The 72,089-nt window shown below is 38.3% G+C and overlaps 1 long non-coding RNA gene across 1 annotated transcript; it reads left to right on the top strand.

Annotated features, from left to right (window-relative positions):
* The first annotated feature begins 39,294 nt into the window (after nt 1-39,294).
* On the top strand, nt 39,295-43,788 carry LOC134471300 (uncharacterized). Its single transcript, XR_010040671.1, has 3 exons — nt 39,295-39,606; nt 40,030-40,148; nt 43,100-43,788. It is a non-coding gene; the product is annotated as an uncharacterized LOC134471300 (long non-coding RNA).
* The last annotated feature ends 28,301 nt before the right edge of the window (nt 43,789-72,089 follow it).

Raw genomic sequence — 72,089 nt, 5'->3', positions numbered from 1 at the left:
TATTTCATTTAATCATCAAATAATTACTAAGATAAAGACATTAACACAAATTTATCAGTGAAAAAGTGAGTTCAGAGAGTTTTAATGATCCAACACACAGCTAATACACAATGGAGCTTCTGTCCCTTGTACATACTCTGTTTTTACACTGTACTGACATGTTTAGGAATGTCACATGCTTTTGGCCAGATACTTAGCCTATGTATCATTGCTACTGGGTTTGTGGGTATTGGTTTTTCCTTATGGAAGTGTCTTCAAGGTAAAGTAATGAGCAAAAAATTGGTCAAGACAAGTGAAAGTATAGCAAAGTTTTATTAAAGGTAGGCAAAAGCAGGCTCTACAGAATGAGATTAGGCAAAGTAAATGTAAGACAAGACACACATTCTATTGCATAAGGGCAGACCACCATGTGAGAAAAAAACAGCAGCAAAATTTCAGTATGAACTTTTTTTTTTTGTATCACCTGCTCCTCAGCCTAACATCATATCTAGACCATCATATCAAAATATACTCAGGTTCTAAAGAGAAATCCTTGTACAGGGCTTTGAAAAGTATTCTGTATGTGTGTTCCAGGATTTTGCCGTGATGCCTCCTTTTCAGCTAATTTTAGCCACACCTTACCTCCTATCTCATTTCCTGCCAAGAGACACATATCCATATAATTCTTTACAGGGTGCTTATAGACTATAGGTCTCTATCTTCTATAGTTTCTTTGGGCTATAGACCCTACCTGCTAGGGGTTATGAGTGCTCCAACTATCTTGGGGTGTTGTGGTTCACTAGTTGAGTTGAAGTGAAAAACTGTTAGAAGACAGAGAGAAAAGAATCAGAGACTGTTGAGATGTCTGCTGGGAGAAAGAAACTTTACTATTGGCCCAAATGTGAAGAGCTAGTTAGATTTCCATGCCTCTTGGGGAGGATAATTTATGGCAAGCAGGGAGGTTAGATAACTTATGGAAAGTCTGAGAACCAATCCTTGCAAGATTATCCACGTAATAGATTCAATTAAAAACAAGAACCTCAATACAGGTGTCCATTTAAGCTGTGATGAGTTAGGATCAATAATGATGCCGATATTTGCAACAGAAACAATACTGGAGTCTTGCATTCTGAAGAGGAGTCTCAGGTCTTCCAGAGGTTCTCAGGAATAGCTTTCTTCTTAGTCTTGTGAAAGTCCTAGTGACTATTTCTCATGTAGGATTTTTATAGTTTGTCACTGCATCCCTTAAGAAAATAGACAATGTTTCTCAGGAACTTGGAATAAGGGTAAAATTTTGAGGTGCTGTAGGGCTGCCCTTCTTGCCTCCATCTCACATCCAAATCAGCCTTTTGATTTCCCAAGAAAATGTTAGATATATCTCTTTGAAGTTGCTTGCAGTGAATGAGAGTAATTGTTAAGAGTTGTAGAATCTTCTGCTTGTGTTTTATAGATGATCACTCATTCACTAGTCAGCAAGCTCTTTTCCAGATACCTGCATGGACATGTACCACCAAAAGGGTATATTTGGAATCTGTATATTTATACAGTTTCTTGCCTTTTCCTAGAATCAGTACCTGAGTAAGAGCTGTGAACCCTGATTTTTGAGCAGAGGTTCCTGGGGAAAGTTGCTGTCAATGACCTGTCACAAAGTGACACCTGCATAACCTGCTTTTTGATGCTCTTTTTGGACAAAGTTACTTTCATCAATGAGCCACACCTATTAAGGGTTTTGGAGGGGCATGTCACTGGTGTACTGCTTGCTTTCATAGGTCTAGAAGGAAATCACTTTTTCACAAAAGTGTTTAACTTCTGGGCCTATCGTCAGAGACACAGGATTAAGAGTAATGTAAATCTTACAATAAACTCAGGGTGCTAAAAGCATGGCCTGATACTTGGCAAGCTGTTCTTCTGTTAATGACAAGTAACCTTTTGTCTCAGGAATCACTCTTATCTGAATGGGAGTCAAGACTTCCAATGTCTGTCCTAAAGTCTTCCTCTGCTAGCATAGCTACAACTGCTACTGCCATCAGGCAGGGTGGCTAACCAGAAACCTCTCCATCTAATTTTTTGAAAAACCTGCCACTAGGTAGAGTTCTTGTCCTAGAATTTGTTTTTTTTTTTAAATTATTTAAAAGGAAAAAGAGAAAAAACAAAACAAAACAAAGCAGTGTAAGGGTACAGGTAATACAGAACTAAAAAAAAAAAAAAAAAAAAAAAAAAGAAAAAAGAAAACAGTAAGAAATCACCAGTTAATAGATTACACATTATCATCATAGAGATAGTTGCTCAAGTCACAGTATCAAAGCATACAAAGTGGACATTCAAACAGAAAGACTGCAAACAGTTGTGTTCAATGATCCAACCAAAAACATTAATATGGTCAGCTATTTAACACTCCTAAACACACTTGCAGTTGTATCCTTTAGAGCACTTTTTCCCCTCTCTTTTTTACTACAAAATTTACACATTTTGGGTTTTATTACTCCTTAGTTCTTATTACTTTTTTTTTTGAAGAGAATAAAGTCAAATATGGCAAAACAAAGCTGTCAGTCAAAACTAAGGATAGACATAGTATATGATGTAAAAAACAGAGTACAAGGTTATCAACAATGGTTACCATAATGCCTCTTGCTTCCTTAAAAAGAATTGTCTATCTCATTGGGTATTATAAAGTTGAACAAAACAGTAGAGAACAAGTCCAATAAAACTTAAACATTATAAACATTACAGGATTTCCAAAGGAGATAATAGTCAAACCAGAATGGGCATCTTAGTGAATCTTACTACCTTCAAAGTAGTTGCCTATACCCTCAAACTTGATACTATCATACAGAACGGAACAGAGTCTGATCAGTCAAAACAAGATAGTGGGAGTATTACAGGACCTCAAATCAAGTTAATATGAAATCAAAAACAGTTACTATAATATATGCTGCTAATTTTTAAAAATTTTCCCCTTAATTAAAAAAACCATAAAAAATAACTAAATAATTTTTTTAATGAATAAGGGAGAGATTGAGATAAAAGAGGACATAACAACATAACAATACAGGTCAAAGCATGGCTGTTTCAGCAACCTAGTGCTTCACCACCAAATACCCAACTTAATAGTAGTTACCATAGTGTCTGTCTTTTTCCTTGAAATATTTGAATATAACTTCAAATACTATAGCTTCAAATATTTCCATATCAAGAAGCCCAGAATAAAGCCATTCCAATTAATAAGTGAAAACTTTATAAGGCTTCAAGGCCACATAATGGGGAATCATGATTACCACATACTTTTATATATTTGAATCATTTCTTACATTAGGGAAACTATTCGGTATTCACACATGTGAGATTGATTTATTTCACTTATAACTATGGTCTCAAGCTGCGCCCATTTATTGATAAATATCTCAGTGTGATCCTTCTTTATAGCTGAGTAATACCCCATTGTATAGAAATACCACAACTTTTTTATCCATTCCTCAGTTGATGGACACTTGGGTTGTTTCCAAGATCGGGCGATTACAAATTGTGCTGCTATAAACATAGGTGCACATATATCACTGTGGTATAATGCTTTCAGTTCTTCTGGGAATATGCTTAGAACTGGAATTGCTGGCACAAGGGACTTCCAATCCCAGCTTTTTGAGAAATCTCCAGACTGACCTCCACAAAGGTTGTACCATTCTACCCTCCCACCAACAGTGTAGGAGAGTTCCTTTTCCCCCACAGTCTTTCCAGCATTTGTTGTCCTTGGTTTTCTTGATCCTGGCCATTCTTTCAGGAGTGAGATGGAATCTCAGTGTGGTTTTAATTTGAATTTCTCTAATGACCAATGATGATGAACATTTTTCCATGTTTTATTTGTCATTTGTATTTCTTCATCTGAGAAGTACGTATTGATCTCAGATGCCCATTTTTGGACTGGATCTTTGAATTTTGGGGGTCTGAGTTTTTTTTTAATTCTTTATATGTTTTAGACAAGAGTCCCTTGTCTGAGAGGGAGTTCACTAAAATTTTTTCCCAGTTTGTGGGTTTTCTTTTCACTATGCTGGAGATTTTTTTGACATGCAGAAACTTTTTAATAAGAAGTGGTCCCAGTTATTGATTCTGGGAAGTATTTCCTGTGCAGTTTGAGTCCTGTTCAGGAATTCTGTACCTACCCCTATGTCTTTAGGGTTTCTACCCAATTTGTCTTCCAATAGATTTAGTGTTTCTTTTTTAATATTCAGATCTTTGACCCATTTAGATTTTAATTTAGTACATGGTGATAGACATGGGTCTAGCTTTAGTTTTCAGCAAATGGAGAGCCAGTTTTTCCAGCACCATTTATTAAAGAGACTGTCATTGTTCCAGTGAACCTGCTTGGCTGCTTTATTAAAGATAAGGTGGTTGAGTGTGTTTGTAGTTGTGGTTGTATCTTCTAATCTATTCCATTGATCTTCGTCTCTGTTTTGATTCCAATACCATGTTGATTTTACTACTGTTGCTTTGTAGTATAACTTCAAGTCAGGGATTGTGATGTCTCCTGCCTTGACTTTGCTGCATAGAGTTGCCTTTGCTAGGTCTCTTCTGGTTCCAGATGAATTTTAGGAGTGATTTCTCTAGATTTATAAGGTATGTTGATGGTATTTTTTAAGGATTACATTGAATCTGTATAACAATTTTGGGACAATGGCCATTTTCACAATGTTTGTTCTTCCTATCCATGAGCAAGGGATGTCTTTCCATTTTCTGAGATCATCTTCAATTTCTTTTTTCAGTGTATTATAATTTTCCCTGTATAAGTCTTGCACTTCTTTCGTAAGAGTAATTCCTAAATATTTCATTTTTTTGCTTGCTAGTGTGAAGAGTGTGGTTTCTCTTATTTCCCTCTCTGTGATTTTGTTGTTATTATATAGGAATGCTATTGATTTCTGAGTATTGATTTTGTATGCAGCTACATTACTGAACTTATTTATTATATCTAAGAGTCTTTCAATGGAGTTTAGGGAGTCTTCTATGTAGAGTATCATGTCATCTGCAAACAATGATAATTTAACTTCTTCTTTTCCTATCTTTACCCCTTTTATTTCTCTCTCTTGTCTAATTGCTCTGGCTAGTACTTCCAGTACTATATTGAATAGGAGTGGCGATAAAGGACATCCTTGTCTTGTGCCTGATTTTAAAGTAAAGGCTTTCAATTTTTTTCATTTAGTATGATACTGGCTGTTGGTTTGTCATAAATGGCCTTCATTATATTGAGGTAAAGACCATCTATTCCAATTTTCTGTAAAGTTCTTATCATGAATGAATGTTGGATCTTATTAAAGGCTTTTTCTGCATCTATAGAAATGATCATGTGATTCTTATTTTGGCTTTATTGATATGGTGGAATACATTTATTGATTTAGAATTTGTTTAAGACATCCAAAGCAATTCCTCTCTTTTTTGATTTGTAGATGAAGAAGGATTTTCTTAAATTATCTATTTTATTATATGATTCAGCAGGATCCAAGAAGATTCAATGTCGTCCCAATAGGTAAAATACATTTTGTCTTTTGTCTGAATTTGAGACCTGCCTCCAATTTTGCTAGAGCTATACATCTCTTCTTAGCAAGGGAGCAGGATACTATGGGACAATTAGAAACTCATGGATCAACATTTGACCTTCAAATAACACATAAGAGCAGGAAAAAAGAATCTCTGATAAGGAGTTCCCTTGAACCCAGCTATAGCTGTAGAGCTAGAGGAGGATTTTCTAGAAAAGTAAGTCAAAACAGAATGAAGCAATTGAATTGAGTCACCCGTGACATCCAGTGTTACCCAGATCTCCTCATAGGAGATGGCAGCATCTGTGGACAGGGGCATTGTAGGTTTTCTTGGGCATCTTTAGAGCAGGAAATGAGGGATTAGGCTGATCTAGCCCTCCAGGGGAGCCGGGACAGTCAACCATCCAATGCCATGAGTCAGGCATATTACTACCTCACACTCAGAGCAGGGCCCAACCACTGGGTTGGTGTAGCTGTTGTTCTGTGTTTAGACTTCTTGCACTTAAAATGGGAACCTCAGTTCTTGCATTTGCCCTGAGATGACCTGGGTAAGTTTTAAGCATTGCCAATTGTGAAAGCCGTAATTTTAGCTTTTCGTCTTTGGGCCCTCCTCCAGCTCACAGTTGTTGAGCACAGTAAAGGCCATGTGGATAAACTGGGTGATAGGTGGCTTGGATCCTGTCTGAAGTTTCTTGAGTAAGCAGATGGGAGAGACCCATATCGCCTTGAGAAACGGTGGAGATCTGAGGACAGGATCATCAAAGATATATCTCTGTCCCTTAAGTGCTGCCCTAAAGATCATTGTTTCTCGGCTTTTTCCTGAGATAAAAGGTCATGAAAAATATGAAAATAAGGGATTTCTCTCTGCCTTCTATGCTTTAAGCAGAAATTATTTAACTAAAAATCTTAATTTAACCTTTCATTCCAAACTTATCTCTAAGCATTTCCTAGTTCATATTGAACCCAAACCATACAGCAATAGCAGATGGGCTGTTAATTTTTCAAATTAGCAGAGTCAATCTTTCCCCTAGTGAAGCAGTAAAATGAGTGACATCTGACTTTGGGTGAAGCCAGAAGTCCCACGGTGCCAGATCTGATGAGTAAGGTGGACGAGATCCTACCACAACACTTTTACATGCTCGTTGTCCATGGAGGGCACTTAGTAGCTCCTTTCACTGCATTTTTGATCATACCTTGCAAAGACACTCACAGAAAACGATTTCTACAACTGCTACTGAAAGTTGAAAGAATGCTGAGAGAGGTGTATTTCAAGTGGGACTGGTATTTTGAGGAAGGTGAGTGGCAACCTCTTTTACTTTAAGAAATTTTTAAAAACTTAAATATTCACTGAAAATTTTGATCACCCCTTGCAATTTTCCAGGGATTTAGAATGTTTGTTGGAAAAGCAGTTTTAGACTAATGGTGATCTGCCTCTAAGCTCTTCTTTGGTTTGCATAATTCTGTATGTTATCAAAAAGTTACAAACAAGCAAAATTCACTCTGTTGTTCTGAAAAACAGCTAGTGTGTTGTTTCAAAGAGGAAATATTGAAACAGAGAACCTCACTTTTCAGAACTCTGGTCAGGAGTTAAGAGCCTTTTCCTGACTGAGAATTAGCAATAGAAACAGCGTGGCAGAAAGGGTAAGTACAAGGAGGACGTTCCTGAGACAGGGACCAGCATGTGGAAAGGAATGGAGGAAAGACCATGGTCTAGAAAGTTCAGACAAGCCTCCAGTAGGCTGGCATTGAAAGAGGACAGAGAGATGGCGAACACAGGCAGAGCTGAGAAAGATGGGAGAAAGGTGTGTGGGTACTGGGTATAATAAGCATCATTTATGAGAAAAAATGATCATCTATTCCAGGACAATAATGATGAAGGAATTTGAAGATAGAGAAAGAAATTTGTTTTAATACAGAGGATGATATCAAATTATTGTGAGTCTTGCACATCAAAGGAAATGAAGGTTTTTAGTGAATGGATATGGATGTGTTTCCTTTTGTTTGTGAAATTAGAGCTTTTCATAACTTTTATTACAGGAGACTTCCTATAGAGGCTTTTATAACCACTATGTGGCCTTTGGGGAAGTACAGGAGTGAAGCTTTATGACCAAGGTAAATTCCATTTACTGTACATTTGTGGGTTTTTTAAAAGGTGTATTTAGTAGGCATGAAACCAGTGGAAACAATCACACAGTCTTACCAAGATCTTACCTGATCACTTCCATCTAGGTCACCATCTGGGCCCCTAATGACATGAAAAGTCTCTCTCAGCATAAGTTTATTCTTTCAGCAAGGTTCGTTAGAAGCAGCCAGGCCATTGCAAAATGATCTCGGCTGTATCTCTGTGGCTGCACGTGCATAGTAAAGAGGCCAGCCCCCTGTTAGGTTAGCAAGGAGCCTATCTTCTTCTCTGGAGCTTCCAGCATTAGCACTTTGAACATGTGTGTCCTAGAAGAAGAGGAAACATTCCCTGAGGAGTTAAAGTGTGAACCAGTGAGCATCCAAGTATGAACTGATAGCTTTCTTTTCTAAATATTAACAGGTTTTGAAATGCTACAAAAAATCTGATAATTAAATTAATTACAAATTTTTAACTTGCAAACTTTCTAACTGCAACAGTTATTTGCCTCAACAGAAAGAAACAATGTAAGAGGTAACTGAAAGGGTGTTTTCCTTGTAACGTTAAATTAAATTTAGATGACTTTTTAAAAAAATTATATTGCTTTCAGGATGGATCAAATACTGCCCAGATGTATGAGATATACTGTATTTTACTCAACACACTCCTACACATCATTTTTTTGGTTCTTTACAACTTGATAAGAATTAGTTCAATCTTTATTTAATCTTCCTCTCATCTCAATTTGATAGATGGAAAACAAGTGAAATAAGAAATAGTTTCATCTTCAAAGGAAATCAACCAGTTTTGGTTGTCTACTGTCTACTAAGTAATTAATGAGTGGGTAGGGTATACAACAGGGGTATACTGAACCAAAGGAACTATTTGTGACCTATGCAAAATTAGGAAGGATGACGTAAGATTTCATCACGCTTTTAGAACAATGCAGAATCTGAAACTTATGATGTTTTTATTTATGGAATTTTCCCTTTAATATTTTGCATTGTGGTTGATGGCTGATAACATACCATAGAAAGCAAAATCACATATAAGGAGTTTCTACTGCCCTGAGATTTACTAAGCATAGGTGCATGGCTTTGTGCGTAATGGATTTCCCTGAGGTTTCCATTTTCCATCTGGTTTTCAATGGTTGCACACATTCAGGTTGGATCAACTCTAACCTTATTTATCCAGCCCCTTCTTGCCCATATTCAATCACTGTCTTGGCCAAGTCTAATGAGATTAAGATTCACTATGCCTTTTTCATGCCGGATTGTCTACATTCTTATCTTCCCAATTAACTATTTAGATCTTTCTTCTCTAGGATATGTTATCTACAAACTAGAAATTCATTAATTCATTCAACAAGTATTTTTAGATACCTTCAATGTATGTGCATTTTTCTAGACAGCAGGAAAATAGCCATGCAATAAGAGTACAAAAGTTTTTATTCTAATAGTAGAAAACAGATAATGAACAATTGGAAAGACAGCATAGAAGCCCTGTTGGGAAGTGATATATGTATATATCTGATCACATTAAGATATAGCCAGTGAAACAGTGAAACAACTTCAGGTATCTCTGGGCGGGTGATGGAATGTGGCCTTTGATACTATCTGTGATCACCAACCCCTTGGTCTTCAGATGCTGTTCTATTTCCCAGTTATCATGAGCTTAGAAACTTTACACATCGTGTCCCTGCATCATGTTGCTTCTGACTTGGAGCCAGCCAATGATAGAGTGATTGATCAGGAACCATGAGCCAAATTAAGCCTCACTTCCTTTAAGATGTGAGTATTGGGTATTGTGTCCCAGAGAGTGGAAAACTAACAAATACAGAAAATTGGTACCAGAAGAGTGGTGTTATTATTGTGACCATGGCTTTCCATGAGGTTTAGGAGCCTTTGGAACTGGTTTTGGGAAGAAAGACTTGAGATAAAGAATAGGGAATTACTAGTACAGCCAGAGGAATGATTCTAATTAGAGCCCAGAAGCTCAGAATACTGATAGGAATGTGAACAGTGAAGGCCAGGTGCAGGGCGCTTCAGATGGGATCATGAGATTTTTTTTTTTTTTTGGCAATTTAATGAGAGGAATATACTCTAGCAGTCATCTACATTTTGCCCATGCCCTGAGACTTACTAGAAGACCAAGATTAACAGAAGTGGACTAAATTATCTGGTAGATGAAATTTCAAGGCAGCTCAAAGTTTAGGACATGACATAAGTAATAATGACTGCTTTCAACCAGATTAATCATGAGAATTGAGGACAAAAAGCAGAACAGAAAAACTTTTAAAAAACTTAAGTTTTGGGCCAGAAAGAACCATGTATAATGTTGGGACCAAAATTGGTGCAGTTGCTGAACAGATTAATGACATTAAAAAGAAACCAAATACTTTGTAAAAGCATAAGGAGAAAGATGCTTGAGGATGTTTTAGGAATTGGAGAGATTCTGTGTAAAAGAAGTGTAAGTATACACCTTTGATTTGAGAAGAGAGTCCTAGGGAATTCTGTGCCTGAGAAGAATCCAATATTAGAGTCTCAAATGCATCCCTTTTCCCACAAATGACTCGTTTACTCTTCTTTATGGCAAAGTAGCACATTCATACATTTTGTATAAATATCATGTTTTCTTTATCCATTCATCTGTTTATGGACACACAGGCTGCCTCCAACATTTAGATATTATGAATTGTGCTGATATGAACATGGATATGTATGTGTCACTATAATATGATGTTTTAACTCTCTTGGGAAGATACCTAGAATGAGAATAGTTGGGTCAAATGGAATTTACAGTTTTACATTTTTGAGAAATGTCTCAAGTGATTTCCATAATGTTTGTACTTGTTTAGACTCCCACCAACAGTGTAGAAGATTTCCCTTTCACACAGCCTCACCAGAATTTATTGTTTGATATTTTAATAATGACCATTTTTTATTGTAAGATGGAATCTTAGAGTTATTTTTAATTTGTACTTCTTTAGTGGCCAGACTATTTTTTCATGTATTTATTGGGCATTTGCACTTCTTTTTCTGAGAATTGTCTATTCATTTTGGTTTCTCATTTTTGATTGGACCTTTTGTTTGAGGGAGATCAAGCTTCTAGTAACACTGAAACAGAGACAGGAGAGGTTGCAAATGTGAGTAAGGATCCTGGAACGTGTTGATTAGCTTGGCAGACTGAGATGAGCTCCCATGCGCTCACTCTGGTCCTTGCAAAATAGGCAGGAAAGTTCAGGGTCAGACAGAAGGTGAAATGTCAGCAGATGCCGAGGTTCCTCACGGAGATACATCCAATTGTATCAGGGGCTAAGTTTTCGGGTTAGTCTCCCTTTGCACTTCACTATTTTCCACAAATTTTATAATGGACATTCACTACTTTTGTAATTGGAAACTGGAAAATTAGATTTATTTTTTAAATGTTAATTTTAAAAATTACCAAGTAAGGAAAGACACAATGGGAAATTTGTTTTATGATATCCATGACCAGACTGTGATCCGGTCACTTCAAAAATGTACTTAGTCAAAACTGTGTACAAAGTAGTCTTTATATTTTCTATAGAATTTGTTAGTAGAAGGGACGCTCTTAGTTTGCTAAACACAGAATAGAAGAGGAGTAATGAAAATAAGAATAATGAAGAATATGTACACATCACAAGTACTTAAACATAGGAAACTATAGAGTAGAAAACACATCACGAGAGTGTTGCAAACAAAATTTCCTCCTGTTGTTACTCTGGAGCCATTAGGAAGTAAGGTTGTATGTGGTCTCTGGGGCAAGACTTCCGGTTCCAGGTCCACCACTTGCTACCTGCGCTCTCTGGAGAAAGATGAGAACTCCCAAACTCAGCATCCGTGCTGCATTTCACATTGAAATGAAGACGAGGGGAGTTACCATCACGTTTGGTGCTTGCAAGATCTGCATCAGTTGCCCCCAGGTGAAATCCTTGGAACAATGCTTGACATGTAGGAAGCTTGCAAAAAATTGTCACTTGATTGCTGGGATTCAGCTGCACCTTTCCCTGTTCAGGCCCAGAACTTTGTCACTTTCTTTCTCCAAGTGATCTGTGCAGGGAGAAAGTAAGACTGATTTAACTAAAAATAGCTATTAAAAATCCTTAAATATGTTGGATTTTTTTTTTGCACTTTAGTCTGGAACCTCAGCCCAACTCCATAAGCTTCCTCTGTAATTTAGAGGCTTTACTGTTTATTTGTCTGCTAAGTCCCCAAGACACTTCTCCAGCAATTCCTTTCAGGTGCCTCCTCCTCTCACTTCCCCACCCAGCTGCTTACACACATTCTCTGCTCCTCACTCTTCTTGGCAGGTTTTCTGAGGTATACACCACTTTCTCAAAGAGCTGAGTTTCATCTTCCCTTGGGCAAAATAGAAGCCAACCGCCACCATTTATCTCTTCAAATTGCAAGAAAATGTGCGAAGCAACGGGGTGTCTATGTGGGGCTGGGCAGAGCCCTGGAGGGCAGTTCTGTGTGAAAGAGTAGAGCGTGACCATGCGCTTGTGAAGTAGGTGTAATCCAGGAAGAGCTGGACTTCACAGGATTCACTTCAATGAGACTTCATGATAAGAATTTTAGAATTTTCCCCCTGCCATGTCTAGCTGCATCTTCAAAAACATTAGACATTTCCACAAGAATTACAATAGTGGAAGGAAATTTCTTACTTTTGTGCTGGAATCAAAACACAGGTTATTGAAGGCTCCCTGAAATCCCAGCAGCTATTGAAATTTTGCATTTGTTGATTGTTACTTTTGTTGAATTTCATTACATCATATTTTGATGTAAGGTGAGCGTTATAGCACATTACCTTAAAAAGAAACAAACCCTCCCTCATAAGCATTTTTACAACCATATGAGTTTAATATCTCAGTAAAAACTCATAAAGGATTTTTATACCAATGAAAATGTTATAACATAATCTATTTGAAACCACATACAGAAAGATTAGCCAAGATGAATATATGCATGGTATTTTTAGAAAGTAAAAATAAGTAGAAATCTCTTAGCACTTCTTTTTGTATATGCCTTAGTGAAAGAAGAAATTACATAAGAAAACTCATAAATGTTAAATCTGGATTATTAGAAAGAAGCCATAAGTGTTCATCCTAAAATATACTTTTCTCACACATGCTTGTTACTACATTTAAGGAAATAGAAGAACACAAGGGCAGGATAATTCATTTTAAAATATACGTAAGTGTAGCATATAAGGAAGCGGGTTGAAATGTGAAAGCTTTGTGCAGTTAGCTAAATGAAAGAAGGTTCTGGAAATTTCAGTTTCTTTAGCTGTATAACAAATGAAAATTATGTCTTTCAGAAACAATGTAGAAACAAATAAAAAATAAATGGACTAAGCCTGAAAAAAAGGATGTGTATATGCATTCTTATTGTTTAAAGGATGAATGTTTTACTTGGAAGAAAAAAGTCAGTTTAACTTTGGTACCTGGGCAGGTCCTGGAACTCTTGGGAGCAGTGCCCTGTACAAACATCCTATTCTGGAACTCAATCACGTTGCTTTCTAAACCACAGGTTTTGATAATATTGTTCAACTATGATAAAAATCTATTTCAAGACACTACAGGACAAAAATATGAACCAAACACACAGCTGCAGTCATTAGAACTCGGGTTCCAAGCGTTATGCTGTGTTTAGCACCTAGCTGTTTACCCCAGCATGCCACTGAGCAGAGTCTGCAAATTCTGGAGTCCTATACAGTGCGTTTTTGAAGATTTTTTTCTTCATGTGGAGTATATCTATTAATGTTTACTGTATTAGAAGTGAAACATAGAGAATTTTAAAATATAAGCAACCACACATTCCATTAACTGAGGATTGATGCTCTCATCACATGTCAGCTTGCCTTTAGAAAATTTCACTTTGCTCTCACCAGTGAACAGGAATGAAAAGGGACGTAAGTGCCTAGGATTACCACGAGAGCGGTTTGGACCTCAGGTCTCTGGGTCTCAGGGGCTGCAGTGGTTCTCAGAACATGTAATTGGCAGTTGGCAGATTATCAGACATTTTGGTGAGAGGAAGGAGCCCTAAAAGCTCAAGGGAAAAATGAAGCATAGAAATAGAATCCCTTGGGGTGTAAGTTCTGTCTGACTGTAAGTTAATCTTTCTATTAGAGATCCCTGCATAATATCTTCTGTCATATGATTTTTATTCAAGGAATAAATGTCATTAGAAGGACAGAAGGACTGAGCCATCGTTTGACAAATATTTGTTAGTTACCAACACTGCATAGGAGCACTGCAGAGATGAGAAAGGTCTTTAGGGTGCATGGCTGTTGCTGGCTTGTTCACAATCAAATGAGAGAGATCAGAGGTGCAGGCACAGAGCCAGGAACAAAGTTCTCAGACAGTACAGCGGAGGAAAAGGTTATTGCTGCCGAGCCATTTCAGGAAGTTCTTTAGGAGAGGTGACATTTACACCAAAATGTGCAAGAGTGTGCATTCCCAGCAGGCATGTGGAAGGAAATGAGCTCAAAGAAGAGCACTGGAGGCAGAGGTGACTCCAGGTAGCAAGTGGAGAGATACTAACTTCCTGCTTGGGGAGATCTGCAGAGTGATGGGAAAGTTGTGTCCTGGAGAGAAATTGGATTAATAGGTGCAGGGTAGAGGAGGTGGAGCAGAGAGTGCAGGTGGGAGAAGTGAGGTGCCATTGGAGGGTTTGTGCATGCTTGCTGAACAGACTGGGCAGTGTCCTGTACGCAGTGCAGAGCTGCTGGCTTTGTTCAGCAAAGGTGAGCAACGTCAGAATTGTGCTTCAGAAAGTCAGCTCACTGGCTTTTATGAAAAATAAAAGGAATGAGGATGGAACTAAAGTTTAGGAGAGTACTTTTGAGGATCTCACAAAATAGTCTAAGTGAGAAGGAAATTGCATTTCTTAGGCTTTGAAATCAGTGTGTCTCAGTTCACATGATAATTTCTTCTAGGTTTGGTACCTTAACTACCTAACTTTTATGCCTGAACTTTCCTACTTTTAAGGTTAAAGAGTACTGTGAGAATCCTAGAACCATCTGATGCACTAGAATAAAACTTAGAAACTAGAATAAAGCAATATTAATGCATCTCAGCTTTGTGGTATACATCAGTTATCATGATAAGCACATAAAATTATAGGGAAGGAAAATTTAGAATGGGCACTAGAGATCTTTGCAGACAGTGATTCAGGATATTTTGCAGAAATATTTGATAATGGTGAGAGACAGTGACATTAATTTAAAGGTTTGGATTCAAAAACATTTAGGGAAATATTAGATAAAAGGCAGGAACAGTGTTGGGTAAACAGTGACAAGCAGTGAAGAACACAGCCAGACTGAACTCGGGGTTCTGAGCAGGACCTTGTGGAGGAACCCCAAAGGAGAATCCAAGTCACGTTTGTTGAGCTGGATCTTTATGGATTGGGTTGGTGGATTAGTGGCAAGGCCTTAGCTGGGGTATGGCAAGGGGGGGGCATGAGATCTGTGAGTGACAATGGCTAGGTATGTAGTCATAGCAATGCCTAGTATTCCAGCATGGGTGTGTGTGGCCTCGTAGGTATGGCAGGCAGGTGTCCTAGCTAAGCAGGGACTGTTCCCTGTGTTCCATTCCAGGAATTCAGGCGTCTGGGGGAGAAAGACGAAGTCAAACCTATCACAAAGAGCACAAAGAAAATAAAGAGAAACTGAGATTTGTTTTCACACAAATACTTTTATAAAAATGATGGAAAACACTTATCAGTCATCTTACATGAAGTGAAGGTGGCTATATAGAACTGGTGACAAAAGATATCTGAGAATTATCAGGAGCAAGATGAAATACATTTGTGGTGACTCACAGACCAGGCAAAGAGAGGAACGGGATACTAAACTTCTAACAAAAATGTGTGATTCTCATTAAAATCAAGTGCCTTCCTTGAGAGTTGGAGGGTGATATGTATTCTTTAGGAAAGAAATGCACACATTAAGAGAGAGGCTGGGAATTAAATTTGGGCAGGAATTTTTTCTTTAGCAAAGATTAGAACATTATTAGTGTTTGAAAGTATTAAAGTTAAGGTAGGCAAAAGGTCTAATTTTGGCTACTCTCATATTAGGTCAGATTTGAAGTAAGAAAAGGGATTAGGCTAAGATTTTTCATTTATTTATGGTCAAATGTGCTATGGTGACCTAAAATGCAGATTATTTAAGTGGTATGGAGACTGTCTCATTAGAATATCAGTTGTTTTAAAGGCGTGAACGTTTCAGTTTCCTTGTTGATAGGGCAGACTAACTAGAGCTTAAGAGACTGGTTTGTGAGACTGGTTTGTTTTGGCTCACAGTTCCAGCCCAGAGCCAGTCAGCCACAAGGCACAAATGGGACAGTGGAAGGGACTGGAAGGAAGACAGCCGCTCCCTCTGTGGCACCCGGAAGGAGAAAGAAGGGAGGAGAGAGGGAGGGGTGTGTCCTTCCAGATCTGTGTCAATCTAGATGCCTCACATCTGGCCGCCCACCATGTTTCATTACAGTCACTGTGACCTGACAACACAGAGCATTCTGTGCTGATGGTGTGGGGGACAACTTCTGTGCCCCATCACTAGATTACACTGTTTAGCTCCAGCAGGAATGGTTCATGTGCTCTGAACAGATAAGGCTCTCAGTATTACCAAATGAGAAGCTGGATTTAGGGCTTGGAGTTGGTCACCAAGCACCTCTAAGAACGCTGTTTCTTCCACTCCCTTTGCTCCCTTACTGAAATGATTTTGATAAGTTCCTAGAATGTAAATCTGGATTTTAATCTTTGTAATGAGCACAAAAGGATGCCAAACACGGTGCTGGTGCCCTACCCCAGTAGACGAACCCACATTCTCCTGGGACAGATGTAGCACCCCACACTGCTCCTCTCTGTTCCCAACTTATGCACACACATGCTCTTTGCTAGTACGCCCCTCTTGGGGTTATGAAATAGGTGCGATCTTTCTGAGATCTAAATATAAAGTAATGCAATTTTAACATATTGTGTCATTAAGAAGTTTAGGAGCTTTTAGACACATTCTGGAGGGAGAGGGAAATTAGATGTGGTGTTGCATTAGACATGTTTTTAGTATTTTCTTTTTTTTTTGTAAAAGCTGTAATTTTCAGAGTTTAGAACCAATTTAATGTCCCTGGAGTTACAGCTTTTTTTGTATCCATTGTCCATTAGGTGAATTACTAAGCCAAGAATGGAATCCATTTATAATGTATAAAATACTGTGAAATGTCTTAAAAACAGTCTTTGTAGGGGGAAAAAGCATTGGGAGTCCATTAAATTTGCAGACAGTGAGCTCTGAGGTTCTTCTTATAATCATGTAATGGTTTTTGTGCTTTGATAATATGATGCATTAGATATTGAAAGATTTATTTAAAAGTTTGAATCCAGTGAAAAATTATGTAGAACTAATGCAATTGCATTATTTTTGACGCTTTAGACAGATTTTAAAACTCAGTGTATTTTCCAAAAAATTAACATTTATTATATTTTAATAAAAACTAAAAATCACCAAAATGCTACTAAATGTCTTCTGAATGATGTTGTCACTATTGTTGACATTTAATAGCTTTAGAAGGCTTTGTTTCTAAATTCTCATTTTAAAGAAATGGTAATATTATCTGACAGTAAAATAAACTGGTCTAAAGAAAATCTTTATAAGGTGTGTGTAGTAAATATGTAAATTCATGTGATTGTATGTGTATACTACATTTAGATTCACAAACCTACCTCCAGTTACCAGATTTTAATTAGTGATGTATTAAGGGTTTGTGTGGGAAGCATAGACTGCCTTGAGTTCATGAGGTCCCCAAGTATAATTAAGAGTTTTTCTAAACTGTCATCTAACAGGGCAATTTAAAGAAAAAGTCAGTTTCAAATTTTAGTTCATTCAGTGATAAACAAACAGACAAAATACAAAAATATTGTTCCCAGAATATGTCCTTGGACCACACTGCTGCTAACAAATGTCAAGAACTTCTTTTACCTGCAACAATGACATGAGGCACAGTGCTGGACTTCAGGAAATGGCCATGGACGTTGGTGACCATTGGAGATGGCAGCAGTCTCATGAGGTAACCTAACAGTAATTATAGGTGTCCTGAAATACAGTTCTATGACATTAAATTATGCTTTATCATTTTTTAAAGAAATCACATTGTGCTTCCCATAGTCATTGAAACAGAGAAATGTGATGTATTTAATGACAATTCTAATAAAGATTATATCAAAAAGAATTTTTGCAACCTAAGAGGATTTTGCAACAAACAGGTCCTGATAATTTCCTATAAATGGCAGGTATCTAATCCATCACAATACTAGTGTATTGTTTAGATTTTTTTTCTTTTTCCAGCTACCAATTGTAGGCAATTGATTTAGTAGCAGTATAAATAACTGAAAGGGATTTTTCTCTTTTTCCTTTTTTCCTCCCAAAAGAAAGTCTGGAGGCAAAACCCAAGGCTGAGGAGGTGGCACTGTGGTGGGACCATGAGCTCAGTGTCTTCTCAGAGCACGTGTAACCTTTGAGCAGCTGACAGTGGGGTATCCTGCCCAGGACTAGACAACAGAGCAGAGCAGAGGACCAGCCTCGCCCACCTCTTTCATTAGAGCAAAAATTCTCCACAAGTCCTAGCTCCTGCTGGGCCGAACCTGTCAGAAAAATGTCACCTGACAACACTGACCATGGCCGCAGGATGCACTTTCCTGTCCCTACTTTGTGAGAAGCATAGAGAAGAAGAGATGGAGAAATATGGTAAAGTATTGGGTTACCAACCAACGTCCTGACCACCATCCTCCCAAATGTCACATCTTTGTCTACTCCTGTTCATTCCATTACATTAAAGGAAACCATAATACTCTCTTAAGATTTGCACTGTTGATTGTTTAAAATGGCAATTTTATGTATTTTAATTTAACACTTGTGCTGCAAGATGTTGATAAAGATACTTGGTTTCTAAGTACTTAAAAACATAATGTGTTAGGATCAAACACAGAAATCAGCTTTAACACTTTTTTTTTTTTTTTTTTTGTATCAGGAATTGAACTCACATCCTTGAGTTTACCAGGCAGGCTCTTGTACCACTGAGGTAAACCTCAGTTCCAAATTTTCCATTATATTGAAAAATCCATGTATGAGTCCCATGTTAAGCAGTGAGTAGATAATTAAATTACTGAGTTTAATGAAGTTCTCAAACGACAAATTAAATAACGTAGGAATCTGTAATCTTTGCTGTATGTGAAAACAAAGGAAATAAGTTGGTGAAGAGCAAAATAAAAGGTAGATAACAGGGAGTAGGGAGGTAGATATTTGTCAGAGGAGAAAGAGGCCAAGAGAAGATATTTGTCAAAGGAGAAAGAGGCCAAGAGTAAGAGACGATGGGGAAGGGAAGGGAAGAGAAGGGAAGGGTGTCGGGATGGAAAGGGGAATTAAGATGTGCTATGTACGCAGACCAACCCCACACAAGGTTTGTGAACACTGTACCACACACAAACGCATTAATAAAAGATATAAATTGCTTTCCATCAGTGTAAAAGTCATGGTGTTCACTACATTTTGGAGAAGATTCAAAAATAAAGTAGAATTACAGTGAATAAGCTCTCAAGGACCCCAAACATGGCATTGGACATGGTGGGGACAAAAAGCTGACCCTGGATTATTGATCCATATTGCTTGTAGATTTCTTCAATTGCTTATATTTGTATTTTACTCCATGATATTGAATGATATTTGTTATTCAATTAAGAATCACACCACCCAGTGCTCATATTATGCCTTTGAGTTTGATTTGCCTGTGTAAGAATATCATAATCACTATTAAAATGTGAGGTTTTAAGTTACTTTCCAAAAGATGCATGATCATTTACTTCTGAGTCAGAGCCCAGGTTGCTGAGGTTTTTCAGATTTTCAGGGTTCTCCAAATAGGTGTTGAAAATACAGAAGGATCAAGATGTACCAGGAGATGTTCATGAGCCTTAGATTTCATCTACTATCAAATGTTTTTTGTAACCCAGAGAGTCCAAGCAGTTGCCACAAGACTTCAGAGAGAAGGGTAATGTGATTGCCCCAGGTCACCAAAACTACTCTTCTTCCCCATGAAGAAAATCTGTTTCAGCCTGGGTTTGAATCTTCACAATATCCTTCAGACATTTCCTACCTCACGAGAGCTCATTCAGATATGAAGCATCTCTATTTCTCGTCTCAGTAATTCTTTAACCACCCAGGGTCCCATTGATCCATAAATTCCAACTAATTATTGCTTAGTTACAGTAAGAACTTGGGTGACCCAAGCATCTTCTTCTACGATCCTTTCAGAGATGAGACTGTCATCTTTCTGTTAGTAAAAACATGTGTATGGGAGGCCAGGTTACTAGCAGATTTGAACTGGTCATTGGCCAGGGAATCCTTTTTGCTAAGTGTCTTCTGGAACCAAAACTGGAGGTCATGGCTCTGTCATCTTCCCAGAGTGAATCTTTTATTTCTGAGGTCATGCTGGCTGTGTGACACATAACTGTGGAAACTTAATCAGTGTACTGAGCAGGTTCACAATGGATTTTGGTAAAAATTGCCTTTTCAAGTTTGTGTTTTATTACAGCTTTAAACTGCTTTCATTAGGGTGATACTCCCGGCCCATAGCGGAAAACTTAATCGGTGAATGATTCTTAGGTTTAGATACTCCTCAGGTTCAATACATTCCTAACCATGCCTAAAATCACAAATTCAAATACTTAGACATACAGGCATTTTGAAATTCTCCTCTTCCCCAGTTCAGCCCTGCTGTAGACTGACAATCTGACCGAGTGGAAGAGGTCTGTCACCTCAGTCTGACTCTTACGTGGGACATAGTCATGGTCACCTCTCTAATCCTCTTTACTGGAGATCGCTCATGCTTGTCCTCAGCCAGATGCATGTGCAGTGTGGATGGTTGGTTGTGATTCCTTCCTCGAGCCCAAAACCTGCAATTTCACCATCTCAAGACAACCTGTGTTCCAGCAGCATGGGCCACGCCAAGTCACATCATTATCCTGGGGGACTCCAGAACAGCAGGATGTCTCCTTGATACCATGAAAGCACTCTGTGGCCCTCCTTTTGTGTTCTCAATCACCTGGGTGGGAATTAAACCCCCATGCTCGATCTGTTAACTCTATTTGCCATAAAACCAGCACCAAACCTGTTTCCCATATGGAAGTAAATGCTTAAGCTCTCTGTGTGTCCCTCAGACTTTGGGTTGAAAAAGTAGCACTTCATAGGAAGGAGTGAGGATGCTCAGCCTAGAGAGGGACTATCCGAAGCCCTCTTTCCACTAGTTTGTTCTCTTTAACTTTCTTTTCTGATCCCAGCTTATGTCTTTGATCTGACTGAGGGGGTACATAAGTCATGGAACAGATTCCATTTGTAAATTCTGCATATGGTGTGTGTATTGGCAAGGAATCCTTATTCCTTTTGTAAATTCTGCATATGGTATGCATGGAGGGGCGTATTGGTGTCTCAGTGCAAGTAACTGGGGCAGAAAAGACTCTATCCTTATGTAGAAGGAAGGAAAGAATGATGGAAGGAAGAAGGGAAGGAAGGAAGGAAAATTTACTCTTAAGCATCCCACTCTAGAGATTGCTTATCTTTTTTTGTGGATGCTGACTTGAGTTCATAACATAAACAAAGTGATTACACACATATATTTTATAGACTGCCATCTTTAGTGCTGAAATCTTTATCTTCGAGGATGAGACTTATCTTTGCCTCTTTTTTTGTGACACTAAAATCCCTAGGTAGCAAAACAAACTAGAAAATTCTTTCAACTGAATAGCTCATAGGTCTTGACTTGCAGGATTCTGAAAGAAAAGACTATTTAGGGATGCCCAGCCACACAGGCAGACCTCAGGAACAATTGCATAGAAACTCAAGGGAAGTAAAATTGGCAATCAGCTCTAGCATTTCTTATAGCAGAGCTGCCTATTGGGTAAATAATATGCATTTTATAAAAACATTCATAAATGTAAATTCACACAAGAGACTGAAATGGCTCCTTAGGGTTAAATGAAATACATATTAACAACACTTATGAATAGTAAATAGCGTGCACTTTTAAAATGTGCTCAATGCGTATTTACATAATAGCCTATAAGAGTTCCACTGTCAAGTAAATAATACTGTAGTTGCCTTTAAAAGTCTTTAATTACCTACAGTATTTGCAAAGTAGGTTGTAATGGATTTCTGGTTAGCGTTAGTACTCCACTTGCTTCCTTTTTCTTCCCTGGTTTCAAATACATATATATTTATGAAAATAAGTTTAAATTGGCATTGAAAGAAACCACCTATCTAGGTACAATGGCCTCGAATGATTTCACTTGTGTGAAAAGGAAACTTCTAAAGTGAGATGATAATGCCATGCTGACCCTGCACTCATTAAGAGCATCTTGTAAATGCAAACAAACAAACAAAGGAGAGCATGCTGGTAGTGTGGGGTGATGGGCTATCCACCACAGGCTGCGGAGGTCTTAGTAAACCGACCCCAGGCACTGGCCCTCTGTGTGCCCTTGTGGGACCTGTGTCTTTCCCACTCATTTCCTGTTACCTTCTATCACAGGAATCTAATTCCTGGAAGTCATCATGAATCCTGAGGTCTCTAGTACCAACTTCTTTTTCCTTCCTTTAGGGCAATAGATTCAACGTTTCTGTTTATGTTGTTGTTGATTTTAGTGCTGGGGATCAAATCCAGGGCCAAGCGCTTTGCCACCGAGCTGAGCCGTTTCTTCAGCCCAAGGGCAGTGAGATTAGAAAGCAGGAAGTCTCTTCATTTTTCCTTCTCCTTCAGTCACACTTTGGTCCACCATTCACACTATGCCCTGGTCTGCTGCTGTTCCTGAGTCTTCCTGGGGTCCCAGCTCCTGGCCTCAGGTAACAGAAGCTCCTCCCTTCAGCCCTCTTGGGGGAGCTACTTCCTACAATTTCTTCATCTTGGCCTAGCTAATTTTCACTTCTCTCTCATGTCTAGCAACCTTCCACTCACATTAAATTACCACTATTATTTTCCCTGTGCAGCAAGCTTTGTTTCTTGGCTGCACTCTGAGTCAAAAAGCAGAGAGGTGAAAGATCTCTTTTCTGAAGAAATTATCCAAAGACCTAACCTGCTAACATCAAAAAGATTCCTTGTCTTTTCTATTCCCTACAAAGTATGTCTTCGCCTTAAATCTGCTAGCTGCCACCTGACATTTTGCACCTTTTTGAGAAGAAGGAGGCAAATTGAGACATTACATTTAGAATAGAGATAACTCTAGAAATTCAAAAACAACTACTGAAAAGACAGCACTGCTCCAGAAATCTCATTAATGGAAACAGTGGCTGCTATGTTTGATTAATTTTGGTTGTGCCTTTATTACAGCTTGTACCTAGATGTCCCCCCAAAGACTAGTGTACTCATAGGAAGAGCTTCACAGAGGTGGCTGGATCTAGAGTGTGTGGTGCTGGGATTAAGGGCCTGTGACTCCTAAATCCGTCCACTGATTTGACACAGTTGGTTTGGCACAGTTCTGTGTGTGGATAATTGTAAGGCACACCCCAGGTGTGAGTGCTTTGTTGAATTCTGCTTACAACGGACTCTTTCTTCTCTATGATGCCCCTCTGCCATGATACCATGAATTTGAGCTAGCTACCTAGAAATTGAAACTTCTATAAACTGTGAGCTACAAAAAACATTTCTTCCTTTAATTTTGGGTGCCTTGTAGTTTTGTCTCAGCAATGCAAAAAGTGACTAAGACGGCCTTTCTATCTTAACATCCCAGAGAGGTTCTGAGCTTTAAGACTGGTTTCTTGCTGCTTTGTTACAGCGTTACTTCTAACCCTGTAGCTGTGATCTGAGATGACTTCAGGGCACAGTAAGGAATGGATGTCAGTGAAAAGCTGGCAGACATTATGGTGACAAGATGAAGCATGTGTGCTTCGACTAGAAAGATTCTTTTGTTCTTAAACCAACTATTCCATATGATCCAGGCAAAGCAAAATTGCTCCTTCCGTATGCTGTCCTGTATCTGTATACTCACTGTCACCATGACTAGATTTGATGAGAGGTCATACTGTACGTACCAGCTGCCCATGCCCCACCAACCTTTCTGAGCAACTTCAGCCCCACTCATTCTTTGTCTGCTCCTGACTTTCCCATATTGTCATGGAAAATCCACTATTAGAAACTCATTATCTTTAAAGTTTTCAACCTTATTAATACTATTGAACGTTACTGCTCTATATTTTATTTAATGTTTGCATCAATGGTTAGCACAGGTAGATAGTAAGGAGGAGATAATAAACCCTGGCTGGGAGGTAGGCAGTTTGGGGTGTTTAATTCATTCTATCTCAAGTTATCCTTATCCCATCCCCTTCCTCTGTATTCAGTTCAGTGGAACTGAGAACAGTGCTCACAGGAGGAAGGCACTTTTGAGAAGCAGAAGTAGGTGTGGTCAGACAGTGAAATTCAGTAAAAACAATTCCTCACCTCCAGTACTGCCTAGAACTGAGACTTATCCTAGGTACAGGTATGGTTCTCCACTCCACAGCTCGGACAGTTCCAGGAAATCACTGAGTCCCTTCTTCATTTGTCCATATTCATGAAGGGTCTGCTCTTTGCCAGTTCCTGTCCTAAACACTGGGCCAGAAACTAAGGAAAACATATAAAAGACTCCCTTGTAATGGAAATTCTGATCCTGTAGGTGTGGAGAAGTGTTGTGGGTGCATATTAAATGTAACAATGCCATACAAAGGTTATTTTAGAGAGTGACACAGGTCATACAGTTAAAAAAGTGGGATGCTGTCCTCCTGAGACAAAGGGCACTATTGGGTAAGGTGATGAGTTCGAGCCTCTGAGAAAGTCCTATGTGGATGATCAGAAGAGATCAGCCACCCTAAATTGTAAGGAGCAGGCTTCCATGGAATGGGAAACTCAAGGACAAATGACCTACTTCCAGATAAGTTTGATGATTTGTGGAACAGAGAGATAAGACTGGTACGGCTGGGGTCACAGAAAGAGGACTGAAAACAGGTTCTAAGGTTTGAAAGGTAAAGGCTACTGGACAGTAAATTAGGTAGTGGACCCTTGAGGACAGCTAACTCATTTGGATTTTATTTTAGGTGCATTTGAACAAAGTGAGGCTCTGAGGGTTTACAAGGTTTGTTATTTGTAGAGATAAAAACCCAGTCTTGGATTCTTAATTCGTTGCTCACTGTCTTTGTTATTCTTGCAATACTTACATTGCTGTGTTTGCCTTCCTGACAAGAACAGTCCCCTCAGCAAGAATCCCTGACTCCTTTTTTTTTTTTTTTTTTTCCTGTTCCTGAGCCGCAGAGGCTCTCACACATCACTTGATCTGATCCTGTAATATTTGGCAGAGCAAAGTCTAGGCGGTCCTCAGGCGAGGGAGCGCTCCGGAAAGCGACGCAGGTGCCGTTGGGAGCTCAGAGGACATGCAAATCAGGAAGTGGGGTTCAGGAGGCCTTTGTCCCTGCATCTGCTCTGAGAGCTAAGAGGCGCTGGCCTCTGAAGACCGCGCCTACCCTGGAGCTGTAAATCTAAGGCTTGCTCGCCTGTGATTATTAGAGATCCCCTGGCAATTTTTGCAAGAGATGAGGTGTTAATTCCAATGCTTTGGCCCAAATCCAGCCCAGGAAATTACTTTTTGCCCACCTAAATTACACTGCGACTGCTCGGGGAAAATTAGTCCTGGAGCTCCTTCCTGTGAAACAGGACTGTCACAGCATGGCTGCGGTTCCAGGTCCCTGGAGCAGGGGGCTTCTTTTCCTCCTAGTCCTCTGAGCTGCTTTCCTTAACCCATTCCCCAAAATTACCATGCTTAATCTGCTCGGGATGCTTCGGACATACCTGCCACTTCCTCCGTACAACAAAAAAGACAAATACATCCAATTTTGTTGGTTCCGGTATATCAGAAATGCGGACCTCAACGCCAGTATTTCCCCGAGGTCATCAGGCTCAATCATTAAGGTATTTTGGTGCCGTTTACAGCAGTCACCATAAGAAGGCAGGATGGTCAAGTAGCACCTTTCTCATTGCATCTATTCTTGATCTCTTTCTTTCTGTCACACATGCACACGCACGCGCGCGCGCGCGCGCGCACACACACACACACACACACACACACACACACACACACGCACGCACACACGCAAGCCCAGTCACTCACACAACCCAAGACTGTCCTACATTTTCGTCAGCTTTATTTCCCGTCTCCAAAGCATTTATTGACATTGAACATATTAACACAGAAATCATTTCTCTTTTGCTTATTATTCAAATCCTAGGATTCAGAATAGTGTCTGGCATGCAGTAGATGTTCAGTAACTATTTGTTGTATCAGTGAAGTGTTAGGTAACTACGCCAAGACCTATGCTTTGGGTATCAGCTGAGCTATGCAATTAGGTGAGCATCCAGTGTAGAGTTTGTCTTCTCATTCATCATTCACTCATTCATTCGATAAACATTTGTTAGTGCCTGCTCTCTCAGGAAAAGCACAACTGTAGGAAGAGAAATAGACACGTCCTCTTCTCATAAAGCTCTTAATCTAGATAAAGCACAAAGTTGCATAAAGGACCAACTAAAGGACTGTGAACCAGAGAGACAGGAGGGAGTCTCCTGGCACAGCTGTGGAGATGGCAAAGAGTATAGAATTATGACTTGTTACTATTCGTGGATAGGTCTACTCGATAAATTCCTTTCAGAATTTAATAGCAGAAAATATCTCAAAAATAAATTCAAGATCTTTTTTATCAAAACAAAACCTTCTATCATGTTTCTTGGTAGCTTCAGTGGACAATCAGTGGAAATCTAACGGTAATAATCAACCGAGGCCAGGTATGGTGGCACATGCCTGTAATCCCAGCACTCAGGAGGCTGAGGCAGGAGGATCACTGAGACTTGGAGGCCAACCTGTGGTACATAGGGAGTTCAAACCCAGCCTAAATGACGTAGTGAGGCCCTGTCTCAAAGAACAAACAAGCAAAGAGAAGAAAAGAGAAAAGAAAGAAATAATAAAAAGAAAGAAATAATAAGTCAATTATAGTAAAAACTTTATAATCTTTGTCTAGTGGATTTGTCTGTGTTCCTCTATGTTATGTGGTTTCTGGTTGCTTTTTCTATCTGCATTTTGATGGTCTTACTGTGTGTTGTGCTTGTGTTTGTGGTTTATCCTTTCTGAAATTCTTTATAGCCTCAGTGGGGTAGATAATAAAACTTCATAGATATAGAAGTTACAGTTGCCATCTATTACCTTGCTGATTAGCATTAAAACACACATATGAAAATTCCTAAGATGCCATACCCACATCCAGTGCCAAGAACACTAAGATCCCAAGCTAACTGGCCCCGATATTTTGCACATGCACGTCCCTGGATGTGTCATGAACTTGTATGCTGTTCCTTCCTGGAGAGACATCTTTGCTATTACTTTAAATGCTAACAAGTTGTGGAGAAAGCTAGCATATATTTTACTCTCAAGGACTGCCCAGGAATGGCTCTGCATTTCAAACTTGCAACAACCCAAGCGTTTCTAGTTATAAATGTGTTAGTTTCATCTCTTACAACATTTCACTTGCATAGTTTTAATTTTTCTTTTTTTAAATTTACTTTAAATTGTATCTTGATATTTTATGTGTTCCAATAAGCCAAGCTAAATCCATTTTGAAACAAGGAGAGAAATATATGCACCAATAAAAACAAAGCCTTGCACACTAATAATATCTAAAACGGTGTCTACTCATTGAAATACCTGACAAGAACAGAATTTCTAGTACTCAGATCCATGAGTAAGAGAAATGTCCCTTGGTTTTGTAATATCCTCTTGTTCAAATATTCCAGTCCACAGCCAGCTCATGAGTTAAACAGTTCTAATTGTACATATTCCCATATTCAAATTTTTCAGATTTAGATGACATTATAACCTTTGTTTGATTGTAACACAATGCCAAGCAACCATTTTTAAAAGTAATTTTATTGGTGATGATAGTGATGAATCCGAGACTCACATATGCAATGTGGGCACAGGAAATGAGTGATTGTGGAATGAACATGTTCTATCTTTTTTTTTTTTTTTTTTTTTTTTTTTTTTTGGCCTGGGATCGAACTCACAACCTCACCCTTGCCAGACAGGCACTTATGCCACCCAGCTAAATCCCCACCCCTAAGCAAACATTCTTGACTGCAGAGAAATGTCCATGACATTTCCCCATTAAGAACTAACATTTTCCTATTTAGAACTTAGTTTTGTATCTTGATCACCTATCTCTCTGGATATGAGTAGAATTACAGGTTTAGATATATTAATCATTTTAAGAGTATTCATAAATTCCTATTTTATGGAAAGTTTTTTAATCTGAAATTTTGATGGAATTTGTTGGACTTTTTAGCACCATGTAGAGATAATCATATGATTTCTTTTCTAGCCATAAATGTAAATATATCATAAGAATTTCTGTATCTGGACTATTCCTGCATTTCTAAAAAATCTACTTGTTCACGGTGCATTATTTTAAATGTATTATTGGAATCTGTGTGATAGTATTTCATTTTAAATTTCTGCATTGATATACATCTAAGATTTGTTCTACAGAACTGTGTGTGTGAGTGTGTACATATGTGTGTGTGAGCTTCTGTGTGTAGGCCAACTTCATCAGTTCTAAGCCTGTGACTAACTTCAAGGGAAAGCACTAGATATATTTCCTGAAGTTAGGAGAAAGGCCAGGATCCTGCCTATCTTTTGTATGTATAAAATATTAAAGGTATAAGAATCGGAAAAGAAATAAAACGATGTCTGTTGACACAAGATGTGACAGAATACCTGGAAAATCTTGAGAACAAATAACAAAATTAACACAGAAAAAAGCAAATCTCTAAGCAATATACTGTAAAATAAAATATCAATTAGCCTTCATATGTATATACTATAATCACTTAGACGATATAGTGGAAGAAAAATCCTGCAGTATAATGGTGACATATTTCCTAGAAATAAAGTTAATATGAAATAGACAAAAGCTATAAGAGATAAACTTCAAGATATCTTTGAAGACACAAAACTACCCTTGAATAAATACAAAGACATCTCTGTTGTGGGCATCTCCTGAAATGAATATATAACTTTAATACAACACACACCCATGTCATTTCATTTGGTTTCATTTTGGAGCCAGACAACTTCATTATAAAGTTCACAGCAAAAAGGAGCTTGAAAAATCTGTTAGAATGATCTTGAAAAAAATGGGGATGCAATGAGAGAAACCAATGCTGCGGACTATAAAGGCTTGGTAATTAAACAGCGGAGTGTTGTAAATGAACAGACAGACAATGTAATGAACACGAAAGAGAAATCCTTTCAGCTACATCTAACAAATAAATAAAAACAGAGACAATAAGACAAAAAATTGATAAATTCAGTTAAATTTAAAATTTAAATGAATGGATAGGGAGGAGTAATAAGTAAAAGACAAGACAAGTGAAGCCCTTCAGCCTGCCGGCCTCATAGGTGGAAGTGACACATGACATGCCACCACAGTTTCCAACACTTTGAAGCACAGGCCTGAGGACCGAGGTTCCTTCTTCCAGAACTTGGGAAGCACAGGCAGTGGAGAGAAAATGCCCAAACGTATTTTCGTGCTAACACTGGGTAAGGGCTTCTCAAATAACTAGTTTCCTACATTTCTATCAACTACACAGGAGTATTTTACTTTGCCTTCCAGAGCTATGGGATAATTCCTAACAACAAAAGAACTTTAAGGGAATATCTCTATTCTCTAGTTCCTCTTGGTGTGTTACAGTTTCTCATTTGATTATTTACTGACTTACATAATCAACAAGGTTTCAAGTGGTTAATCATATAACCTACGGTGTAGTATTAATTTTAAAATACAGGATATAAAAGAATATACATAAAAGCCCAATTCTTAAATATCTTTTTGTCTAGAAAAATTGAAATTCTTTGTAATCCCATTCTGTGTGCAGTTAATACATAGATCTTTTGTAATGAAAAAGAAAATAATATCTATGAAAGTACTAATACAAATAACAGTAACTAGTAATTAGTAGCTAATTACTAATAACAAATTGGCTGAGAGATTGGATTATGACTTCTAAAGACACGGAGGAATTTCTCCACTGCAGTTTCGTTCTGTACTTCTACAGTTGAAAAAGATGTCATCATGAAGAGAATACGAAAAATAAATTATTTTGATATAATTTTCTCTTTAAATATAATGCTGTGTTTCATCATTGCAAGAGTTCTTTTAAGACCATGCTCTGCCTGGTGATTTGGTAAATCTCATAGTTACCAGACCCTGTCTGGCTTCAAACACATTCCCGGGGCTTTGTATTATCTCATTACTTCTCCTAGGAAGTTTGTGGCATTTTCCCATTTTATGCATGAAGAAATTGAGGATTAAAGAGGTTAAGAATTGTGCCTTTGGTCACACAGCTGCTGAACAATGGAGCCAGCATTTGAATCTCAATCTGATGCCAGAGCTCCTCACTGAGCTATGACCAGAAGTAAGCCTCCCTCTCCCAATCCTGCTTTCTCTCAACATCGTGCTGAGTCCCTGCAGTGCTAAGATAATGCTCTTAGAAACGTCGTTAATGGTTGTTTTGACACCTTGTTAAACAGAATTTTCTTCCCACTAAACATTCTTGGCAAGGCAGTGGTTCACCCCAGTGCTTTGTTAATTTTAAAGTGCAGTAGGAACGGAGTCCTCATTCTGAAGAGGAAGTGCAGCGCGCTGGGAAGAGCTCCTGGTGCCATCAGGCTTCCTCTTCAGACTCTGGCTGCTGCTACTTGCTTTGTAAGGTAGCCGGACTGATCCGCTGACCTTGACCGGCTCACAAAGTTATATTGGTGCTTTTCATGCTGAAGTCTGAAAAATGTCCATTCCAGTTGTAAAACTTTGATTTTATAGCCTACTCAAGGCTCCCTTCTCCTAGGCCCTTTGGATACTTCCCGGTTTTCCCTTCTGAGGGGACCAATGAAGGGACGAGCATGCTGGAGAACCCAGACAGTTCTGGAGATGCAAACACGGGAACTCATTCCAAAGACGGCACCAGAAAGTGAAAAGCCTTTGGCTGATTGCTGGAATCATCCTCTCTTAGTCATTGGCTCCCTTCGTCCCTCCTTTAGTCCCCTTGGGAAGACATTCAGCAACTGATCTGCTCAGGGCTCAGCAGTTCCAGGTCCCTGGAAACTCCCTCTGCTCCAAGTGATCCCTGGTGTGTGCCTGAACAGGGTGTCTGTGAGATAATGACTCAAAGTGACCCTTTCTTTGAGACCCCTTTGGCCCAGGGCCATTGTACAGTCTGTTCCTTCTCTTTCACTTCATCCTTCAATTTGTCTGCTCCTCCCCTACCCCTCCGCTTCCTCTCACCTTCTCCCTCGCCTCTTCTCTCCTTCTGCGACAGAGAAGGGAGCAAACCTACAGTTTAAATTGATATCCATGGGGCATGAGGTGCCAGTTTTACCTTCTTGCCAAAATCATCTCTGTAAACAGTTCTCTCTCTGACCACCTCCAGCTCTTTCAGAGGAGTGGACCCTCTTCTTCCTGGGTGTCCTCTGACTCTCTTTCACCAGATGTCTGTATTTGTGTCTCACAGAGAGTCTGAGGGCTGAGGTCACAGTACCAGATTTGCTGCTTTTAATAAACTCACTTCAAGGATGAGTGTAGGCTTCACATTTGCTCTGTTTACAATGAGGAGGCACCTGACATATTCTTCACAGAAGTTGACACAGTTCTAAGACATATTTCTTGTATTAAGATTAACATTTCTTTTTGTGAAAGGGTAAACTGACTGCCACCAGAAGCACTTCCATTATTTGTCACCCCAAAAATTTCTAATGAAAATTATGCATTAAGCATTGTAATAGTCACTGAAAACACAACGTATCCTTATTTTTACTTGCAAGTATACCAGTTGGATTATTTCAGGAACTATAAAGACAACTAAATTTTGAGAGGCTAAGTCTAGCAATTTACCTAGTTTATATAATAACAGAAGAAAAATAATGTAGGAAAAATGTTGTAGAAAAAGATGATGTAGGAAAATAATCCTTAGCAAAAAGCAATGTTTCAGTCTGACAGTCAGTTTCCTATCAGCCCTGAGTTCTTAACTATCAGGCAACACTGCCTCACTGGGACCGTACTTGCGGACATACTGCAAGGTAGAACACACGCTTTCTGGTAGTGTCAGTACTAAAATAAATAGTACCTTAAGCCAGCAGTTTAGTAAGAGGCCTTGTTCTTTGGGGACAGAAGAAGTCTGATCAAAGCGCGTGACATCCATCCCTCCAGAGCCACCTGAGATGAAGCCTCTTCCTGCGCCAGCACAAGAGGCATTTGGGTTTAGACATTTGCCTTCCATTGTTTTCTTCCAGTTCTTCGGAACCTGCTCACAGAGCAGCCTGTTTGAAGCTGCATTTCTGTTCTTCTTGAACTTTACAGAATGTAAGGTTGCCAGTTACTATCAGTTGAAAATAGCACCAGCAGTTAGCCAAGAGTTTTCAGAATTGGAAAGAGACTCTTAAAGGTTTTTTTTTTTTTTTTTTTTTAAGTAGGAGCAAATGGAAAGGGGTAGGATTTTCAATAATGCTTAATAGTAAATAAAATCAAAGAAAAAAGACACGTAGTTTAAAACACACCTAGTGTTAAATTGTATAAATTGTCCTTGTTTTCTAAGCTCACTGAAAATGAAAGTAATTTTCCAGAACCTTTGTGAAAGAACATGGTGCTGAATTTGAGTTCCTCAAAATCCATTTTGCTTGAAATTTTGTGAAGGTGCTTTATGCAATACTGAGTTGAGTGTTCTAAAGGGTAGGTCCGTAGCAGAAGGGATGTTGTCAGAGCTGCACATGGTGGATGTTTGAGAGTCTCTGCTGCCAAAAGATGTCATCTAATGAGTTAAACAAACACAGTCCCAAGAGCGAACACCAAGGAAAATGAAGCAGTGAAGCTTGACTCCTAGAAGGAATGCTCTGTAAGATGCTTAAATTGCAAAAGAGCTCAAGATTGTCCCACTACTTTAATCATTTGCTTTACAGATGAGGAAACTGAGTTATGAAGTCACCTGAATTAAGAAAGGGTGAGTTTGTCACACAGCCATGCAAAGAACCAGAAGCTCTAAACTCATGTCACATTGCCTGCAATGAACACAGCTCTGTACAGACACTGGGTTGAGTGGATGTGATGTCGCAGGACTGCTGGGACATAAACAAGGTTCATTTTACTTAGCTGTCCAGCAGTGCAGAGGAGTTAAAGATATCTTTGCAAGACTATATATGTGACAGTGCTAAAAACCACACACCTTTCTATCTTCTTGTTTCCCTGCATTTAGCGTGTTCACTAATGAACACACACTAGTTAGGGTTTTCAATGCTCAGCTGATGCTTAGCGATAGCTATGCTACTAATCCCTGTTAGTTCAGCCAAACAAACGCTTTGTGCTTTCATTGTTTTGTTGATCATTTTTTTTCTGCCTAAATCTTGTAACCTGAACAACTACTTCTAAAATAACAATGTTCAATATATTAGTGTTAATTTCCTACTGTTTTGAAATTCTGTTTCATTTCTATCCTTTTTTGTTTTGCATTTTTAAAATAAAAAATTGTTTTATCATACTCAATGAGGAAAAGTCTTCTTTTCTTGAAATGATGAAATAATATTTCAAGTGAGATTCTCAATCAGCTATTGTATTCTGCAGCATGTGGCTGCAGTAAATTTGCCACACAGGGTTTGTCCTTCTTACAGAGTAAGTAAGTGGTTGCTGGCTGTGGCACCAACTCCACGTGACCAGCCGTGTTCTCCTCCATCTTTCTCATCATCACGCAGGATGTGGCTTCCATTGTCCTGGGCATCTGCCATGACGACACTGCTGCCTCACTTGCAGTCTCCGATCCACCTTCCCAGAGAGCTGAAAAGGCAGCAACAACAACTAGAAGACGAGGGATTACGTGAGAAAAGTGCGACTCTGACTTCTCTTTACCTTTCTGTTTCCGACTCTTTGGCCAGACTACCTCAGGCCAAAGAGGGAGGAGGAGGAGCCTCCTTTCTAGGGGAAGGAGCCTAGAAATGGGAAGTTTGGGATGTAGGGTTCAGGCTGAGCAGATGACTGCCTCTTCTCCCTGATATTATCATTATTCATTGACAGAAAGAGAAATTAATATTTGATAGTCAAAATTAGCAGTTTGCCAGTGCCATGTTGTTTTTATCACAGTAATTTTGTAGTACAGTTTCAGTTCAGGGATTGCGATGCCTCCTGCCTTGTCTTTGTTGCCCAGAATTGTTTTTGCTCTTCTAGGTCTCTTCTGGTTCCAGATGAATTTTAGGAATGTTCTTTAGTTCTGTGAGGTACACTAATGGTATTTTGATTGGGATTGCATTAAATCAACATAACAATTTTGAGAACATAGCCATTCCACTATGTTGGTTCTTCTTATACATGAGCAAGGAATGTCCATTTTCTCTCTCCTCTTCAACCTCCTTTTTCAGAGTGCAGCACTTTTTGAGAGTACTGTAATTTTCTGTGCATAGAACTTTTACTTTCTTTGTTAAGTTGACTTCCAAGTATTTCATTCTTTCGGATGCTATGGTGAAAGGCACGGTTTCCTTAGTTTCTCTCTCAAGAATGCTATTGATTTTCAAGTGTTGATTTTGTATCCAGCTATATTACTGAATTTAGTTATTAAATCTACAAGTCTTTTGGTGGAGTTTTTGTAGTCTTTCACATAAAGCATCATGTCATCTGCAAATAATGATAATATAACTTCTTCCTTTACTATACTTATTCCTTTAATTTTTTTCTTCTTATCTAATTGCTCTGGTTAAGTTTCCAGAATTATATTGAACAGGAGTAGTAAGAGTGGAAACTCTTATCTTGTTTCTTATTTTAGAGTGAAAGTATATAGTTCTTGACCATTTTGTATGATGTTGGCTGTTGGTTTGTCATAGTTGGACTTTATCAGATTGAGGTAAAGACCATCTATTCTTATTGTAGGATTTTTATCATGAATGAGTGTTGGACTTTGACAAGTGATTTTTGTGTGCCTCTTGAGATGATCATGTGATTTTCATCTTTAGCTCTGCTAATACGGTATATTACATTCACTTATTTGCACATGTTGAACTACCCCTGAATCTCTGGGATGAACCCTACTTGGTCATGGTGTGTAATCTTCTTGATGATTTGCTACAGTCTGTTTGCCAATATCTTATTAAGGACTTTTGCATCTCTGTTCATTAGGGAGATTGTTCTGTAGTTCTCTTTTCCAGGTGGGTCCTTCTCTGTTATCAGAATAATACTTGCTTCCAGGAATGATTTTGGAAATACTTGTCTTCAATTTCATTAAAGAGTCTCAGCATTAGGGACATTTGGCCTTCTCCAAGTTTCTTGTAGAATTCAACAGTGAATCCATCAGGGCCTAGGTTTTTCTTTGTTCATAGATTTTTAATCACATTTCAATTTCATTGGCTGACATTGAGTTACTTAGAATACTTATATCTTCTTGACTCAGTCTTCGTAATTCATATGTGTCCAGGAATCTGTCCATTTCTTCTGTGTTTTCCATATCATCCATCAAGCTAAAATGAAAATAGATCAAAGATCTAAATATTAAAACATAAATACTAAATCTTCTGGAAGAGAGAACAGACAGAAATCGTGAAGACAAAGGTATAGAGATTTCATGAAGAAAACCCAAATGCACAGGAAATAATACAAAGAATGAATAACTTGGACTACATTCTATTAAAAAGCCTTTATGTAATGAAAGAAATCACCCACAGAAAAGACTACCCAATTTTGGGGGGGAAAAATTTTATCCAGTTGTCCTTTAGACAAAGGACTTACATCTAGAACGTATGAAAAACTGAAAAAAAAAAATCAGATTCCCAAGTTTGAAGACCCAATCCAAAACTGGGCATCTGAGATAAATACAGAGCTCTCATATGAAGAAATGCAAATGGCAAATAAATATGCAAAAAAGTTCATTATCACTGGTTATTAAAGAGGTACAGATTAAAACAAGGCTAAGATTTCATCTCACTTCAGAAAGAAGGGCTGATGAGAAATCAACAAATAACAAGTGTAGGGGGTCTGTGGAGAAGAAGGAACCCCCTCCACTGCTGGGGGGAGCACAGATTGGTGGGACCACGGTGGAAATCAGTGTAGAGATTCCTCAAAAAACTGAGACTGGAGGTCAGATTCAACCCAGCTTCTTTCCTTCCTACTTCAGCCTTTGTTTTTCCCTTTGCTTTCCCTCTTTATCCTGGAGGCTGTTTTTCTCTCCACTCACTCACGCTCACTGGGGCTCCTGGAATGTCTTCCATAAATTTAGGCTTCTACCAAGCTGAAGAAGAAGGGTTGTCTTTGAATGTCTTATTTAGACGTTTGAACTGCTACTGAATCTGGGGCCTGAGAGGTTGTTGACATGGAAAAAAGGAAAAATAAAAAGACTACTTGGTCCTGCTGACTTTTTTCATCACAGTGAGTTTAAATCAAGAAAATAATAAATTACCTGCAACCAAGATTAAGATCTGTGAACTCTAATAACTTGTATTCCTGTTTAATTTCAATATATATATTCCTCTTAATTTCTATTAGGAATTCTCTGTCTCTCTGTCTCTTTCTCTCTCTCTCTGTGGTGTGTATATGCAAAGTATGTGTTTTTTGTTGTTGTTGTTGTTTTTTGGTTTTTTTGGTTTTTTGTAAAGAGCAAAGCCCTGGAGCATTTAAAGAAATAAGGAAGTAAAGACTATTTGTTAGGCATTCAGAGGAAGCCACTCTTTTAGAGCTAAGAGTAAAATAGTGTTCCTACCTGTGACCATGCTCTGTTTTGTAACTTCCATGAGTTTTCCCCTGAGTTCCCTTTTCCTAATGAGAAAAATTTTCCAGGTTAGATCAATGCACAGTGAGCTGAAAAACACACCAAGGTCTTTATTTGATTGGGCACAGACTTTGTTACTCTCTGAAGAAATGTGGTGATTATTGATACACGGGAAAAGGCAGGTGGGGAAGTGAAATGAGCGGGCCACACAGCGGCAAGTGTGCTGTGCTGTGGAGAACACAGAGCAGAGAGGCTGGTGGGGAAGGAGCAGGATACTGTGCAGAGCAAACACAGCAGCTATAGTGAGGTACTAGAATGAGTAGGAGATGCTGCCCAGTCTGTAAGCTTATTTTGCAACGTTTTAAACAAGAAAGAAGGCAGCACCACAGAGGGGAAAGATAAGGACTTTAGAGCCAGCTTTCATGGAGTTCAGACCTCTGCTTTGCTCCATGTCATATCTGTATCTTCCATGGCACACAGGGATTAATATCTCTGAGTCTCCTCTCCTTCTATGTACATCTGGAATAGCAATATAAATACCGCACAGTTCCTATGGACACTAGAAACTGAGTTTTTCATTCTTAATATGTATCGAGTGTCATGTAAATTGAAAGTTAGTCATACTGTTATTATAATCATTTTATTCTACCATGCACACACCAAAAAGTACACAACTGTTTGCTGAGTTAAACCCCTGTGACATCTGTGAAGAATGAAGAATTTTCTACTAAAGCTCCATTAAAGAAAAAGAGAAGATTTGACGCATTAAGAGTTAAGAGTTAGACCAATCTGAGATTTCCTTTCTCCACCACATCCATGCAGAGGTATGAGTATAGCTGTGTGACAACTGTGCACTTGGAGATGTGTGGCTTGCTAATGAGAGCAGAGCTCAGGCCCTGGCCCTGTGTGCTGGGACATGCACACTTCTTCACAAATAACACAAGACAAAGTGATCACAGAGGAGAAGCAGTGCTTGCTGACCTCTTACTTTCTATAGAGCATTATGCCTTCTTACTATCCCCTGTGTGCCAGCTCTCAGAAAAGGCTATCTGTTCCTTGTTCTCTAGAGAACACCAGAAGAAACAGCAGTGCTCGGAGCTAAACTCACAGAAACTGAAGTCACAAACTGAGCTGTTCCATACAGAAAGGCAGAGGACACGTGAACTGATCTTATCCTGAAGGATACTGAGTAGAGGAGAAAAACTTCCCAGAAGAGGTGGTGTGGTGAGGTCACTGAAGACTGAGGATTTTGGTAAAGAAGAACAAATGCATTCATTGCTCATGGGCAGAACATCCAGGGATGGGCAGGGACAGGTGAGAAGCACAGCTGACGTCAACACTGGGGGGGGGGGCTTCTGTCCAGAACTCACAGTGTAGAGCATAAGCCCTACAGAGCCTGTGCTGTCACGTGACTTAGTCTGTGGATTTTATTTCCAAAGAAACAATCAGAATTAAGGGCACTGCTCTTGGAAACAATCTACAACTTTCCTTCACAACTAAAATAAAACTTAGAAATTCAATCTGTAGAAGGAAAATATAAGAAAAAACAAAGGAAATTCTCAGCTGGAAAAAAATGAAAAAACATACATATCCTAAGTACAAGCACAATCACTCTGAACTTTTCATACAGAAACCCACATATCAGAAAAGTATTTATTTCTCAGTAGGTATAGGAGTTTGAAAATGGTCTCTCTACAACCCATGCCTTTGTGGCATCTAAGAAAATGAACTGATTTGGAATATAAGGTCTTTGCAATGTTAAGATGAGGTCTCATGGATAAGGGTGAGCCCAAAATTTGAAGATTGGTCCCTTAGAAGAAGTCCAGGTCAAGACAGAGATGTTCACTAAGCGAAGGTGGCTGTGTGGAGACAGAGGCAGAAATTGCAGTAAGCCGAGTGCTGACAGAGACAGGGCAAAACTGCCCTCTAGAACCTTCAAGAGGAGGAGGAAGATTTGGCTGGGACCTTGATTCCAAGCTTGTGGCCTCCAGAACTGTAAGCAAATGCATGTGCTTCTCTAAGCTCCCGATCTGTGTACTTTGTTGTGGCAGCTCCAGCAAACTGATATCATGCACAATTGAAAAGATCAGCTAGTCCGGAACAAATAAACTTGGTCACAATAGGACCACCGATTTCAGGTTGCCTGAGGTTAGAAACCTTGGAAAGGTCGTGGACTTTGTGGGAACAGATGCTGTGAGCTCCACACAGCTGTCTATTGGAAGCAGCACAAAACTGTGCATCCTGTAAATAAGTGTTCCTCACTTTGTTTTTTGCATGCCAGTTGTGCCCTCATTTGTTTTCTAATACCAAGCTTTAAAATCAGCAAAAAGGAAGCTTATCGCTACCTTTCCGCTCTCCATTCCTATATCCCTTCTGTCATCCATCCATCTAAATGATACAGAATTAAGTCAGATTATGTCAGCGATGCTGAATCCATGAAATAAGAGTCAATCAAATAAAAAATCAGGGAAAAATCATTTTAGAGAGTTTTGAACCAAATGGAAGTTAAACATGTTGGTCTCCAAGAGGTCTCCTACTGAGAAAGTTCATGGCCTGCTGTGAGTGATGAAATTTCAGGCACGTCTGTGGGAAAGGGCCTGAAAGGAGAGAAAATGAACACAGTCACCCAGGCATTCTGCAGTGAGAACCATGCCAAAGAGGAGAGCTTCCAGTCCTGTGTGGCTCTGAAGCCATCTTGGGCTGGAATTCTTCTCATCAGCTCTCTTTCACTTCTTCTGCCAGTCCTTCCTTCTCCCCTTCGCTCCCAGCCATGAATTCACAGTCAGGCAGTGTCAGTGCATGCGGCGTGCTGCAGTGAAAATGCAAACACGTTTTCTGTAATGAACATATGGGAGACTCCAGTGGGAAAGCGCTCCAGTCCTATCCCAAGCGTGTTGCTGGCTGTGACTGCAGAGAAGCAGGCACCAGACAGGATCAGGAAGCGAAGAGGCAAGAAGGCATAGGCATGGGCTTGACCACCGCTGCAGCTCTGAGCGCTGCCACAGCCTCCCGCGGCAGTGCGTCGGGGTGACAGGTGGCTTTCTGCATATTTAGTACCTAGTTTTCCTTCTGTAGCACATGGTCTTATCTAAGGGTGAAGAGCCTTATGCAAACTCTACATGTCTTGAAATTTTAATGTAAGTATCAATATTTTAAAAATTTAAATCATAAAAAGTTATGCATTCAGCAATTGAAATAAACATCCAAGCAATTCCTGCATATCCGTACTGAGGCTTGCACATTATCAGATTTCCTATTCTTTCTTCGTGTGTGTCCATTATAAATGGATATAAAAGTAACTGTGTGCCTATAAATGTGTATGTATGAAATCACTTTAATGTACTACCTCCCACCTTTATAGGTAAGACTGTTCTTATACATAATCTCCATACAAGCCATGAGTATTTTTGAAAAGCTTTACCTTGATTTTTATCCATTTCACCAGGATGACACAAATTTAAAATGATAAAAACTTGAAGTTATTTGCCTCTCTGATATCAAATTACTTGTTTAAATGTCAACGTCAGAGTATTTCCTTCACGATTTGTCTTTTCCTACAGCTGAGGAGAAAGACATCAGTGCAGATCCGAGCACAACCACAAAAGATGCTGGGAGTCAAAGGGATATCATCGCTGATGACTGCGCGGTGATACCTAAAGGTCACTGAAGCAGCTGTCAGGTTGGTACATCAGAGAACCAAAGCTCTCCTCTTAGCCAAGGATATTATCATGCAAATAAAATTGTACTTGGTGATCTGTAATCATTTCTCCTCTAGCAATGAGGTTTCCTGCAGTATAACCAGATGTTTTAAAAGAGATGTACAAGAACTCAGAGTCATTAGTTACTCTTGGGTTTGTAGAGGATTTTTTTTTTTTTAATTTGCATTGAATGGAGCTTAGGTGCATTTTAGTAAATAAAGTAAAATAAGAGAGTGGTAAGGGCTAACTGGGATTATAATCAGTACAGAGCAAGTATAAAACAGCACCTAAGTTTGGATTTTGTTTCTTCATATTATACAGGGCTTCAAATGTAGTTGATAGCCCCCTTTAAATGTAAAATGATCTCTTTCATCTTGTTTTCTTATTAAATGTCCCAAAGGATGCTTCTGGGTGTTTGTCTTAACAAACCTGTTGACTATTTCTTTGTAAGAAAATTGTTTGCACCTATAGTTTGAATATTGTGTCTTGCACTGACCCATTTGTTAGAGCTTTGGTCACAAAGCTCTAATCATGTGGCTGGTGGATGGGTACTGAGGGCAGTGGGGTGTGCTCTGGAGGGTGCCATGGAACCTGATTCCCTTCTCGATTCTAGGCTCCCCAGCCTGAGGTAGGTGGCTTTGCCCAGTCCTGATATGATGTGATGTGTCACCATTTGTTATAGTGGGAGAAAGCTAACCAGACCTTGAATACCTGTTTAACAGGGTTTTGCAGTAAGTTAAATATGGTTTTAACTCCTCAGGTGTGAGATTTCCAAATTTATTCCTCATGACACAGAAAACCATCTAAGCAGTTACTTTGTGTGGTAAGCTCAGTTCTGAAGGCTTTCTTCTCCAAGTGACCTTTGTGCTATCCCTGCTAAGCCTATTTTAGCTCTATACGCAAATCTGGAGTGGATTAGGGTATCAGGAAAGACGTTAAGGACCGGAATGCAAAATTGCACAGCCTAAATCTTCTCTAAATTCTCCCTTTTGTCTTTCCTCCATTTCTACTTAGTCTTTGGGCTAAGAAATCACTTTCTGATATTTCCTTCACATTTATTTGAAAGACAGCTTTAATTTTATGAATAGAAGTTTCTCGGAAGAACCAAGTTCTGTTTACATGCTAGCAATCACTGCATGCACAATGATTTTTACCTTAAATGATAAAATTTACTTTAAAACTCTTTTATGTCTACAGAATGCTCTAAACTAGAATCATTACCAGTCTTATCATGAAACATCTTACCTACTTATGCAATTGCAAAGTCTAGAAAGCTACGGTGAGTACAGGAGACCATCAGTGTTCACAATTGTGGCACTTACACGTAGAACAGGTAGTATCGCTCAAGGACCGTGACAGAGACTGGATGTTAATTTTGCCACAGAAATTACATTGACATCACCAAGAGGCTAGTCTGTGTAAAAGTCGCTTTACTAGTGAAAGCAGCTAACTAATCACACAGCATCTGCGTCTCAACATCTTGCATTCTTTACTCAGCGTAGAGGCAGCAGCATAATTGTATTTCTGTGAGAAAAAATGTAAATCAGGTGAAAAAGCTTTAATAAAAGTGGGAAATACTATTACTTTTTCATGTGAAAATACATGCTAAAAAGTAGGAGCCACGGGCATTTTATTAAGGGTTCACACATATTGTTATCTTCAGTAATTGCATGGTAACAGATTTCCATTTCTTTAATGAAGCTCTTTATTACAGAACAAGTGTTTTTACACTAAGTTACCAATGGGTGGGGGGTGGGATTTGTGTGTTATCAATTGCAGCTGTCAGCATCTGCTATTCTGCTGTAAATCACACTCCCCAAATTGCTTGAAATTTGTAGGGAGACAGATCCAGGTCATTTAATCAGTCTTATTCTAAAGGAAGACCAGGAATATGGTAAGAAATCTAGTGGAAAAGTTAAGAAGAAAGTGATGCATTAACAGAGAGAAAACAGAATGCTCAGACTTGAACCATTTGAAATACATGATTGTTTTTTAAAGAAGAGAAACACTGAAGATTAGATATTCTTCAAAGTAGAAAAGACAAAAACATCAGGGAATATAACACGTGAAAGACAGATAAAGAATCTATTCTAGCAAAAGGTGTATCACAGGAAGCAAAAGAAAATTGCGGACAACAAATTCATTTTTCATCCCCAAAACATAGACCCTGCAAGGTAGGAGACTAAAAAAGAGATCAAGCATAAGCTTTTGAAGCAAGGAAATGAGATGCAAAGACTAGGTGGAAATGGAAGAAAAGTTTCCATTCATAGTCACAACAATAAAATGCCAAGCAATACATCAACTGTTCAGTCTGAGACCCACTGAGACACCTATAGGAAGAAGGCTAAATGTACACACATACATTCTTCATGAATAAGAAGTTTTAACACAATTAAGGTGCTTATATTTCCTAAAAATCTTCCAAAGTCATCAAAACTGAGAGAAAATTAAGATACTATTATTAGTAGTATATTAGAAGACAGGAATATTTCTGTATTATGCTAGAGTCATTGATGTGCAATAGAAACTTTCTGAAAGGAAACAACTGAATAGAGGCCAGTTCCACAGTACACACAATAAAATATAGTACAGAGTCATAATACTTAAAATTGCATCACTACGAATACAAAGATATGTGAATGTGTATTGGAGTTCACAGTGGGGAAGGTGAGCACAGTCCACTGATTTAAATAGATTAAGTAAATTAAATATTCAGATTGTCTGCAGTTTTTTTTTAAAACAGGATAAGAGATCATCCACCAGGTATAAATGTATGCCTGTCCATCTCTTAGCCTCAAATATCCAAAAATGTACTAAAACTTTGTAACATTTTGTGCATCTCCAGTCTGTGTCATTTTTCCCAATTACCCTGTATCCAATCACCAAAGCTAATAAACAATATCTTCAACTCATATCAATCTATTCCTTACAGATCAAAATTTTAATGAGGCTCTGGGGGCTGAAATCAAGGTGGCAACCAGGCCAGTTGCTCCTGAAGGCTGCAGCGAAATCTGCTTCCTGCCTGTTCCAGTGTCCCCAGGATTCCCCAGGCTGCGCTCACATCCCCCAGCACGTTGTCCCCTCATTTCTTGTGTTCAGCACCTCTCTCTTACTTCTGTTTGCCTCCTGTTTTCATGAGAACCTTATGATTACAAGGATCCCACCTGGACAAGCTCCCCTTGATTTCATCCCATCTGTAAAGTTCCTTTCTCCCTGACGAATAACATATCCAGGGTTCCAGGGTTTAGGATGAGGATGATTTTGCAGGCAGATGGGTCTGATTCAGCCTGCCACAGTCTCTTTTGTGATTACCCTCATTACCTAATTATTTAAAAAGTCCTTTAGAAATGATACTGCTGTATCGCATGCGTATGCACATGGGAGGTGATGGAGTGGGGAACAAACACTTCCCGGACACTGCTGGACAGATCTCAGCATCGTCACTTCTGCTGCCCCTGCTGCTGCTGTGCCTGCTTTTGACATCGATAGACAATGAAAATTACCTTGATCATTAATGAATGAGCAAAGGAACGAAATAGGATTTTTTTTCTGGCATTTATTCAAATGTTTCATTCTTACACATTGAATACCTAATATTTACAATAAAAATTATTAAAATCATAGTAGCTGTCCTTTGTCAGGGGCTTTCTGTGGGTCATTATGCTAAATTACTTGAATTAATAATTGCTAAATTAGTTATTCTTAATCAACCTAAAATCAGGATATCATTATGTATTTTTCACCGCATGGACCTGACAATGCCAAGTAAAAGACCTAAAAAAAGTTGCAAGCCAGAAATTCTAGGAATAATGTTTGAATTCAGTGACTCTAAAGACTCTAACTTCATAGATTTTACCTAGACAAGGCACTGGACCAGGGGACCAGTGGAATGTGACCTGTTGCCCCACGATTCTGTTGCGGCCCCAGACCAAGAGGCACAAAAAACCAGGGTGAATCTTGTGCTATCACAGAGAACACCTGAGAAGTAGAAGCTGCACTCAGACCAGCACCAACCAGACAAAGACAGAACACTTTTCCCAGGAGACCGTACATACAGAAGAAGCTGAATAAGGGCAGCTTCAATAGTAGTGGGTTGAAGATTCCTGGCTGATTCAACAGAATGAGCAAATGCCCAAAGGCAAGAGAATATAGAGAATTAAAGCGGGTAAAGAAAATTCATTAAGGTTGGATGATAAATGTCAGTGAGAGAATAGCAAGTGGCTGGGCAGACACGCACAGGACAAATTATGCGAGACCTTGTGAATCATGTTAAGGAGTTTGAACTTCACAGGACTTCATCAAACAGTAGTCCCTTGAAAATTTTTAAGCAAAGGAAAGACTTCACCAAATTTGCATATTAGAATGTTATGAAGAATAATTTACGTGGTGGCAATACTAGAAATAGGGAGGCCAGCCAATAAGTGACTATAAAACTCTAGTCATTATAGAAATGTCACAAAACTCATATCTTTATAGTAAAACATTCTTGGAAGTAATCGTGGAGAAAAAGGTAAAATTCACATGAATTTTTACTATGAAATATACCAAATTCAAAGAAATGCCATATCTATAAAAACAGTTCCGACATCTTTCTGCAGTTACCCCACCACAGCTTGTGCCACCTTCTAGCACATTCTGCTGTGCTCCAAGGGGGACATCAGTAGGCAAGCCCCAAGGCAGAGGGTTTTGTTTGATGTAGTAGCCTCAGTATCCTCATAAAGTATACCATGAGACAAAAGCTGGCACGAGAGTATTCTATTTGGGAATGATCTCAGGAAGTAGCAACGAAGAAGAGGAGAATGGAGCAGGGAAGGACAGACAAGACAAGAATGCAGCTCAATCCAGAGGCATGCTTTGGGTGCCTGATAAAATGCATCTGAGACCCTCTCTCCGTGGAGATGAACTGAAAACACGTTAATCTAGAATTGCCCAGCCTTCCCTTGCTCATTGTTCAAAGCTTGCAGATTGGAGTGCTCAGTGGGTTCCCGCAGGCATCCAAACCCAGAAGCTGCCAGGCAGGTTTAGGGCCCCCACCCCTCAGGACAGGCCCCTGGGGTGCCACTAGCAAGCTGTAATTGCACAGAGCTGGTGGACATTTGCAGAGACCCTTGTTACACCCGGAGCCAGGCACGGGTGTGGAGCTGTGATTTGTAACAGAACCTGTTGCTACCTGAAGTTCCATTTTTGTTGAGTTTCCCCCAAGCGTACCACTTCCTGTCCTATTAGATGACAAGGTGCCTTTCTTTTTCCTGCCATTGCTTCAGTCCTGAATTCAGTCTGCCACTGGATGCTTACCTGACGAGTGACAGTGGAGACCCCGTGCTGCCTGTATGTGGTTGCTCTCTAGGATGGTAGGTTTTCATTCTTGCTTTGTTTTCCCACTTAGTGAAAGTTCATTCAGTACACTGGTCAAAGAATGCTTTAGCTACAATAGATAAGACAGCAGACTGTCCCAAGGACAGGAAGCCAGTTCCCTTCATCAGTAAAGAGAAAGCTTGGTTTCTCAACCACCACTATAATCTATTCCATAGGGCTACTCCAGATGTGATGCCTCTGAAGCAACCAATTATATCATATTCTTTGGAAGGCATGCAAAAGAAGAACAGTTTTCTCATGTGGGCCTGTTTCCCTGACTGGCACTGGACCATCCACTGGGACTTGTGAAATGTTCTGTGTACCTCAGTCACCAACACTCTGAGGCCAGGTGCCAGAGTGCTGAGGTGATGAACGATGTCACTGCCGCATAATCTCTACCTGTCTTAGTAACCCCAAATGGTCTGATTCTAATTGATTCTTGCGAAGACTCTGCTCACAGAGATCTTGAAGAGGTCATCTGTTTCCCTTTTATTGCAAATTGTTTTCAGATCACTTTGTATCACACTGTGGGATTGGTGCATGTACATCTGAATTCCTTCTTTCACCCCTTTCCCTTCACCCCTTCACCCCTCCCTCAGTCTTCTGGCCTCTTTCCCTTTTTATGTGCTTGCAGTATTTGATGTGTGCAGTTGGTACCTATAGAGAACGCATCCTAATTCCTTTTCCTCACCTACTGCATCTCCTGGTTCCCTCCCACTGGGAAAAAGTCATATTCTAATGCTGTATGGCACATCAAGTCCCAATCAGATTTCAGTGGAAAAGTTGGGAGCAGATTTAGGAATAGTCTGTTTTTTTCTTCCCAACCCACACTGCTCTCAAGCGACCTCATACATGGCCAAGAGAAAATTAAAGCCAAAAACGTGAAGAGGATGCTGTAAGTTACCCAGCTATTCTGTGACGGAACCAAAACGCATCATTCTGTACTTCTTCTTGCAGAGAAATTCGATACGAGTGTGATGATGCTTAGTGCCATGTCTGAGCTTTGCGTACAGGCCACAGATTCTTTGCGCCTAACGCTGAGCTCCCTAAGACACAGAAAGAAGCCTGCAAATGCCTTGGGGTTAGAAATGGGTCTTTTATCCAGTGTCAGGCACATTGTAGGATCTCGAAAAATATTTGTTGTAAAATGAATTTCTGTAGCTGTGGTATTAGTCATCCTGAAGGAGCATAATAACCTCTTTCCCAAAATACATTTTTCTCTGCTATCCAGTACTTTTGCCTGTCTTTGTTTATAGTCAATCAATAGCACTTTTAAGGCGCCTCCAGCTTGGTTGTTCTCGGGTTGGGAGCCCTGTCCGTCGGACAGCCCGACTTACCGCAGAGACACCAAACACCCTTTCAAAATCTATTACTGGGTCAAGCCTCAACTCCACTGCTTTAAAAATCATTTTTTCAAGGTTTACTTTGAAGTTTTCTTTCTCTCCATGTCAGCAGGATGGCTGTGAATTTCTTACTTTCAGCAGGCCCTTCTGAGAGTAATGGTGACCCAGGAAGAGGGATTTTCATGCAATGTGAAAGCTTTCTGTCAGCAGTCTAAGCTTTCTTTCATTAATCTACTTTGGAAAGAGACTCTTGCTCCATTTCTATGTTATTACTGCTTTGCTCAATGTAAATTTTCAAACTTAGGTCCACCAACACAGGTGAACTAAACCAAACAGAATTTTAACACAAGATAAAAATTAGCCTTTGTGATCTTTATTGTTGCTTAAAGTAACCCATATTGTTCGATGTTGGGGAAAAATATGTTACTAGCTAGTAAACGTAGAATCATGATTTTGAAACAGGACCAGTTTTGACAAAGCAGACTGGCATTTGTACGTTATCTTATGTTGATATATTGACTTTCTGTTACATTTCTATGAAATAAAAAGCAGGTGTGTCCTTCTTTGAAAGACCCAGCAAAGAAGCTTGTACCAAGTTTATCAGTTCCCCAGGTCTCCCTAAGGCAAATAGAAACTGCCTCAGAGTCCTCCGAAGGGAGCAGAGCTGGAAAAGCAAACACTGGAGAAGCCACAAGGGTATAGCACGTTGAAGTCAGAAAATGTAGTAGAATTGTAGCTGTTCTTCAAAAACCTTAGTCGGGGGAGACCAAGACTGTTCTCGGGGGAAATGTATGACATGGGGAGCAAAGAATCAGACATGAGACTGCCAGTGCTCTCCTCTAGAGGCTAACTCCCCAAGGTCCCGGCACCTCTAACAGTGCCACCCTGGAGGCCAAGTCCTTAACACACGGGCTTTTCTGGGACCTTCATTCAAACCATAGCAATGCTTCAAGTGTGGGTAGAGCCTGCAGAGATAGAATGATCCAACTAGTCTATACTACTCAAATAAACTGAACCAGGCAAAACAAACAAGGACTGGACCTTAGTGAGTGGGCAGGTGTTGAATGTTAGTGATGGTGTCACAGAGGTGTAATGTAGGGAATAGAGACCTGGGTGCTAGCTTTATTCCTAGGCTAAGGAGATCGATTTCTACTTTGTAGGCACAGCAGAAGCATTGAAGATTGCGGAATACAGATTAACATGATGATGACATTAATCTAGAAGACTGAAAGCAATGGAGGGGAATACCAGTTAGGAGCCACGGTGCTTTAAATTTCAGAAAATCCAGTTGCTTTTCTTTCAGAAGGTCCCATACGGTGCACTTTTTTTTGGAAGTAACACATCCACAAAAGTCCACAGCACCATTGGAGAAGTGCTTCAGCTATACTGAACAATAAAATGTGCTTCCAAGGCTTTTTAAAAAGCGGACCTTCTAAAGGGTCTGGTGTGATCTAAGTACCTGTAGAAGTCATTCTTTAAGTTTAACAGAAATCCATTTATTCTGGGACAAAAATAGAACTAATAGCATTTGAAGTAGTATTTTGAAATTTTCGGTGTTATCTCATGGCTTGTTCAAACCTTAATGCCAGGCAGATAATTCCAGAAGAATATTGCTTGTGAAAGAAAGGACACTTTTAAATTCCTGCTGCAGACTGAGGAGTATGGTGTAGCTTTGGGTTGCTACTGTGGATTTTTTCCTTTTCTCTCTGTTTCTTCTTCTCTTTTACTCCCCCCCCCCCGCCATATCCAGTGTAATGGGATGAAGTAGTCAATGTCTGAGGTACACTGCTACAAGTGTCCCTAACACAGGATGACTCTCATAAGTATCCAGTGGATTGAGCTCCTTAATTTCATGAGACCTGATCCTTCCAGCTGCATGTAGAATGCAAAACACAACAATGCTGTATAACCACATGGTTCAAGCAGCAGGTATGTGTCACACTTGGAAGTTGACAGCTCTGTGTTTCTAATTCTTGTTAAAATAACTTACATTCTTTTCCTTGTGACTTTACTTAGTAGCATAAACTTCTCCCAATTTCATTCCCAGATCTTACTACAAGAAAACTTTCCCACTGTTAACTATTTAATTTACACGCATGCTTATCGCTCATACTGGGAGCGTGCAGAGGTGGCCAGGCATAACAGGAATGGTTTATATGCAGCGCGGCGTCTTCTAAAACTTTGACACCTCTGGTGAAAGAACTCCTGAGTTCTTGGCTTTCTTCACACCCGCAACAGTGAAAAACACTACTCTGTGGCTCAGGCTGCTTTCACTTCTTTGAACTTTTTTCCATGATGCTCAGCTTTCCAGTGCATGTTTGGTAACTATTTTACATATTCACTATATTTCTACTACCCAAAATTTATACTTTCCTGAGATTTACACTGCATATCATTTGAATATTTCTAGAAATTGATATTTCCTACTCCATAGTTCCATAGAGCATAAAATTAATATAGGTTCAAATTTTTGAATTATACTAATTATATCTTGTTATCCTATGAGTTCATTTAAAGCCTGATAACAATTGATTTTTATCTTCCAAATTTCCTTGAAAAATGTTCTAATGATTTACTTACTTTTGTTTATTGCCCTGGGCATGAAACTATATCCCTAATCCTCTTACTAAATTATCAAAATTTACATTTAAAATTTTTGAGGTACCACAGGGGCTTGAACCCAGGGCCCTTTTACTGAGAGATGTACCCAGCATGTTGGACGTGGGTTTTCAGGTACACACCACCATGCTTGGCTACTTTTATTTTCTTTTAGTTAGCAGAGTCATAATTCCAATCCAGGAGTTGAGAATTTAATGGGCAGGCCCTAACGGTAAAAGAAATAAGCAATGTCTTAAGCCATCCTTAATAAAATATGCACATAAAGAATTTTAAATACAAAGTTAATCATATGATCAAGAAAATCAATAGCATGAAAAGGGAAGCAGGAGGTAGCCAGGTGATGGTGTTCATCTATCATCCCAACATTTGGGAGGCTTACCAGGAGGATCACTGTGAGTTCAAGGCCAGCCTGGGGTACAAAGTGAGTTCAAGGTCAATCTTAACTGCATAGTAAAACCTTGTCTCAAAAAAAAAAAAAAATACAAGCAGAAATAAAAAATCCCAGGAAATAGAGTTAATAATGTAATCTGAAAGAGAACTTACAAAAAGCACAATTAGTATCCTTGGAGGCATATGAGTCTGTTTTCATGAGACAGGATCTAACTTAACGGAACATTGTGCTTTAGAGATCAAGGGGATAAATGAAATAAGATCTTGATAGTATGGTAAAATAAAGTTGTGAGCTTGGACATGAAATAAAATGATTCTTTTAGTAGCAATGTAAGTGAATGAAGGAACTGAAAGAACAAGATTAAATTAAAAGGCCATGACATAAAAATGAAGAATTGAAATTTTCATCTAACACGAAGTCTAAGGAGATATAAATTCTATGAAACAGTAGTACAGAATAAAGGAATCTTAGTTATGAACAGAGAAGGAAGGGAATAAATACAATTTTCAAAAAAGCAGTCAGGGTAAGTTTTGAGGACAGTGGGGAGGTGTCATGGTAACATTTTTTAATGGGATTCACCATTAATGTAAATGGTTGAAATTCTCTTTTTAAAAGATGAGGGCCATCTATTTCAGAAAGTGAATGCCTATGCAAAGAGAGAAAGAATCTAGTGACACAAAATTTACAAAGCACACATGAGAATTCAATAGGACAGCAAAGGCCAGTATGAAAGTGAAATAAAAGATACGTCTGCTGATGTTTAAAAAAACATTCAAGGATTCCAGATTTTACACATAAATCTCAAACAAGGCGATGGTTACCTGCCTTTTATATTGGTAAAAAGAGAGGGATGTTTACTTCCATTTTTTTTTTCCTAGTGCTTAGAATTGTACTCACACTGAGTAATTTTCAGCAACGAATAAATAGAAGAGAAATCAAAATCGTGATTACCATTTGTATTTGAATGGTCCACATAGACTATCCATCCAATAAAAGCAAAACAGAATTCTGTACTCTGAAAAATTATGTTGACAAGCATTGTAGTGAATGGTGGTTTTTCAGGCCAGTAGTATCTCATAATTGAATTATTATGAAAGGGAAACACTTAAGGAAAATTTCAGTCTTTTTAATTTTTGAGACATTTCTTCACTCTTCCCCTCTAATTCAGCAAGTATTTTTGAATGCTGAAGTACACAAGATATACACTAGGTGCCATAAAAAAAAAATGAATGCATGTAGATGTACATGCACCTATATAATATAGTACACAGCATATATAAAGTATGTATGTATTTTATGGTCCCTAGCATGGTGAATGTGTCTGTGTATGCACATATCTTCAAGGTACAGTCTAATAGACAAAAAAGAAGTACATTTAGGCTCTTGAATCATTGTGTACCTATTCTGTGCCAAGATAGATCCACAGAATCCAGTGGAAATGTGAAAGCTGCCTCTTCTAACTGGACATCATGGTGTTCAGGGCAGCTCTGGTGCTGGAGAGAGGAAACAAAAGCTCCAAAGTGGGTGCCTCTGAGGACTAATGTTCAAGAAGTGAGAGACAGGAAATGAGCAAAGAGCTTAGAAAGCAGAGGTGCTAATTCATGAGGTGTGTGTTGGGATACGCCAGACATAATTGAGTCGAATGTTCAAAGGAATCAGCTTTTGTGGAATGGAAGATGAGGTTGCTATTGTATCATCTTGGTGTAAGCAATGATTAAGACCCGTGTTCCTTTTGTACTTGCATGACTTAGCTTTCAGCTGCTTGCTCTGATTCACTAGTGCCCTCTCCTGCTCTGATTATCTGTTCCTCCACCTGTGACCCATGCCTATGTCACTGTTTGGTTCTCTCAGTGAAAGGGCACCTAAGGAGCGAACGGCTCCTTTTGTCTGCAGTTGGCTTGTTCACAGTGGGGCACTTAATTTGAACAAACCTGAAGATGTCAGGCTGTATAAACATTCAGGGAGAGATAGGTTCACAGAAGTGTCTGCTCTGGAAAATTATATACTACTTTCAAAATGCTTCACCGCATTTAAAAGTGTAATTAAGCCCTGCTTCCTAATGACTGACATGACACATGCTTACAAGTGTTTTAGCTGACTGAGGACAGACACAGTGGCCTGCTGTACACTTGTAGGCGATGTGTAAAATTTAATGGCAAAAACACTTGATGCTGTCCGTTGATTTTCCCCAAGTAATTTGCAATCAAAGAAGCAACCTGCTTGTTTCATCATATTTTATAAGTTTTCCACAATCAATTTATCTATCACATTTCTTCCTTTGTTGTAAGAAATATTTGCACAACTATGCTGACCTTGTTTCAGATTTCCTTACTTCTCTTTGGCTGTTTAAGTAAATGTTCTAGAATAGTACTGTCCAATAAAACTTACTATGATAATTAAGATGTCAAATATCTGCATTGTTTAAATGGTAGCCAGTGGCTACACGTAGTTCTTTTTTTAAAAATTGTTTCATCAGGTTTTATTTATGTATTTATTGGTACTGGGGATCAAACTCAGTACCGCGTACTTGCCAGGCAGGTGCTTAGGCCACTGAGCTAAATCCCAGGCTATTTTTCTTTTATTTAGAGAAAAAAAGCAAAACAGAAGAAAAGATAGAAATAATGCCCACTTTTTATGCTTTGATTTTGTGAGCAACTACTTCTAAGATAACATTATGTGATTTATCTACTAGTGATTTCTTACTGTTATTTTTGAAATTCTGTATTATTTCCACAAGTGGTTCTTAAGCATATGAAATTTAACTAGTGAAAATGAGACATTGAACTTCTAGTCTTATTTAATATTAATTAACTTACATCAAATAGCCAAATTGGACTAGTGATTAGACAGGTTTTAAGTAGCTCTGTCCACTTGGAATATCTCATAAAACACATATGTAACTTTAAGTTTACTAGTAGGTATATTTAAAAATTTTACCAATATGTTTATTTATCTATGTAAATACCAAATATTATCAGTTTAGCCTAGCATTGTCAAAAGTTACTGGATTTGGCAGACAGGAGCAGAGTAAACAGAAAAGTAAAAAGACAGAAAGTAAAATGAGACAGGGAAGAGAAGAAAGTGGTGGTTTGCAGGCTGCCCAAGACGTGGTACAGGGTAGTAGGTACAGGGTACTAGGTACAGGGTAGTAGGTACAGAGTAGTAAGTACAAGGTGGTAGGCACAGGGTAGTAGGTACAGGGTAGTAGGCACAGGGTAGTAGGTACAGGGTACTAGGTACAGGGTAGTAGGTACAGGGTGCTAGGTACAGGTTGGTAGGCACAGGGTAGTAGGTACAGGGTACTAGGTACAGGGTGGTAGGTACAGGGTACTAGGTACAGGGTGGTAGGACTGTGAGGATGTTGAGCCACAGAACTGTATATCTAAACAGTTTAGAGATGGTCAATTTTTTTATGTGTGTTATCACCACCTTTAAAAATTAAAGCATATGATTGCTAAATAGCAATTACCCAATACAAATGTCAACTGTAATATTTGACATTGTATTTTCTTACTAAGTGTTCAAAATCTGGAAAGCCATTTCTCACGTGTTTGAAGGTTGCATGTTGTAGGTCCCTACTGCATCAGACAGACAGTTACTTCCCCTCTGTCTGTGTGCTCCAACTGGGACTCAATAATGTTTAAACTGTAATGCAGTTCTGTGTATCCTCTATAAGAGCCGGGGTAAATTTAAGTTGATTAAATTAGATGTCTGCTCCAGAAAGGTACCTAATAAATACCTTGCCTTCCCTCAGGTCCTCTTTACTTATATATTACATGATTCCTTGTGAATTTTATGTGTGCATTCTTTTCAGTGGAGGTCTTCATACCACCTTGTAGTGCTAAAATGCTTTAAAAAACCGTGAATCTTAAAAGCAAAATAAATTTTGACCTAAGAAAATACGAGATTACTAGTGATGTTATTTAGCATGGGTTGTAGTCTGTGACCTGTAAATCATCCTATAGGAGGACACTATTCTTCCATTTTACAGTTAGGACCTGAGGCTGAGTGCAGCAGGTGAATATACAGTATCCAAATGCGGATATAATTTAATCTAAAGCCCAGGAGAAGCAAAATTAAAGTTCATTGTTTTTAATTCCTTAATGGGCTGACGAGTCCAGGAAGTCGACACCCTGGGTGGTAACATCTGGACGGACACTGCTTCTGACGCATTGCCAGCTGAGATAACCTGTCTCCTCACACAGGACCTGCGACCGTCATGGTTTCTGCCCTTTGCGCAGTGCAAATCCCTCACTTATTCCTGATGTCAGAAACTAAATAAAACCATCAACAGGATGATAATCTACACGTTAAGGCATTTGTATCACTGGAAAAGTGATTACCAGCCAACATGCTGGTGTCTGATGTGAGTCTAAGGTTTAAAACTATTAGAGGGATGAGGGTTGGAAATGTGTTCAGTCTTGGGGATGAGAAAGGAGACAAAATGAAATTGTATTTACTGGTGATGGGGCATGAATGTACATTTTGTTATCTTAAAATTTTGTGTTTTTTAAAATGTTGTATAATAGTATATGCCAGTGTATGTAGAGAATACATGAACTGGTATAGATATTTCCACTAGAGAGGAAATTAATACAGCAATCGATTACAGAATTTTTGGAAGAACCGAGACACAGAAGGGAGGATATGAGGTTGAGGGACCAGAAGAACAGTATTATGAAACATTTAACGGCACGCTACTGGTACAGTTCAGTTCCCTCCCCCTCCCCCTCTCTCTGTCTCTCTCTCCACACCCTAAGTCTTTTCTAAGTTTATTTGGAGGCAGAGTCCTGCTAAGTCCCCGGGGCTGGCCTCTGGCTTGCACCATTTCCCGCTTCACAGCGCAGGGATCATACTGGTCTTTCTCACGACTTTATTGCACAATGTCCTGGTACAGGTGGCACAGGCGACCGTGGAACACCGTGCAGCAGAGGGCAGCGATTCCTCACTCTGCCTCCTGCAGCCACCACACATTCATCTACTCAAAGGCCACATGCACCAGATGCTACATGTACTCGTGCGACTCAGTGAGGAAAACAATGATTGCTAATAATACTGTGTGTCTACCTGCTTATCTACTATGTGTCTGTGAAGATGGGTGCTTGTTTTTATCAGGCAGATGGGTAAGTATTCTTATGCAAGTATTGTTCTTGGACTTCTGTTACTTTAAAAAATAATTTCTTGTTAAAAGACAAAAGCTAAAGGAAGCTTTGTTACCTGTATGCAGTTATTATATTTTTCTTTTATGTAGTCTGAGACAATTCCTTTTCACTAAATGTGGTGCAGGCAAACCAACTATTCTGAATGCATGACTCTGAGAAGAGGTGGTGAACCTACACTATCTGTGCTGTGTTTTCCTTTGAAGGTAAAAGGTGCTAATCTAAAAACTGCAGTGTGGGCACTTTGTGGCAAGTGAATGGGTTTTGGTTGCAGTTTGGTCACTCATCTCTAAAAGTCCTCCATCTCTGATTCAGAATAGTAATCTATGCATGGTTCCCAGATTTTGCTGCTCAGAGAATTGCCCCAGTATACGTTCACCATTAATGGTGCACTGTCTTTGAGGGCTATTTCATGAATGGATTTAGTTCTTAGGCTCTCAACTACTTAGCAGGTTGGCATTGAGATTCTTCCACTTAGTGACTGTACACCTTTGGGAAGAGTGACTATCCATTCCTACTACCCTAACCCTGAGGAGTTTAACCTTGTTAAATTCACTTTTAATGCTCAGAATACCCTCTACGGGGCCCTAAAGCACATCTTTCTCACAGCTTTCGGGTGGAGGACTGCTCACCAGCACCTGCCGCCATCCATCGCATCGCACGTCTCCTAAGGGGTTCATCTGACACTCTGTGTCCTGGTCTCTCTTCTATACTGCACCAAGTCTCTCTCTTCTGTTTTTGTCATTGTTTCTTTCTTAGCTGTTCTTTTTTAAAGTTAATTAATTTTTTGGTACATTGTGGATATGCACAGTGACCACATTCATTACTGGGAATTTGTACCTGACATGATATAACTTGATTCTTCGTTTTCCCACCCCCTCACCTCCCTTCAGCCTCTTTCACCTCCTTATTTACAAAGATACAGTATTTTACTGTTTACTACTTTACTCATCATTTTTTTTTGTTTTCTTGCATTTCCCCTTCCTCCATTCCTCCATTCTCCTTTTCCTTTGAACATTTTCTTCCTATTTCACAATATCTAATATACATTTTGGTCATTATTAACACTTTTGGTGTCTCACACCACAGAAACAACACAGTATTTACACATGTGTGTTCAATTTATTTCACCTAAGAGTATGGCCTCCAAGTGCACCCACTTAGCTAGAAACATTTCAAAATTATTCTTCTTTATGGCAAACTAGTACTGCATTGAATAAAGAAGATCACAACTTATTTAGTCATTTACCAATTAAAATGGGCATTTGGGCTCTTTCCAAGATTTAGTTCTTACAAATTGTGCTGCTATAAACATAGCTGTGCATATACTGCCATGGTATGATGCTTTTAATTCTTTCAGGAAGAGACCAGGAAGAGGAGTAGCACGGACCTTTGGTCTAGTTTTTTGAGGAGTCTCCACACTGATTTCCACAATGTTTTCATGAGTCCTAACTCCCACCAACAGTGGTGAGGAGTCCTTTCTCCCCACAGGTCCACCAGTATTTGTTACTGATTGAATTCTTGATAATACTGATTCTTTCTGAGATGGGATGGAATCTCAGCACTGTTTTAATTTGTATTTCTCAAATGACCAGTAACATTGAACATTTTTTCATGTGTTTATTTGTCATTATTTGTCATTTGCCATTCATCTGAGAAGTAGCTTTTTTTTTTTTTTTTTTTTTTTAATCAGTACCAGGGATCGAACTCACAACTGCGCACTTGCAAGGCAGGCGCTTATATGCTGCTGAGCTAAATCCCTAGCCCCGAGAAGTATCTTTTCATTTCAGATCCTCATTTTTAGATTGAGTCTTTAAATTTTGGAAGTCTGATTTTTTCATGTTTTTTTGTGTATTCTCTATGGTAATTCTTTGACTGAGGAGCAGCTGATAAAAATGTTTTCCCACACTGTAGGTTGTCTCTTCACTTTGTTGGTAATTTTTCTTGCTGTGTAAAAGCTTTTTAATTAGTAGAGATCCCATTTGCTGATTCTTCATAATAGTTTCTTCGAAATCAGGGTTTTGTTCATAAAGTCTAGTATTTTGCCTATACCAAAATCTTCCAAAGTTTTACCTCTTCTATCTTCCAGCATATTTAGCATGTCTGTTTTAATATTTTGATCTTTGATGCATTTCAATCTTTGATCCATTTCAACTTTATTTTAGTGCATGAAAGATATGGGTCTAGTTTTAACCCACGGCATGTAGAAAGCCAGTTTTTCCAGCATTTATTAAAAAGTGTGTCATTCTTCCAATGAATATGTCAAAGATAAAATGCTGTTGGTAGGTCTGCAGTTGTTTCTGCATCTTCTAGTCCATTCCATTGTGTTTTAAGTCTATTTGTCTGTACCATGCTGTTTTATCACAGTAGCTCTGTAGTATAATTTCAAGTCAGGGATTGTGATGCCCCTTGCCTTGCATTTGTTGCCCAGAATTGCCTTTGCTATTCGTGATCTCTTTTGGTTCCAAAAGAATTTTAAGATTGTTTTCTCTAATTCCGTGAGATGTACTGTTGGAATTTTGATTAGGATTGCATTAAACCTAATTGCATTAGAATTGGATAGCAATTTTGGAAGTTTGACTAGATTCACTATATTGGATTTTCCTATCCAAGAGCAAGTGATATATTTTGATTTTCTGATATCCTCTTCCATGTCCTTTTCAGAGTACTGTAGTTTTCAATGTAGAGGGCTTTTATTTCCTTTATTAGATTGATTCACAAATATTTCGTTTTTTGAATGCTATTCTGAATGTGTTGCTTCTTAAATTCTTTCTCACTGAGTTTGTTATTATGTACAAGAATAGTATTGATTTTTGAGTGTTGAATTTGTATCCAGCTATATTACAGAATTTGGTTATTAAACCTAGAAGTCTTTTGGTGGAGTATTCAGGATCTTATGTCATTATGTCAACTGCAGAAAATGACAATTTAACTTCTTTCTTTACTATCCTTGTTCCTTTATCTCTCTCTCTTATCTAATTGCTTTGACTAATGTTTCCATATCTTCACTAGATATGAGTGGTGTAATGGTTGATTCATTGTGTTAACTTGAGAAGTTTAGAAACTTACCTAAATATCTCAGCAGTTCTACTCCTGGGATGTAGAGGACATGCCCTCGGGTGGCTGTATATGGTTCCGGATGTTGTAGTGTTTGATTCATTCATTCATTCATTCAACTCGAGAAGCTTGGAGGTTTAACTAAGTGACTCAGCAGGGAGACAGGGTCCTAACTTTGTAAACATCCTGAGCCTGTGCAGAGGAGGGCACCAACATGATGTGGGTATAAAGAACCCGCCCTAGAGAAGGAAGCCTGCATACAATGTAAGACAGGAAAAGAGGCTTGTTCTCCCCTTTTCTTGATCTTGTTGCTTTTGCTGTGTTCCAAAGCCTTAAACTGTTGCCCTCTGCCAGGCCACCCTACCTTGGAGCCACCTGATTAAAGACTGAAACTTCTACAAACTGTGAGCTAAATAAACGTTTCCTTCCTTAACTTTGGACGTTGGGTATTTTGTCCCAACAATGAGAGAAAAGTAACTAAGATAAGTGGTGACAGTAGACATCCTTGTCTTGTTCCTGATTTTGGAGTGAAAGCTTTCAGTTTTTGTCCATTTAGTATGATGTTCACTGTTGGTTTTTCACTGATGGCTTTTAACAGATTGAGATAAAGACCATCTATTCCAATTTTCTGTAGGGATTTATTAGGAATCAGTGTTGGACTTTGTCTGTTGCCTTTTATGCAGCTATTGAGATGATCATATTGTTTTTTTCTTGGCTTTGTTAATATGGTATATCACACTTATTGATTTGTATATGTTAAACCATTCCTGCATCCCTGGGATGAATACTACCTGGTCATGTTGTATAATCTTCTTGATTATTTGTTGCATTCTGTTTGCCAGTATCTTATATAGGATTTTTGTATCGATGTTCATTACAGATATTGGGCTATACTTTTCTTTCCTGGTTGGGTCTTCCTCTGGTTTTTGTACCAGGCTAATTCTTGCTTCCAAGAATAAATTTTGTAATAATGCTTTTCTTTAAATTACATTGAAGAGTTTTAAGAAATAGGGGTACTTGTTGAATTCAGTAGTGAATCCATTGGGCTCTGGGCTCTTTTTTGTTGATCAGTTTTTAATTATATCTTCAATTTCATTGATTTATATTGGTTTATTTAGAATTTTTATATCTTTGTGATTCAATTTTGGCAATTCATACATATATATATATATCTAGAAATGTTTCCATTTTCCAATATTTCCTAGTAAGGAATACAGTTCTCAAAATGAATCCAATGATCTTCCGGATTACTGCAAGACCTATTGTGATTTCATCCTTTTTATTGCTAATTGCATGGATTTGAGTCTTTTCTTTTCTTTCTTTGATAAGGTTGGCTAATGTTTTGTCCATTTTATTTAATCTTTCAATAACCAGACTCTTTGATTCATTTAATTCTTTGCATGGTTTTCTTAGTTTCATTGCATTAATTTCTGTTGTGATCTTTATAATTTGCTCCTTCATGTGAGCTTTGAGCTTGACTTACTCTTCCTTTTCTAGAAGTTTGAGTTTCAACATTAAATTATTTATTTGAGCTTGCTCTGTTTTCCTGATATGGATATTCACTGCTATAAAATTTCCCTCATAGGACTGCTTTCATTGTTCCCAAATGTTCTGTTTATTGTACTGGCATTATCATTTAATTGTACAAACTGTCTACTTTCTTCTTTAATTTCATCTATGACTCATTGGAAGAACAACTGATTAGAACAATTAGGCGACTTTGGTTAAAGTGGTACAATCAGCGGTAACAGTAGTGTCAAACACAGCCTAGAAAATGACAAACTGAGGGAACTATTAGTTTGCCACCTTAATTGTATGAACTAGATTTGTGATTATATTACAAAATTAAAATGAACAGAAAATTTCTATTCACTAAATAATACCTTAGTATGGCAATTTTATCGTCAGGGTAGAAAATGTAGGGGGAAACAGAGAAATAGGAAAAAAAGAAGAGATTGGAAGGAGAGCAGGAGGACAAAGGGGGCTCATGCAAATCCTGGGAAACTCTGAGGAAGACAGGAGGGAGAGCGAGAAGGAAGGAATAAAAGCAAGAACAGAACAACAATAACATCAGCAAAACCAGGAACCATGTTCACATGCATATAAAAAAAAGAACAATGAAGAAAAAAGAAAAAGCAAGCAAAAACTAAGAGGAAAAGAAAAATTTTAAAATAGAAAACAATAAGAAAAGAAAGAAAAATACACACTTCAAAGTGTGTCTCTGTTGCCACTGGTTGGCAACATGGCAGGCAGGGTACAGATCTGTGTTGGTCAATCGCAGCAAGCTACCAGCAGCTCCACGGTGGGATACAGGATGATCCCAGCAGGCCTGCACCACTACTTCCACTGAAGTTCTGGCTGCCTCAGGCTGCAAGGCTGGAACCAGACCTGCAGGACCCACTGCAGTCTTTGCGCTTACGTAGGCTTGAACTTGGCTGGGAGCCACTAGGTGGAGCGGACAGTCACTCTAAATCCAGAGCGCAGCTGGCCTCTCCCAAGATGGTCCCTGGCCAATCATCCTCTCTTGCAGAACATCCAAACGACGGGATGGACGACTGACCAGTCACTGCAGTCTGCTGTGTCCACTGCTCCACTGGTGCACTTCTCTGTAGAGGACTCTGGTGCTGCCAGCAGCAACCCCAAGCACCTTCAGTTTCAAGCCATCCATGTGGTGACCCAGGCTCAGGCAAAAACACTGCCTCCTCCTTTATCTCCATTGAAGTTTCTCTCCTCATGCTCCTTGTGGGCTGCAGTTCTTATTTCAAATCCTTTCTGGTTCCTAGGGATCCACTTCCCCTCCTCTTCTCTTCCCTACATTTCTGTATTCAGTGTCCGTGGTCTTGCGGAGACTTCTCTCACTGCTCACCACTCCGCCATCGTCTCAGAAGTCCTCTGTCTAGTCTAAGCACAGATGCACTACAGGCTTGTCTTCACCCTGCACACCCTTCTTTGCTGCACCTACTCTCCATGGATAAATTTACTTCGTCTCAGGAGCCATGCTGTCTGCTCTCTGCGCTTAGGCTTCCTGACGCTGTGTTATGTAACAATACATGTATGCTTTCCAAGCCTACCTGGTCTTCTCCATTATTATTAAAATATAACATAGTGCTTCCTTCTAAACAAAACAATAAACCAAATACTCTTGATTTACCTCATACCTTCAAGCCAGTCTCTGACTCAACAGAGAATTCTATCAATTCTTGCTTCCGGGTGAACCCTAATTCTGTCTCCACTTCTCCATCATGGTCATTACCACTTTATCATGACCCTTTTGCCTGTCTTAGGGTCTTCCTACCTCCTACTGTCTCCCTGGCCTTCCTGTGGCTTCCCCTTCACATCACTCAGGCTTTGTGTTTCAGGTTTCTGCAGGAAGGTCTTCTCCAACTTCCTTCTAATGAAGCCACTCAGACCCTCTGCAAACACTTGCTACCTTGAAAGACGTGCTCATTTCTTGCATGGTTTTCTGTCTTTTGCTCATCCCGTATGACAGAAGGGCTTTTTAAAACCTTGGCTAACTTTCTGTCTCCCCGCATCTAGCTCTGTGCTAGGAACATGTATTTAGTACTCAGGACACATTTATTAAATAAATGCATGGACCACACTGAATTTCTTCCCAGTAATTATAGTATCAACATCAGAGATTGGTTTTGAGTGTTAAATAGATTGTCTTAGTTACTTTTCTTGTCACGGAGACACAATATGTGACATCCACAAGTTAAAAAGTTGTTTCAGTGACAGTCTGTGGAAGCTCCAGACCATAGTAGGCTGGCTGCAGGGCACAGCAGCATGGCAGAGAGGCGTGGGAGAGGAGGAACAGCGGCAGGCAGAGAGCAACTCTCTCCTTTTGTCTCTGGATTCTCCGCAGGCTCAAGCCAATTGGTTAGTGAGAATCATACCCAGGGTGGGCTTCTTGCTTTCAGTAGAGCCATTTGGTCACACCCAGAACACCAGCCTGAACCAGTCACTCTGAAAACCTCGTGTGAGAACACAGCAGGCTTGGGGGGCATTGTGAGTACAAATTATAAGGTGGATAAGCCTCGGCAAGTGCTTCGCACGGTGCCTGAAGCATATGCAGCAGTGAGTGGTAAAATTTAAATGCTATTTTCATGATTATTAATATCACTGTTAGGTAAATTTTAGATGACTCTTGTCTCTTAGGTATTATTATTACCAGTTGTCTTAGGATTTGGGAAGCAGAAAAATAGCAGCTACATGAAAATGCCCCTGAACCACAGAAAGCGAGAGAATAATTTTAATAAGGAAGCAAAAAGAATATATTTTCCTTAGATAAAATTTCATAAGCAAGGTGTCTTTTCTGAATATTAATCAGGGATCAACAGAGTGCATGAAAGCTTGCGCTCTCTACCAATCAGCTTCTGGTTGCTGCGACACAGTAGCCCACATCCATACCTTAAAGTAGGAGAGGTTTAATTTACTGGTGTTTTCAATCCATGACCAGCTGGCTCCAAAGCAGAAATATCACAGAAGAAAGGTGTGATGAGCAATGCTCCTTTTCTCTGGTAACCAGAAAGGAGAGCAGGGAAAGAATACCAGTCCTGGATGTGAGCAGGCACACATAGAGCTCAAGCCCACACCTCCAGGACCCAGCAGAGCCAGAAGTGTGCTCCACCACACCAGCATGGGTCCCACAGCCAGGCCAGCCGAAACTCCACCCTGACCACCATGCAACGCGTTATGAAACACGTTTTCTGATTTTTCCCGTCATGGTGAGGCTATATTGAGGCAAAGACACGTATTAAAATTGCCTTGTAAAATAGCACCTTAAAAAGTTAAGGACATAAAGCAGTTTTTGAATTATTTGGTATTCTGTGAGGGCAGTTTAGTCTTTAAACATCAGAAATCAAATGAGATTTTGCCCACTTTTTAAAAGAAATCATGGAGAGTCCCTAATATTCAAAAGAATTTGTATCAGTGTGAAGTATTTCAGATTGCTATTTGGGGCTAAAAAATTTTGTTCCTTTTACCGAGCCAAAATCCTCTTGTAAAATTATGGCTTACTCAAGCTGCACTTGTTACACAAGAAGATTTTTCATCCCTTTCCCTTGAGGTTTCTTAAAAGTTGCTCATGTTCTCTTGAAAAAAACAAAATCCTGGATTGTATCAGTTCACCCCGGCAAAAAGAAAAATGGGAAGCTTCATAATGTGAACAGATATGCAATATTTCACCACATTTATATGTTTTACTAAAGATAGAGCACTTTCAAAATGTAAGATGGTACAATTTTTAAAAATATGTAAACATGAAGTAAGTTTCTCTTGTTAAAAACACTTAATTTAAAAATTGGTTAATAACTTGGTTTTGTGCATAATACGCTATTCAATTAATGATAGAAGCTGAAAAACAGCCTGAGGTAATCCAGGAAGAGAAGCCCACAGTCTAGGAAAAAGCAAGGTCTAGTGGAGATGGACACATCCTTACTCAAGAACAAGACTCTGTGCCTGAGAATGTAGTGGGTACAGGAAGTTGTTGGAAGGTCACATGCCAGTCAGGCCAGTGGCAGAACAAGGAACCCATTCAGCCAGCTGGCACAGATCAGCCCTGGTGATACATGATTCCAGGGTGCTGCTTGTGCAGCGGTCGCTCAGAATAGGCCATGCAGTTTTACAGCTGGTAGAAACACCATCAATACTAGTCTAGCCTACATACACATGGGCGAGAGAGAAAAATATCCTTAAAGAAACTACATGCACATTGCCATAATTGAGTGATGTAATCCACGGCATTACATTGTAAGCAACTTAAGGGCTTTGTTATTAAATATATTTTGTTTTTAACTATAGAAGTGGTATCTCTTAACTGTATAGAAATTAGACATTTTTTCCTAAAAAAAAAAATGTTGCATGCAACTTCAGCAGTGCATCAATACTTGCAAATAAATCTGTGTATACTTATCACTAACTTTATGCGATAATATATTGTTTGGTATTTTTAATGAAATTTTAAAAATGTAAAACATGACTACATATATTAGTAATCTGTCAAAGATATAATGTTAAAGGCTGTAAAATATTGTATTAAAACATTTTAAATTTCTGTGCTGCCTTCATTTTTTGACTTAAAATCTAGTGATGAAAAGCTTTATAAGTAGTTATCTCTCCATATGCCCTAAAGATGAAATTATTGATATAGGCTTTTTGAATGCCCTTAATGTATTGTTAAATTGACTTCTAGAAGAGTATACAAATATTCATTGTTTGCAGTCCAAACCTGGCAACAGACTGATTTCAAATAATAGGCATTCTTTGATCTCTGAACTTTTATTATCAGAGTTTAGGAAATACACAGAAAAAAATTATATTTACATTTTTAAAAAATCTGGAGTTTCATTATGAATGCAGTTTTATATTTTTTTAGTTAAATAGTAAAATGACAATTACAGTGACATAGGATAATCTAACTATGTCAAAAAAATTTTAGGGAAAATGGCCCATAATCCCACTTGTATATCCAACTAAATTTTCAAGGAAAATAAAAGACAGAATGAATCATTTTCTGAGAAACACACTGAGAGAAATTACCAACAACAGATTTGAGGAAGGTATTACAAAAACATTTCAAGAATGAAGAGATTAAACATGTAAAATTGATTCTTAAAGAAAGTGATTATTAAAGAAATATTTATTGACAAGATTAACAAATGTTAAATGATAGTTATATTGATTAATTGGAAGATTATTAATTAAGATGAAACTAAAATATCAGACAACATATCATGTAAAACCAGAATGCATGAAGGAAAAAAGCCTTTAGAGTCCAGTAATGCTTAAAGTGTAAACGTATTGGCTAACGTCAGTGTTTGTTAAGACAAATATATACGTCAAAATGTCCAGGATTATTTTTAATGGGATAAATATTTCTTGTACAAGTTCAAAGCTACAGCTGACAGAGTAAGATAGGTAAAGAGGAATGTAAGAAATAAAAACTGACAGTCAGGTTATAAATAAGGAAAAGCATATTTTAATGGAAGCATTAAGTACAAATAATAAACATAAATCTAAAATACCAATTTAAGGTCAATATCTTTTCCAACAATTAAAATGTAGACATTCTCAAATTTGAAATGCATGACGTCATATAGATAGAGTTTTTGCTATAAGGTGTTTATTAAGAGCCAAATATAAAGCATAGGGAAGAGAGAAATGGTGAAACTCGTAAGACAAAGAAAATATTCTAGGTCAATACTTACAAAAGAAAAAGCCTTGGTCAGCCAAACTAATATCAGAAAGTATATAAGACAAAGAATATTATTGGAATAAGAAGAGACCATATAATCACTACAAATGCATATCAACAACAGATGAAGAAAACTGGCAAGATTCAGAAGCTTAAAATCATGCTTTACATAATCACTGGTTAAAAGCAAATTACAATACAAACTAGCAGCTACTTAAATTAAATTACTTAATACCTAACAATTTATTCCAGTTAATTATTACGCAGAAAAATTAGTGAGAATCGATTAAACTTGGAAAAAAGATCATCATGAACAATTTTATTTGAAAAAAAATACTAAAAGTTAATGAGATAAGCATTCAATTGAGAAAATTAGCAAAAAGAATTAGTCCAAGGTATGAGAAAACAATGTGAAGGTGAGATTTAAGCTACAATTTAAATAATGACTGTTAATTAACAACTTCACAATAACAAGGCAAATGAGATAATATGAACAATTATATAACATAAGCATAATTCGCTGTAACAGGCTCAAAGAAAAGTAGAACATATAACTAGACTTCAATCTGATACTTTAAATCAAAGTTTTAATATTTGCTAATCTCCCTAATTACCCTCACATACTCTAACTAATATTTGAAAGAGTGACAATGTTTATGTGACAGTGGCTGTCACCAAAAACCAAAAAGTTCCGCAGTGTAATGAATAATCTGGGACATCAAAAGTGGACTTCAAAAAGAATGCATGAGAAATGGAAATTACAGGGCAACCTTCCCTATGAATGTAGGTATAAAAGTAGATTGGACTATAAAACTAAGTCACATACTTAAAATTCATCATTGGCAACTGACTGAGTACTAGAAATATTAATCTAATTCACAGCAGAATAGAGACAAACTAATTACACAAATAGATTATAAGAAGTTAAACACTCATCCAATGTATTTTAAAAATAAAAATAGAAATGAAATCTTTTGATCTGCGGAAGAATAATTATCAAATATTTAATCAAATACATTTAATGACAAAAATTGAGAGGCATTTCAATTTAAGAGAAGAATAGACAATACGCTTAATTGTAATCAAGTTGGTGGTGGAGTTCCTTGCAGGCACAGAAAGATGAAAAGCAAATGTAAACATGGAGAATATGTGAGTCTTCTTAGTGAATGCAAAAGACCCTGCAGAACTGATGATAAAGCTATACATAAACTGCTACACAAAAAAATCTAAATTCAGTACTTCATTAAAATATTGAAAATGTAAAATGTAATACAATATTGCAATAATATAAAATATGAAGTGCCTCACAATTAATCTAACAAAAGATATATCTCTACCGAGAAATAATATTAACTGGAATCTTAAAATATAGAATACTAAACCATATTTATGGATTGAAAGCTGTAATATTAGAAACCCACCATTTGTTCACAATTTACTAACAACTTTGATCGTACCCCGATTACTATCTATCAGCCGATGTTTACTGGAGAGCAGGTACAGTACAAGGCATACAAGTATTAAAAGATATATAGCGTGGCTCACAGTTGTCACCCACGGAGTGGGGCTTGGAAGGGATCGGAAGGGCTGTCTGTTCCCTGGAAAGCCAGAGGAGGCAGCTGAAGGTCTGGAGCTAGATGTGGTGTCCTGTGCAAGTCCCTGTCAGGAGGCTGAAGGGTCCGTGCTGAATGCCAGCAGACGAAGTCCAATGAAAGATTTGCAGAGTGGAGCTCCTCTGGAGGAGACAGAAACAGCCCTTCCTTCATCACTTCCCTTTTATACCATCCTGGCAATAATCCTCCCTAGTGGGTCTCCCACACCCGGAACCATGCAAGCCAAGTTAGCTGGGTGTATTTGCTCAAGTTGACACAGCAATCAACCATCAGAATAAATTATTTTATAGGACTTGACCAGTTGAACATAAAATGTAAATGCCAACACGAAGGGCTTGTACTAAACAATACTGAAAAGATAGATTGGTTTATTCAGCTATAAATGTATTAGAATGCCATTTAAATAAGACAATGTAGTATCTGTTTAAATATTGAACAATGTTCTATTGGAATAAAATTGAGTAGAAGAAACTTCACACTTATGAAAATTTCTGATATATGACAGTATGTATACATAATATATACTGATATATACAAAAAATCATCAAGAATGAAAATATACCAGTCAATAATTGTTGTTGATAAAATTGGTAAGCAAAAGGGAAAATTAAATTAAGTCTCTAACAAACTACCTAAAAGTTAACTCCGTGTGGGTGAAAGACGTGCAAATGCAGGCAATTTTAAGAGAAAAATAATACAATATTATAGTAAGGAAAAATAATTTAGAGATACTAATAGCTTGAAGAAAAATAATTCACACTTACCATATTAAAATTAGAAAATTATCCATAATAGATACATCAGCAAATCAAAAGAAGAATTCATAGACCAAAATGACAACAACAATAATATTTACATGAATTGGTAGTGTCTTTGACACATAGCTACAAGTTGTACTACTGAGTAAAAATAATGTGAACAAGAAATAAACTTCAGTAAGAAACAAAATGTCAATTGACTACATGAAACAATGCTCAATCTAATTAGTCATCAGGAAAAATGTCACCTCAGCCCCAATAAGGTATCATTTTACACTCAATCTGTTGGAAAATTGTATCCTATTTTGGCAAGGTTGTACTGAGTGGAAGTTCTCCTATACTGTTTATGTGAATATGCATTGGAGAACTCTCATGTTTTGTGTCAAATGTGTAGAACACTTACCCAGAATTCCTCTTTTAGGTGTATAATACTAAATAAATTAAAAATAAAACATTTTGAAGACATTAAAGGAGCGACATTCAAGAAAAGTCATTGCCTCCTGGTTTGTAATTAGAAGACAAGATGATCCATAAATTATCAGAAGAAGGATATGTGTGGTTAAACTAACAGCTAAATAGTTCCAATTTTGATATATCCGTGCTAATAATTGTAGAAGTGTATTTAACAAAGTTGTTACTTGTAAAGAAAAAATCCACACTGATTAGAAAATGGATTAAAATGGATTTATTAAAATATATCAAGTTCACTTACTGTCTGTAAGAGCAAGGGACTCGGATTTTGAGACTGCTTAGGAACAAGGACCAAGTCCAACACCAGATTGGTCATGTAAGCCACACCCATTGCCTCTGGACCTCACAAATCATCTTGAGAGAAGCCTTTCCGAGGCTTTTACAGTCAACCCTGTGGCATCCTTCAATGCAAGCTGAAATTCTGACTGACCACTCTTCTGCTCCTTCCTTCTACACTGAAGATTTTCAAAGGTACACCAGTTAGTGGAACCTGAGTGATAACTCGACACAACAAGGGAACTGAAAGATTAAAGTCAAGCATCAACTTGCAAGTAAATGATTCACATGACAGTGAATCCTGCAAATGTGGAGAATGTTTTCAAAAACTGCTGTCTGTGGTGAGGGGTAAGTAAGATCAAGTCTTAGAACTGAGGTGCCTTCATACAAATCAAAGCAGATGCACAGAAATGTATTGTTAGCCCGGCGTTCTTCGTTAGCAAGCACTCGCAGTTGAAAAAAAAAAGTTTCTTTAAAGAATGTCCTTGATAAATCAGTGAAATATATTGCATTTCTTAAGTCTTGATTCTTGAGTGTACAACTCTTTAATTCTTTGTAGTAAAACTGCAATTAAGTATGAAGTGTTTCTGCTGTAAACTGAAGAGGACAGGACACTTGTGTGATTGGTTTAGGCCCTGAATTAGCTAATTTTATTTATAGAAGATTGTTTTTACTTGAAAGAGCAACTGACAGACACACGACACTTATTCAGAAGGGTATTTTTCAAATAATTCTTGTGAAGGAACAAAGTGATTTTGTCATTTCAAGGAAAACAATGAATAATATTTGTATCAGCAATAAAATTCAAGCTGCTAAGCAGAAATTAGACTTTTAGAAAGTTTACATTAACTCTTGTGAGCTTAATGACTTCCTAATATTTGAAGCTTCTGATGAGCCTCTTGAATGTGATATTAGCAAATGTGATATTTATAGTGTATAAATGAAACACATCACCAGCTAGAAAACCCACAAACTCAGTGAGCCAGTACTTTCCAAATGACTGACCCAAAGTGTTTAGAAAATCATGCCATGAGTAAAGAATCACATAAGACAGACCAGTAGATTTCAATAAGTATATTAAAAGATCATTGATATGGTTTTAGACTTCATATTGTGTCTTTTAAAAACAATCAATTGTTGAGATTTGGTACAATATCAAAAAAGAATATCTAAAATAATACAAAAATGGTAGGTAAAGTCTGAGGATGTGGTAGAGTACTTGCTTCACATGCATAAGGCTTTGGATCCAATGGCCCTCAGAAAAGGCTATAGGTATATACCTTTTCCAACAACGCATCTGCCTATTAGGCAGGATTTCTGTTTCAAACAGGTTGCATATTGCTATAGGCTGAACACAGAAGTAAATATTATGATCTAGCTATTTTCTATTAAGCTAGTCATTACTCAGATTCATGAAACCACAGGTTATATTTTTCTTCTTTTTCTGGAAACATAAATTTTAAAAAAGCTTTCTAAATAAAATGTTCCACCTACATTTAATTGAATGTTTACTTTTTACTTCAGCAATAAAAAATTTTAAAATCTCTGCTTTAAATTTACACAGTAAATAATGAGAAATACAATCCACATGAACAAATGTCCCCTGAAATTCTTTCAAGAATATAAATGACTCCTAGGCTAAAAGATATCTGTGACAGATCACAAACTTGGGAGTTTACTCCTCCAAAGGCGAGGGTATAATGCAGATGTTCATTCCACTTCTACTACTGTGAAAATTTAAAAGAAAACCTAACGGTCCCAGGAATGGATAAGTGGCAGTACTTCCATAAAGTAGAATATTACAGTCAAAGTGATTAAATTAGGGCCAAAATAGTGTTCAAAATCATTCACGATGTGCTGAGACGAGAAGGCTGATACACGCACAGGCACCACCATCATGGCCTCGAGTTGGAGGGAATGAGCAACCCGGGTTTCAACTCCAGCAAGGACCACGGAGAATTTAGAGCAATGGGGCCGGAGGGCAGTCACTGATGGAAAATTATTCAGAGGAGGCAGCAGGAGGCAGCAGGAGGGCTTGGACAGTGATTTGACAGAATTCTTACCTAAGTCAGGACAAGGCGACAGAGTAGGAAAGGCAATCAGTCAGCTCTCAGGAGGAGAGAGATTCCCTGATATGACAGAACAGTATTCTGCTCACACTGGGTTCCATAAAGACACAGTGTCAAGTTCAAGACTGTCATTGAGCAGAGAACTCAGAGGAGCCTGACTGGGGTTCTGGTCAAAGGAGAGTCTTTGTCATAACGAAATCTCAAAAGTATAGTATTAAAACACAAAGTCAGTTATATATGATTAAAATCATTAAATTATATATATTTATGAATTAGTATATATTGAATTATAAAACATAAAAACCATGCTATTAGTTGAACTAGAGAGAGACAGAAAGCAATTAGACCACAAGATTTCAAATTTAGAATACTTTGTGTACATGAAATAAATTAAAATAAATTTATACCAATAAGATTTTTTTCCATGTCCAGGCTTGATTACAGTGCTTTTCTTCAGGTGTTAAATATTTCAAGAAACAGTTCATTTCTACTTTTCCCCTCTCGTTTGTGTGATGCTGTCTTGGAAGTTGTCAGTTTGGACCCAATGTAAAGGCAATATAAAAAATATAGAGGAGATGGTCCTCACTCAAGTAGAATAATCTTGAGGCACTCATAGTAGTGCTACCTTGGGACCTGTTTTAGGAGCAAACATAAGGGACAGACAGATTTTGGCTGTTTCAGAGACTGTCCTGCTTGTGAACGGGTCTGAGAAAGGGGAATATAGGATAGGTTTTAGAAATGTATTTCCCTAACATCATCTCTATCACTAATGACTTAAATCAAACTTCTACCCAGATTTCAGCCTGTGGAATTCCCTTACTTCTAGATTATAATAAAGTTATTTTTGTTACTGTTTTATATAAAATTTTATAAATGTTTGTAACATTCAGTTAGAAGTTCTCATGTAAAGTTACATATAGTCAGTGATATAAAAGATAATATACATGCACAATAAATAGTTAATAAATGTGTTTCATTGGTAAAGTATTTCCGTTTTTGATAATTAAATGAAATATCATAATCACCTCATGTATTATTGATAGCCTAACTTTACAAAGGTTGGTAAGTACAGAGAGTATAAACTGTCTATATATTCATAGCCAAGAATTTGAAAAACCAAGGTTTAATCAGATTTTTTTGTCTAGAAAAAAATTATATATTTAACTGTAATATATCTTATAATCTTTATATTAGCATGATCTTGGTATCAGCAATTGAAGTGGAAAACACACAAGGAGTTGATTAGTTTTTGTAGTAATTGTATTCTATAATCATTGTGAACACTGAATCAGTAAATACTGTTTCCACTCTTAATAGGAAAAATATACAGTTAGACTCCCATAAGCATCTGCTAACAGTAGTTTTATCGACCGATGAACATATGTTCTATGAGTTTTCTGTGGGTTCCTCTTTAAAGAAATCCTTCTAATATACACTGTTGTGATGTTAATATTGAACTCATGGCCTGCAGGGCTGTGGCCTAAGTCTGAATACATTCTGTCTAATACTCAGATGATGGCAGTGCTAGGCTCCTATTGCCTCATTGATCTTCTGTCTAGTTTCTCTATTATTGAACATGGGGTATTGAAGTCTGTATCTATTATTACATTGTTTTT

This window comes from Cavia porcellus, unplaced genomic scaffold, assembly GCF_034190915.1.
Source record: "Cavia porcellus strain 051 isolate PalLab524CR breed Dunkin Hartley unplaced genomic scaffold, mCavPor4.1 scaffold_1, whole genome shotgun sequence".
In the NCBI taxonomy this organism is placed as follows: Eukaryota; Metazoa; Chordata; class Mammalia; order Rodentia; family Caviidae; genus Cavia; species Cavia porcellus.
This window is presented reverse-complemented; position numbering and strand designations above follow the sequence as displayed.